The sequence below is a fragment of the Bubalus bubalis genome, chromosome 5, assembly GCF_019923935.1.
Source record: "Bubalus bubalis isolate 160015118507 breed Murrah chromosome 5, NDDB_SH_1, whole genome shotgun sequence".
NCBI lineage: Eukaryota > Metazoa > Chordata > Mammalia > Artiodactyla > Bovidae > Bubalus > Bubalus bubalis.
In genome coordinates, this window is record NC_059161.1 from 50,458,994 (window position 1) to 50,516,707 (window position 57,714).

The 57,714-nt window shown below is 41.4% G+C and overlaps 2 protein-coding genes and 1 long non-coding RNA gene across 3 annotated transcripts; 1 reads left to right on the top strand and 2 right to left on the bottom strand.

The window, feature by feature from the left end:
• Positions 1 to 780: 780 nt before the first annotated feature.
• On the bottom strand, positions 781 to 4,386 carry LOC102395983 (histone H3.3C-like). Its single transcript, XM_006062418.3, has 2 exons — positions 4,024 to 4,386; positions 781 to 1,034 (listed from the first exon to the last, which is right to left on the bottom strand). The coding sequence occupies exons 1-2, from the start codon at positions 4,324 to 4,326 to the stop codon at positions 927 to 929; spliced, it is 411 nt and encodes a 136-aa protein (XP_006062480.1). The 5' UTR covers positions 4,327 to 4,386; the 3' UTR covers positions 781 to 926.
• Positions 4,387 to 29,563: 25,177 nt separating this feature from the next.
• LOC102396287 (charged multivesicular body protein 3-like) lies at positions 29,564 to 30,708 on the bottom strand. The gene has a single exon (XM_044943082.2). It carries the CDS (start codon positions 30,627 to 30,629, stop codon positions 29,961 to 29,963), a length of 669 nt encoding a protein of 222 aa, XP_044799017.1. The 5' UTR covers positions 30,630 to 30,708; the 3' UTR covers positions 29,564 to 29,960.
• Positions 30,709 to 36,618: 5,910 nt separating this feature from the next.
• Positions 36,619 to 41,489, top strand: LOC123333711. Its single transcript, XR_006551188.1, has 3 exons — positions 36,619 to 37,286; positions 39,661 to 39,769; positions 41,369 to 41,489. It is a non-coding gene; the product is annotated as an uncharacterized LOC123333711 (long non-coding RNA).
• The last annotated feature ends 16,225 nt before the right edge of the window (positions 41,490 to 57,714 follow it).

The following is a 57,714-nucleotide window of genomic DNA, read 5'->3' on the forward strand; positions in this document are numbered from 1 at the left end:
TTGCTTAGTCATGTCTGACTCTTTGTGACCCCATGGACTATATAGCCTGCCAAGCTCCTCTGTCCTTGGGGATTCTCCAGGCAAGAATACTAGAGTGGGTTGCCATGCCCTCCTCCAGGGGATCTTCCCAACCCAGGGATCAAACCCAGGTCTCTCACATTGCAGGCAGATTCTTTACCATCTGAGCCACCAGGGAAGCCCAATAATACAGGAATCGAACCAGGATTTCCTCCATTGCAGGCGGATTCTTTACCAGCTGAGCTACCAGGGAAGCCCCAGTAACCTCACCTACTTTACGTCTATTTTTTAAGTTATTTATTTATTTAGTTTTGGCTGTGCTGGCTCTTTTCCAGCTGTGGCAAGTGGAGGCTACTCTCTAGTTGTGGTGCACGGGCTCCTCATTGGGGCGGCTTCTCTTGTTGTGGAGCACAGACTCCAGAGCACAGACTCCACAGTTGTGGCACACGAGCTTAGATGCTCTGCCAATGTGGGGCCTTCCCGGATCAGGGATCAAACCCATGTCTCCTGCATTGGCAGGCGGATTCCTTACCACTGAGCCACCAGGGAAGTCTATGTCTATTTTTAAATGTAAAGTTTTTACTGATTCAACCCAGACTTTACTTTTTAATGTTTCAATTTTCTAATAATAGCAAATTCAATTTCCTGCTTTATTCTGCCCTGTCACACTTATTCCTCACTAATGTAATCTGCTTTCATTATTTATGAACCATCTGCTTCCTCTCCACTCCCATTAGAACATAAATACCAGACAGACAGGGATTCCTGTTTATTTTTTACTTTTCTCTTTGTGTTTTGAGACAGTGCTTGTTTCACAGTAAACTCGGGGATGTGAATGAGCACGTCCACCAGAGGCTCAGGGCTACTCCAGCCGCGTCCCAGAGCTCTTCTCAGGCCCCATTCTCATCTTACATGGGTCGTGGCTGTCTCCTTTTTCCTTTAAGCCATGGAAAGCTCTTATTCTGGGAGTACATTCTTGCCAGATTACTGTGCTGCTTGGACTCAAGGAATACAACCTGTTGAGTGGAAAGAAAATAGATTAAAAAAATAATCAAGAAACTTCATCTAAGCCAGTAATCACTTAAGAAATCTTACTGAATGTTACAGTATGAGGCTGCTTTAGTAGTGCCCACTAGCCACAAGGGCTTCCTAGGTGGCACACTGGTAAAGAATCCACCTGCCAATGCAGAAAATGCAAGAGATGCAGGTTCAATCCATGGGTCAGGAAGATTCCCTGGAGTAGGAAATGGCAACCTGCTCCAGTATTCTTGCCTGAAAAATTCCCTGGATGGAGGAGCCTGCTGGGCTACGGTTCACGGGGGCGCAAAGAGATGGACTTGACTAAGCACACACACACACAAGCACATACTGAATCACAAGCCCTAAGAAAGAGCCTGAAGAAAGTAATGCAAAAGAGCAGCAGAGTCCAATCTGAAGACAGCTTTACACTTTGCAAGGTCTTGACCTTTTCTCATTTCAGTAGTTCAATATCACCTAAATGACAACCCTTCTAGGCAGCTGCACAGCTTCTCTATCCTTAAAGTAAAACACAACGAAATAAAATCATACAAGGCCACCTTAAAATTTTAACATAGGAAATGAACTATTTGACCATGCAAAAAGCCAAAACCAGGTCATCCCTCAGAAAAATGTTTGTATTTTGTAATATCAATCAGCAAATACAAAAGAGTGATCAAAGACAGCATTATCATTTTATAATAGTAACCTAATCATTGATGGCATAACTTGCTTAAAAATTATCTATTAGAAGACAAATAACTTTTATTCTACATTTTAAATTTCATTTTATTTTATATTTGGGTAAACTATTTTTTATCATAGCTTCAAATTTTACAAAGAAATAAAATTTAAAAATCAGTATTTACAAAAATGTGTTATAGCCATTTCAGTATCATGTCAATATCTAATTATTGATGAGATAATCTTATGTTGTCAGTTAATGCTTACATTTTAATAAATAATTACATCTATAAATAGGATTTCCCTGGTGGTGCAGTGAATAAGAATTCACTTGCCAATGCATGGGACATGGGTTCGATCCTAATCTGGGAAGATTCCACATGCCTCAGAGCAACTAAGCCCCTGAACCACAACTACTGAGCCTGTACCCTCTAGAGCCTGTGCTTCAAAACAAGAGAAGCCATCACAATTAGGAGCCTGCACACTGCAACGAAGAGTAGCCCCTGCTCGCTGAAACTAGAGAAAGCCCATGCAAAGCAATGAAGACCCCAAAATAAATAAATGAATTAAATACATACATAAAATGTTAATGATTGTGTGATTGTACTTGTAACAACCAAAACGATGTAAATAATAGTAAAAATGTCTTAATACATCTACTATGCTAAGGAAATATTGAGCCAAATAACTAAAAAAAAAACTTATATTAGTTCCAGCTATAAATGTGTATTAACAGTTACATTAACTATGTTGAGGAACATTAGTATGTTTTCAGAATTGGAACTAAAAGTCTTTTCCCTTAATTTTTCCTATGATAAAATCATAGTAGTTTTTGCAGCAAAACAAAACATTAATTTATGGTATCATTTTAAAAAATCTATTTATTTCCATAAAATTAAATTAAAAAATCAGCAAATACTGTGAAAGGATTAGATATTAGAGGCTGTTGGTCCACTTATAAGATGGTTTATTTATTTTTAACGTTAGCTTCTGTATGGTTTTATACATATGATAATATTTAAGCATATTTTGTGTATAAATAAGTAAAAGTAAAGGTCATATTGGAGAAGGCAATGGCACCCCACTCAAGTACTCTTGCGGGGAAAATCCATGGGCGGAGGAGCCTGGTGGGCTGCAGTCCATGGGGTTGCTGAGGGTCGGACACGACGAGCGACTTCACTTTCACTTTTCACTTTCATGCATTGGAGAAGGAAATGGCAACCCACTCCAGTGTTCTTGCCTGGAGAATCCCAGGGACGGGGGAGCCTGGTGGGCTGCCATCTACGGGGTCGCACAGAGTCGGACACGACTGAAGCGACTTAGCAGCAGCAGCAGCAGCTTCCAAAGAACACCCAGGACTGATCTCCTTCAGAATGGACTGGTTGGTGTGAATAGCTCGGCTTGTATTATATTCTAGGGCCCTTATAAATCCATCCCCCCATCAGTGTTTGCATTGTCACCTAGAGGGTTAGTTAACACGTGGTACAATGAGGACTGATAGAAGGTATAATGTGCAAAGCACTTGAACTATGTAGGAAAACAGGTGCAGTCTAGTTAGGAGAAAACCAACTGGACTCTGACTCCCACACATCTTAATGGCAAGACTCCCCCCACATGTCAATGTGAAACACTTAATTTTAAAATGTTGACTCTACAATATACAAAATAGCTATTATAAATGCCTATAGTGTATTCTATAGCTGCGAGGTTTACTTTTTTTTTTTTAAGGAAACTGCAAGTTACACTGTGGTTAAGACTTACCTTCATCCCTTGAAAAAGCCCACATTCTATCACAGTGATGTATGGTCAGACTTAACAGCCCCAACTGTTAAAAACACTTGGATCAAGTCATAACCACTTTTACTGCAAAAGGACCCAGTATAGGTTTATCAATTCTAGTACCATAATAATTACCCAACAAGCCATTAACCTACAGAAAACATGCATCATGAGAAGCAAGAAATATCACTCGTCCCTTCTGCATATTAACAATTTGTCTTTTCTGAGCAACAGTGCTCATATTAACTGAGGTCTGTGAAGGGCCACTTTTCCCATTCATTCTGAGTGAAAGATGGAACGACTTAAGTACAAACGCAACATATTATAAACAATTTCCTACCAAAAAAAGTCACAAATTAAGCCAAAGTATTTTACAGAATTTACAAAACACCATAAAAACTGTCTTCACTGAAAGCTCCCCTCCTGCCCCCTCCCCTATCTAGCGAGCCAACTGGATGTCTTTGGGGCGTGATGGTGAAACTCCGAATGGATCGCTCACAGATTAGTATCTTCAAGCAAACCCACCAGGTAGGCTTCGCTAGCCTCCTGCAGCGTACGGATGGCGGCACTCTGGAACTTCAAGTCGGTTTTGAAATCCTGGGCGATCTCCCTCACCAACCTCTGGAAAGGCAGCTTCCGAATCAGAAAAGGGGTGGATTTCTGGTAAGGACGGATTTCTCGGAGGGCAACGGTCCCGGGCCTGTAGCGATGAGGTTTTGTCATCCCGCTGGTAGAGGGGGCGTTTTTCCCGGCCGCTTCAATGACCAGCTGTTTGCGGGACACTTTCCCACCTCTGGATTTATAAGCTGTCCTCTTGGTCCGGGCCATTTTCTTTGAGACCGCTGCCCAAGTCTTAGGCCACTTCTTCGAATGCGGCGCCGCGTCTGCTGCCCAACGGAGAGCCAAGCGAAGCGCGGAACCCCCTCCAACGAACAACCAAACCGCTTTACCGGGGTGTTCTTCCTAAATAAATACTCTAGCCTTACCCTGATGGACTGGCAGTTTTTTAAAGATCAGACAAAACAAAAATCTTGAAGAGTATGAAATACTTTAGAAAGACTATGTATTCATAAATAGTGGATTAGGCTTAAAATATTGTCTTAAAATACAGTTATTTTATTGATAATAAAATTTTCTAAGACAGGTATCACTGAATGCCATTTGGGCATAACTTTTATGTGTAAAATACATTTCATCAATACATTTTATCTGTCACTTCAGCAAATAACAAAATAATAAAACAGATTATATTTGTTTCATGCAAAACAAATAATACACTTGCTTTCCATAGAAGTTTTTCTCAGTTTTCAAAATATTTTCCCAAGTTCAGTGGTTACAACAACACTTTCTTGTTATTTTAAATATATACATGTGAAAATTTAGATTCAGATTAAGCAAATGTCTTGCCAGAGTTTTCACAACCATTTCTACAGAGCTAGTATGTAAATTTGTATCAATTCACCATCAAATCTTATTTTCCATTTTGTTTTCAACTTCTGTTCTTATCAGAGTCTGGATCAAATTGGTCTCAGTAAATATTAAGTGTATTTCTTGGTTTGGTTATGTTTTTAGAGAATAAATTATGACTAAGCTAATGACCGAAAAAAAGCCAGTGAAAAGATTTTAAATCTCATTCTTTGAATTTCATTTATTTATAAATCTATAATTTCAGCTTTGTTAAAGCATAATTGATGTAAAATTGTAGAATATTTAAAGTGTATCTCATGGTGGTTTGACATACATATACATGGTAAAAGAATTCTCATTCATCACTTCAAATATTTATCTTTTTTTGTATTTGAAAATACAAATTCTACTCTTAGCAAATTTCAATTACAAATACAGTGTTATCAGTTATAGCCACCATGTTTTACGTTAGATCCTGAAACCTTATTAATCTTGTCACTGTAATCTATTCACTGTAACATTTACCACTCCCTTGTTATTTCCCAGCTTCTAGCCCTTGGAAATCATTTTTTCTACTCTCTGTTTCTATGAATTTGACATTCCACCCCCCCCCCCCAAGATTCCACATATATGTGGTAGCATGTTGTCTGGCTTATTTATTTTGCACAATGCCCCTGAATACCATCAATGTTTTTGAGACTGGAAGGATTTCCTTCTTTTTCATGGCTGGTTAATATTCCACTGAGTATGTGTGTGTGGCTTTTTATTCATTCATCCTTTGATGGACATTGAGGTTGCTTCTATAAAGAACGCTCCTGCTAATGCAGGAGACATAAGAGACAAGGGTTCCATCCCTGGGTCAGGAAGATCCCCTGGAGGAGGGCACGGCAACCCACTCCAGTATCCTTGCTGGAGAATCCAATGGACAGGAGCGTGTGGCAGGCTGCAGTCCACAGGGTCGCACAGAGTTGGGCACGGCTGAAGGGACTTAGCACACACACACATACCTTGGCTAATGGGAATAATGCTGCAATGAACATGGTAGTGAGACAACTCTTTGATACCCTGTTTTCATTTCCTTTGCATGAACACTCAGAAGTGGAATTACTGGATCACACTGTAGTTCCGTTTTTAATTTATTTTGAAGAAACACCATGTTTTCCATAATGGCTGTACCAAGGTGCATTCCCACCAACGGTGTATGGGGTTTCCCTTATCTCCACATCCTCTATAATACTTGTAGTGTCTTATCTTTTTGATGATAAGCTTTCTGACAGTTATGAGGTTATATCTCACTGCAGTTTTGATTTGTGCTTCCTGTTGCTCAGTGATGCTGAGCACCTTTTCATGTACCTGTAGGCCAGTTGTATGTCTTCTTTGGGAAAATGTCTATTTAGGTCCTTTGTCCATTTTTAAATCATATTGCGTCCCCCCCCCCCTTGAATTGCATGATTACATGCATTTTGGACATTAACCTATTATCAGATTTATGATTTGCAAATATTTTCTCTCATTCTATGGGTTGCCTTTTCATTTTTAAAGTTGTTTGCTGTGCAGAAGGTTTTAAGTCTGATGTGGTCTTATTTATGTTTGCTTTTGTTTTTGCTTTTGGTGTCAAATCCAAAAAACTCTTGCCAAGACTGATGTCATGGAATTTACTTCTGATATTTTCTTCTAGGAATTTCATGGTTTGGGTCTCGTGTCCAAATATTTAATCTGTTTTACGTTGATTTTTGTGTATGGCGTAAGATAGGGGTCTGGTTACCTTTTTTGCATGTGGCTGTCTATTTTCTCCAGCATCATTTATTGAAGAAACTATTCTTTCTTCACTGAATCTTGGCTCCTTTAGTTGATCACTGATGTGCAAACTTATTTCTGGGCTCTCTATTCTATTCCATTGATCTGTGTGTCTGTTTTTATGTCAATACAATATTGCTTTGATTCAGTTCAGTTCAGTTGCTCAGTCATGTTCAACTCTTTGTGACTCCATGGACCACAGCACACCAGGCTTCCCTGTCCATCACCAACTCCTGGAGCTTGCTCAAACTCATATCCATCTAGTCGGTGATGCCATCCAACCATCTCATCCTCTGTCATTCCCTTCTCTTTCTGCCTTCATTTTTTACCAGCATCAGGGTCTTTTCAAACGAGTCAGTTCTTCACATCAGGTGGCCAAAGTATTGGAGTTTCAGCTTCAGCATTAGTCATTCCAATGAATAGTCAGGACTGGTTTCCTGTAGGATTGACTGGTCTGATCTCCTTGCAGTCCAAGGGGCTCTCAAGAGTCTTCCACAACACCACAGTTCAAAAGCATAAATTCTTCAGCACTCAGCCTTCTTTATGGTCCAACTCTTACATCCACACATGACTACTGAAAAAAACCATAGCTTTGACTAGATGGACCTTTGTTGGCAAAATAATGTCTCTGCTTTTTAATATGCTGTCTAGGTTGGTCATAAGTATTCTTCCAAGAAGCAAGCATCTTTTAATTTCATGGCTGCAGTCACCATCTGCAGTGATCTCGGACCCCAAGAAAACAAAGTCTGCCACTGTTTCCATTGTTTCCCCATCTATTTGCCATAAAGTGATGGAACCAGATGCCATGGTCTTCATTTTCTGAATGTTGAGTTTTAAGCCAGCCTTTTCACTCTCCTCTTTCACTTTCATCAAGAGGCTCTTTAGTTCTTCTTCACTTTCTGCCATAAGGGTGGTGTCATCTGCGTATCTGAGATTATTGATATTTCTCCTGGCAATCTTGATTCCAGCTTGTGCTTTATCCAGCTTGGCATTTTACATGATGCACTCTGCATAGAGGTTAAATAAGCAGGGTGACAATATACAGTCTTGATGTACTGCTTTCCCAATTTGGAACCAGTCCACTGTTCCATGTCCATTTCTAACTGTTGCTTCTTGATCTGTGTACAGATTTCTCAGGAGGCAGGTCATGTGGTCTGGTATTCCCATCTCTTTAAGAATTTTCCACAGTTTGTTGTAATCCACACAGTCAATGGCTTTAGCATAGTCAATAAAGTCAATTGCTTTGATTACTATAGCCTTTAATATAATTTTAAGTCAGAGAACATAATGCCTCCAGCTTTTCTTTTTTCTCAAAACTCTTTCAGCTATTCGGGTCTACTTTGTGGGTCCATGCACATTTTAGAACTGTTTGGTTTATTTTTGTAGAAAACGCTTTTGGAATTTTGGTAAGGCTTACATTGAATCTGTAGATTGCTTTGGGTAACACAGACATTTCTTTTTTTTAATATAAATTTATTTATTTAATTGGAAGCTAATTACTTTACAATATTGTATTGGTTTTGCCATACATCAACATGAATCCGCCACGGGTGTACACGTGTTCCCCATCCTGAACCCCCCTCCCACCTCCCTCCCCGTACCATCCCTCTGGGTCATCCCCAGATGACCAGCCCCAAGCATCCTGTATCCTGCATCGAACCTGGACTGGCGATTTGCTTCACATATGACATTTCAACAATATTAATTTTTCCAATTGACGAACATAGAGTACCTTTCCATTTTCATTTATTTTGTAATCCTTAATTTCTTTCATCAGTGTCCTATAGTTTGTAAAGATCTCTATCTTCTTTGTTAAGATTATTCATAGGTTTTAAAAATTCTTTTTGATCCTATTAGAACTTAAAATCTAAAGCTCAGATTATATTTTCTGCAGATCTTACCTCCTTTCTATTGAGTAGGTTCTCTAGCTGTTGAAGCACCATTTATCAAGGAAGACTGTTCAGATACTGAATATTTAGTTTTATACTGTTTCATTCAATATAAATGCTTTAATAAGTAGAATTTTAATTAAGATATAGCCTCAAATTCCTATGTGATTACATAAATTTGATATATATAGAAACATGTCTATATTTAGTAAATTATTTAGGTAATTTCAAGTATCAAGTACTATCCTTTTGGCCTTTCAGTCCCAACACTGGGCTGGCTATTAATACTTCATGCTGGTAAGATAATGTTATTTTTCTATTAATTCTATTAAGTTATTTGGTGAATTTCTACTTAGAAATGTTCTGTTTCTACTTAGAAAAGTCATAAATAAAGGCTTTTTTAAATACTCTGTTTTTCTTCATGCGTTATTATTCAGTTCTACCATATTGAATATTTCTAAAATTACTCTAGTTAACCATGCTTCCAAAAAGAACAAAGTGTTATCCAAGAGTGAATCCTGTCATGCTGCAATCCATGGGGTCCCAAAGAGTCAGACACGACTGAGCAACCAAATAACAAGAGTGAATTATTATTTTTTTTAGGTGATTGTTTCTCATAAAGATTCTCTCTGATAGTCTATCTTATAAAAAGAGTAGAGAATAAACTCACAGGCTGCGAAAGAGCACAGTGTTTACTAGTCAGGAAAGGAACGACAATTTATTAAATTATTTATTTATTTATTAATAAATAAATTATTAAATTTATTAGATTATCTATGGATGAATACAGATATAAACACTTTACCGACTTCAGCCAACCACATTACATGTGAAGATATCATGTTTGAAAAAAGACAATCAAAGAATTAACTATCTAGTCGCAATATCAGTGTATAGTGCAAGAGGTATACTTGCACTCCCTGCAGTACTATACTACTACCCTTGCAATACTGTTGAGGATTGTTGAGTATTACTACTACTGTTGCTACCATTGTCACTGTTTTATAGCTATTTACTAGCTCTGATTCATTGAATCCCTAACATGCACCAAAACTGAAATTAGCTTTTAAACAAATCTCATTTAATACTCAGAACATTGCTGAAAGTAGGTGACATGGTGAATTCAATCTTACATATAAAATACTCAGGCAAAAATCAGGAAATAATCTATACAGTGTCACATAATAACTGATAAATTTTAGATTTAAAACTGAGATCAAGACCTTTTTGATTACACTCTCATAGCTAGCAAATTATATTCCATAGGAAGTCTTTTCAGTGAGAAATAAATTATGTTAGGTACTCACTAATGGGTTTGGTTACAACCCTAATACTCTATAGCTTATATCATCATTTAAAAAATCATATGTATTTATTTTGGCTGCACCACTCAGCATGTGGTATCTTAGTTCCCATACCAGGGATCTAACCTGTGTCCCCTGCAGTGGAAGTGTGGAGTCTTAACCACTGGACCGCCAGGAAAGTCCTACTTTTAATAAAGTTTCTTTAACTTTATTCAGGAAAATACATTTGAAAATGAAGAATAAGCAGCCATTCACATGTATTTACGGATGGAGGTGTCTGGGTGGGATCTTAAGCCAACAGAGGAAATCTGGCATGCCTAAATGTTATTTCCAGCCACTCATACTCTTACCTTGTAAGAATAGTCATTATATTATTTCATATATAAAAACATCCAGAAGCTGTGCCTTATGGTCATTAGTGTACTTAATTTCTCATAAAAATGTAGAATGGTAAATCAGGTATTAATAAGGAGGTATTATAGGGAATGTGTAAAGATTTTTTTTTTTGCTACTTAATTCATTCAGATGTTCCTGATCATGAAATAATTCATCCAGTGTCACACAGTAACTGACAAATCTATAATATGATCAGCAGTGCATTTCTTATCAAGTCATCAGATTTTTCTCTGGCTTAGTTTTGCCTTTCCCTCAAGTATTTATAAGGTCAGGATGAGGACCTTATCAAAAGGGCCTTGTCTGTCCACTCATCTTGACTTCAGACAGGTTTTTTTCTTGATCTCCTGGAAATAACACATTACAACAGCCAAGGTTTTGCTTGAAAAGGCAAGAAGGCTCTATGGTCACTCAAGTTACTACCTGTGGTGCCCTCAGCCACCAAGTAAGAGGTCTGATTGCCCTGAGCCTGCCCTGGTGCATGGAAGTCCAGGCCACATTGGGGAGGTATCATGGAAGTGCTCCAGAAAATCCTGCTTCAACTGCAGACATGGGAGTGAAGTTACCTCCAGAGGATTCTAGCTTCTACTTGTCCTGATCCCTCAGCCCAGAGCCTTCTCTACTGAGGGCCCAGGATCAGAGAGCAGAAAAGAGCCTTTCCCACTGTGCCCTGTGTAAACTCCTTGCCCTGTGACCATGAACAAATAAAGTGGGTATTCAATGCCACAATTTTGGAGGTTAGTTCATTAAAAATTACTTTAAGAGCAAGAAAAATAACACAAATGTGCAAGTTCAGGAGGTGCCATAGCACATACACTACAATCTGTTTCCTTCCTCTCCTGGGTTTGTATCTGGAAGCAACAACTGTTACGTGTCTGTATTTCTTCCAGATTTAGTCATTGAGCAGTGATTAGCACTGACACTCTGACAAGCATTTTTCTCAGGGCTTTTCCTGTGTTTATTCATGTCTTCTTCATTTACCACAGATACTCAGGTGGCAGGATGAAGGGAAATCCTCTGTTCCCATCATTTCCCAAGAATGGAAATCTTAACTGTTTTTCAGTGTTGTCTTTTGCATGCTGTTCCTCTCCTCAGATAAGTATATTTTTCATAATATATTCCCTAATACTTTTTTATTTCATTCCTCAAGTTTCCTATCTACACACACACTTTTCTTTTAAAAAAAAAATAATTTTTATTGGAGTGTAGTTGTTTTACAAAGTTGTGTTAGTTTCTGCTGTACAGCAAAGTGAATCGGCTATGCCTAGACATATATCCCTTATTTTTTAGATTTCCTTATTTAGGTCACCAGAGAACATGAGTAGAGCTCTCTATGCTATACAGTGACCACAACAAATTCTAGAAAATTCTTAAAAAGACGGGAATACCAGACCACCTGACCTGCCTCCTGAGAAATCTGTATGCAGGTCAGGAAGCAACAGATAGAACTGGACATAGAACAACAGACTGGTTCCAAATAGGGAAAGGAGGACTTCAAGTCTGTATATTGTCACCCTGCTTATTTAACTTATATGCAGAGTACATCATGAGAAACGCTGGGCTGGATGAAGCACAAGCTGGAATCAAGATCACTGGGAGAAATATCAGTTATCTCAGATATGCAGATGACACCACTCTTATGGCAGAAAGTGAAGAAGAACTAAAGAGCCTCTTGATGAAAGTGAAAAAGGTGAAAAAGTTGGCTTAAAAACTCAACATTCAGAAAACTAAGATCAGGGCATCTAGTCCCATCACTTTGTGGCAAATAGATGGGGAAACAGTGCAAACAGTGACAGACTTTATTTACTTGGGCTCCAGAATCACTGCAGATGGTGACTGCAGCCATGATATTAAAAGATGCTTGGTCCCTGGAAGAAAAGTTATGACCAACCTAGACAGCATATTAAAAAGCAGACACATTACTTTGCCAACAAAGATCCATCTAGTCAAGGCTATGGTTTTTCCAGTAGTCATGTATGGATGTGAGAGTTGGATTATAAAGAAAGCTGAGCGCCAAAGAGTTGATGCTTTTGAACTGTGGTGTTGGAGAAGACTCTTGAGAGTCCCTTGGAATGCAAGGAGATCCAATCAGTCCAATCAGTCCATTCAGGAAATCAGTCCTGGATATTCATTGGAAGGACTGATGCTGAAGCTGAAACTCCAGTACTTTGGCCACCTCATGCGAAGAGTTGACTCATTGGAAAAAACCCTGATGCTGGGAAAGACTGAAGGCGGGAGAAGGGGATGACAGAGGATGAGATGGTTGGATGGCATCACAGACTCAATGGACATGAGTTTGAGTAAACTTCGGGAGTTGGCGATGGACAGGGAGGCCTGGCGTGCTGCAGTCCATAGGCTCACAAAGAATCAGACATAGCAAACTGAACTGAACTGAGGTTCTCATTAGTTACCTATTTTATACATGGTGGCACATACATTCGGAGAAGGCAATGGCAACCCATTCCAGTACTCTTGCCTGGAAAATCCCATGGACGGAGGAGCCTGGTAGGCTGCAGTCCATGGGGTCTTGAAGAGTCGGACACGACTGAGTGACTTAACTTTCACTTTTCACTTTCATGCATTGGAGAAGGAAATGGCAACCCACTCCAGTGTTCTTGCCTGGAGAATCCCAGGGACGGGGGAGCCTGGTCACACAGTCGGACACAACTGAAACGACTTAGCAGCAGCAGCAGCAGCAGCACATATATTTTCTACCAAGCTGGGAAGCAATAAAATTCTTAATTTAGAGATGTATTATTTTACCTCTTCTTTTGCCTCCTTGTTCTTCACTCTGAGGAACAGCAATTGAGATAGGGCAATCCTGGAGAAAATATGACACGATCTATCTTCTTGTTATATACCTCATTAATGATCCATTTGATTTCTTGCAGATTTTTGTGGTGCATCAGCAATGATAGAGATTTGTACTACAGCATTCCAAAACTTGAACACTACCTGCTTTGTTTTAAACATGGCAATTCTCTTATCTTCTAGAATTTTCATTTGTACCGAGGCTAGAGGTGGGGGTGGGGCTGCTACTTACCTTTTCATAGCTAAATTTCATGACCTAACACAGGAATGGTGTGATTAGGTGTTAAATTTTGAGCCAGAACATATATTTAATCCTACAGTTTTGGGTTATCCAAAATTCTTTGTATAGGAAAGATTTAATTATATATTTTTACTCAACCCACTGGTGAAAATACACTATTATTTTAGCTCATTGACTACACAGTCTTGTGCATACACAATGACAGGGACTTTTTTTTTAATGAATACACAGAGACTGAGACATAATCAAGTCTACAAAATCAGTTGCATTCAGAGAAAAAGAAAGTGATAACGAATAAGACAAGGATTAATGTAATTAGATAAGTATATGCTCAGAGACAGAATGTGACATTTTACAGTTGAATTCCTATTATTGCTTCTTTCATATGGAAAAAAATTTTAGTTGTTTGATAAACAAATGTCTACTGACTCAGAAATAGTAAAAATGGTATTTCCACCAAGAATGAAACTTCTTTTTATTCTCAACATATTCGTTGTTTTCTCTTCACTCTGAAAATTTCAATAGCAACTCTATTTGGGGAGGTCTTTTTCTCTCATATAACTTGTTTTCTTAATCAGAGAGTAATAATGTGTGGTTCTGAGATTCAATTTTTGAAGTAAAATGTTGACTCTGAAATGCCACACTCATCCATGAAAACACACAACTGTCTGCACAGAGCAGGGCTGCCTTCACTCTGAAAGTTCTATGATGACTGGTTTCCATGGTAATGTGATGATGCGCATCCTACGTTCCATTCCAACTGTCACTCTGTGAGCTGAGAGATTCAAATTTGGTGACAGATGAAAAGCTGTCACCCTCACACCTTGAGTGTTTGAAAATGGGAAATCTGAATTGTTATTTTGGAGGTACATTTATATTGATACTCTAAAGGCAGGTTATTTCTTCAAATGGATGATTAACTTTGAGTGAAAACATATTTTTTCTCACCTTTTTTTCCCATTTCTGCCACTGTAATTTTTCTATAGACTTATAAGTCTATTATACAGCTTTGTTATATTACTTAAGGTAATTTTATAATTCTGCTGTCAAGCTGGCTGCCTCAAATATTTTCCTAAATTTAGAAAAATATGCTATTCCTAATGCCAATTTTGTACACACTCTTGCAGAGCACAGACACAAGAAGCATCACACAGCTCTCATTGAAACAGGGGAATCTTGATGCTACCTCTGCAATAGACAGAAAAGGAGAATTACAGCTCAACTCTTCTGAATGTAGATGTCAAAACCTGAAACCAAATATTAGCAGGAGAAATGTAAAAAGGAAAGCAACTGGACTTTCCAGGCAGGATTTCCATGGGTTGATAAGGACAAGATCACAGGCTGCTTGGGTGTTACCTGGGAGTGTGGTAAGAAGGGACAGTGCCATTGCATTAAAGAATGAACATTTGGCAACTGGTTCAGGGAAGGAGTGTCTGTCTGCAGTACTCAAAGAGAGTTCTGGGATGAGGTGTTCAGGCTGAGGATATTGAGGGGACGCTCAAAGGGAATATGGGACTCTGTTCCTGTTACTACAGGGTCTATAGAAGGATGAGGAGTTTATAGAAACTGGATTTTGGTGAAGAAAGACTTGAGCCCCTGCCCATTCTCAGACAGGCCTTGGTCCAGGCTGCTCAAACATATACCTAGATCTAAAGTCAGTGAGACATTCCTGAATTACCAAAGCACCAGCCCAGATGGCCACCTCCCCAGTGAGTTCACATCAAGAACTCATCCAGGGCTGGTCAGCTAACGGAAACTAATTCTTGGCAGAGCCATGATATGGCATTTGGTTTAGACTGTTGTGAACTCTGAGCCATCTTGAGAGCCAAATGGACCACTGGTGACTTGAGGTAGTCACCTGGTCATTGTGAAGGTGTCCTGAGAGACAGCTGATGATGTGTAAATGCTGGGGAGGATAGCAGCGTGGCAGCTGTCCTTCCCCTGGTTCTTCAGAGGGGCTTCGTCTGAAGGAAACTCCTGTATCATTGATCAGGGGTTGAAAGATGGATGAAAATGCTGGATGAGATTTTGGATGGTAATCTTAGCTCAAACATCTCCCTAGGGTATCAACACTCACCAGGAGGAGGATTTGAGGGAGAGAGTGAGGGGGACTCTTGATTCAAGGGTCTAGGTCATGATCTCGGCTCTGGGTGGATATCAGGGGTTCAGGGATCTCTGTCCTCAAGGAACCAAGAACATTCCTGTCCTAGATCCACTCATTGTTGTGACTCTTGGAAAGTTATTTTAAACTGTGATGTCTTCCACTGAAAAAATATGGATTATAGCCCTTGCTTTGCATTTGTCTTCCCCTGGAACTGGGCTGTCAAAGGGATCATATGAGAAGATAATATTCTCCAAGAGCAGTAAAGCATCCTTCCTATGTAAAGTCTTCCCCATGTTTTGTTCCTCCTCGCCCTAAAATTTTGACTTATCAAAGGTATTTGGGGAGGTCTTTTCCTCTCACATCCTACTTTTGCATTCCAGTCCCCTATAATGAAAAGGACATCTTTTTTGGGTGTTAGTTCTAAAAGGTCTTGTAGGTCTTCATAGAACCGTTCAACTTCAGCTTCTTCAGCGTTACTGGTTGGGGCATAGACTTGGATTACTGTGATATTGAATGTTTGCCTTGGAAACGAACAGAGATCATTCTGTCATTTTTGAGATTGCATCCAAGTACTGCATTTTGGACTCTTTTGTTGACCATGATGGCTACTCCATTTCTTCTAAGGGATTCCTGCCCGCAATAGTAGATATAATGGTCATCTGAGTTAAATTCACCCATTCCAGTCCATTTTAGTTCGCTGATTCCTAGAATGTCAACATTCACTCATGCCATCTCTTGTTTGACCACTTCCAATTTGCCTTGATTCATGGACCTAACATTCCAGGTTCCTATGCAATATTGCTCTTTACAGCATCGGACCTTGCTTCTATCACCAGTCACATCCGCAGCTGGGTATTGTTTTTGCTTTGGCTCCATCCCTTCATTCTTTCTGGAGTTATTTCTCCACTGATCTCCAGTAGCATATTGGGCACCTACTGACCTGGGGAGTTCCTCTTTCAGTATCCTATCATTTTGCCTTTTCGTATTGTTCATGGGGTTTTCAAGGCAAGAATACTGAAGTGGTTTGCCATTCCCTTCTCCAGTGGACCACATTCTGTCAGATCTCTCCACCATGACCTGCCCATCTTGGGTGGCCCCACGGGCATGGCTTAGTTTCATTGAGTTAGACAAGGCTGTGGTCCTAGTGTGATTAGATGAACTAGTTTTCTGTGATTATGGTTTCAGTGTGTCTGCCCTCTGACGCCCTCTTGCAACCAGACCACCTGATATGCCTCTTGAGAAATTTGTATGCAGGTCAGGAAGCAACAGTTAGAACTGGACATGGAACAACAGACTGGTTCCAAATAGGAAAAGGAGTACGTCAAGGCTGTATATTGTCACCCTGCTTATTTAACTTATATGCAGAGTACATCATGAGAAACGCTGGACTGGAAGAAGCACAAGCTGGAATCAAGATTGCCGGGAGAAATATCAATAACCTCAGATAAGCAGATGACACCACCCTTATGGCAGAAAGTGAAGAGGAACTCAAAAGCCTCTTGATGAAAGTGAAAGTGGAGAGTGAAAAAGTTGGCTTAAAGCTCAACATTCAGAAAATGAAGATCATGGCATCTGGTCCCATCACTTCATGGCAAATAGATGGGAAAACAGTGGAAACAGTGGCTGACTTTATTTTTTTGGGCTCCAAAATCACTGCAGATGGTGACTGCAGCCATGAAATTAAAAGACGCTTAGTCCTTGGAAGGAAAGTTATGACCAACCTAGATAGCGTATTGAAAAGCAGAGACATTACTTTGCCAACAAAGGTCCGTCTAGTCAAGGCTATGGTTTTTCCTGTGGTCATGTATGGATGTGAGAGTTGGACTGTGAAGAAGGCTGAGCGCCGAAGAATTGATGCTTTTGAACTGTGGTGTTGGAGAAGACTCTTGAGAGTCCCTTGGACTGTAAGGAGATCCAACCAGTCCATTCTGAAGGAGATCAGCCCTGGGATTTCTTTGGAAGGAATGATGCTAAAGCTGAAACTCCAGTACTTTGGCCACCTCATGGGAAGAGTTGACTCATTGGAAAAGACTCTGATGCTGGGAGGGATTGGGGGCAGGAGGAGAAGGGGACCACAGAGGATGAGATGGCTGGATAGCATCACTGACTCGATGCATGTGAGTCTGAGTGAACTCAGGGAGTTGGTGATGGACAGGGAGGCCTGGCGTGCTGCGATTCATGGGGTCTCAAAGAGTCGGACACGACTGAGTGACTGAACTGAACTGAACTGAACTTTCCTCTCACATAACTTGTTTTCTTAATCAGGGAGCAATAATGTGTGAGGCTGGGATTCAATTTTTGAAGTGAAATGTTCACTCTGAAATGCCACACTTGTCCATGGGAACACACACTAGTCTAGACAGAGCAGGTGGACTCAGAGTGGGCAGAGATAATTCTTGGCAGAGTGGGGCATTTGGCTTAGGCCATTGTGAAGCCATCTGATGGCTGATCTGAAGCCCTCTGATGCTCAGAAGCCATCTTGAGAGCCCTTCAGACCAAATAGACCACTCACTGGTCACTTGAGGCGGTCACCTGGTCATTGTGAGGGTATCATGTGAGACAGTGACAATGTGGACTTGCTGGGGAGGATGGCCACAGCTGAACTTCCTCTGGTCCTTTGTTGCTATTCAGTCACTAAGTCAAGTCCGACTGTTTGTGACCCCATGGACTGCAGCACACCAGGCTTCCCAGTCCTTCACCATCTCCCAGAGTTTGCTCAAACTCATGTCCATTGAATCAGTGATGTTGGTTCTTTAGAGGGGATTTATTTGGAGGAAACTCCTGTATATGGATCAGGGATTGAAACATGGAGGCAACATTCTGAAAGGGGATGTAGACTGTCATCTTGGCTCAGACATCAGGGCTTCAAGTCTCACCCACCGTAAACCTGGGGCGGGAGGATTTGAGAATGTGAGTAAGGGGAGGGGAGCTCTTGATTCAAAGGTGCAGCACATTATCTCAGTCTTGGGTGGTTCTCAGGGATTCAGGGAACTCTGTCATCAGCAAGCAAGTACATTCCTGTCCCAGATCCATCGCTCATCACAGTTGTGACTCTTGGAAAGTTTCTCTAAATTTCAGTGGCTACCACTGAAAACATGGATTACAGCACCTGTTTTTTATGGCTTTCACCTGAAATTGGACTGATGTGGGGATCAGAGGAGACAGTAATAGATGTTCTTTGTGAGCTGTAAAGCATCCTTCCTGTGCATAGACTGGAGAGAAAGCTTCCTTCCTCCCTTGCTCTGGCGCCATCCAAATCACCTCTCTGGATTCAGCCACTGGCACATGCCTAGCTTATTCTTGCAGGCATTCAATAAGTGAATACTCATAAAACAATCATGAAGCAGCAGCCCTTTATTTTTCTTAAGGCTTTACCTGTAATGAATCATTTTTGGCCACTTTACACAATATGAATATGTGGGTCATATTAACATTTCTACATCTCAGAACAGAGAATTGGGGTACAGAGAAATCTACATCACTTCCTCAGGCATGTGCTCCTAATAAAGGGGATTTGAAATCAGGCCGTCAGGCATGGTCGCTGTGCTTTGCTGTATATCTAGAATGTCTCTGCTACACAAAGGTGTTTGCCCACAAAACCTAAAAGGCAAGATCTTCCTAAGTTCAACTTTGACTCTGGAGGCTCTGCTGGGCTGTCCGTTAATAAGGGATCAAAGACTGGCCTGTGAGCCAATTATCAGCAATTTCATTGTCATCTTCTGAAATCAAGGTAGTAGTTCTGTCTGCTGTAATTCATTTTCCAGGATCTTGCTTCAGGGATGAAAGAAGAAACATTCATCTGATGTCAAAAAAATCACCCACTAGCTGGGCCAGAATAATCCACTTCTGGCCACACAACAGGGTGCACCCTATCAATGACTCAGAAGAAGGTACTGTGAAAAGTGACTCTAAGTTCATTCAAGAGTGATTATTCTAGTTCATTCAGTGTTCCATATTTAAGAAAGAACTATAAAAATTCTAAGCCATATTCTTCCTTTAGATTATTTAAAACTTCAAATTGACTGACTCAGTTGGTAGTTTTATAACTATAAAAGTGATGATGAATTTAAAACTCAAAATTCAGTTTATGTTTAATAGTTAAGATGGCCTCAGTCATGTTTAGACTTTAGCTGGTTTTTGAATATTAGCTGAAATAGATCTATCTCTGAAGCCACATTTCCAGATTTTTAAATATTATTAGATATTATTTCTGGAGAAGGCAATGGCACCCCACTCCAGTACTCTTGCCTGGAAAATCCCATGGGCGGAGGAGCCTGGTGGGCTGCAGTCCATGGGGTCACGAAGAGTCGGACACCACTGAGCGACTTCACTTTCACTTTTCACTTTCATGCATTGGAGAAGGAAATGGCAACCCACTCCAGTGTTCTTGCCTGGAGAATCCCAGGGAGGGGGGAGCCTGGTGGGCTGCCGTCTATGGGGTCGCACAGAGTTGGACACGACTGAAGCGACTTAGCAGCAGCAGCAGCAGATGTTATTTAGCATGAAATCATACTAAAATAAAAGTTGAACAGATAATACAGAAAGTTCCCATATCCAGTCCCTCCAGATTCCCCTATTAACTATATCTAACATTACTATAGTACATTTGTTAAAATTAGCAAAACAATGCTGGTACATTATTAATTAATTAAAAGTCCAAGTTTACATTAAAATTCACTCATTGTGCTGTGACATTGGGTGAGTTCTAACAAATATATAATGTCAGGTGTCACCATACAGATATCTGCACACAACTGTTCTCAGAAGCATCAAAAGATGGGACCTACCCTAGATTTCATTGTGATCAATGGATAAATAAAATGTAATATATATTTGCAGTTAAATAATATTCAGCCAGAAAGAGGAAGTAAATTTTGAAATATGTTACATATTCAAACATGGATAGACTATATATATATATATATATATATATATATATATATATATATATCAGTCGTGACATCAAGCAGGCATAGAAAAACAAACAAAATATTATTCCATATATATGAGGTAAACAGAATAGCCAGACAATCAAAGACAGAAAGCAGTGATTACTAAGAAGTAGAAGCAGGGGTGAAGGTGAGTTATTTCTGAATGGGTGCAGAGGTTATGTAAGATATGATGAGAAAGATTATGTACAGACAGTAGTGAAGGGTACATTGCATTGTGAAGGTAATATCACTGAACTGATACCTACAAATTATTACAAGGATAAATATTATGTATATTTCAAATATATATATATAAGTAAAAAAAAATCCAATCAATAGATGAGGAACATAGGAGCAGCATGTGTGAAACTATCCTGTAATATTTCAGGAAAAATGGAAATTTGGCTGAACTTTAAAATGAGCAGGAGGAGCCATGCCACACTCACACTGAAACAGCCTGCATTTTAGTGTACCCTTTTTGAGACTGACTCTATTCAATTGAATATGTTCCCATGAACTTGAAAGCTGAAGGCTCAGTTGCTCATTTTTTCCAAGTTCCTCTCTTCCGTGAAAGTGTGAAAGTGTTAGTCGCTCAGTTGTGTCCAACTCTTTATGACCTCATGGACTGTAGTCCACCAAGTTCCCTGTTCATGTGATTTCCCAGAGAATGCTAGCGTGGGTTGCCATTTCCTTCTCCCAGGGATCTTCCCGACCCAGGAATTGAACCCAGGTCTGTTGCCTTGCAGGCAGATCCTTTACGATCTGAGCCACCACTTAGCCTTCCTTCAGTCCACCTAGGACGAGGCCCAGTAGCAGCTCAGTCCGTACTTTTCAACCCCTCACATCCACACACACCCACCCCACGTCCAGTCAGACAAGGCTTGCTGAGTAATTCCTGAGCAGCACCACCGACATCCTGACTCTTACTCTATGTCCTCTTAGCTCCCACTGAGTCCCTGTTGGAGGATCTGCCCAGTGACGGGGCAGAGGAGAAGGCCCCGCCTACCCCCAAGGTAAGTTCGCCTTTATCTGAGATAAAAATTTGCTTTGTTTCTTTTTAACTAATTCAGACATGAAAATGTAACGCTGTACGTTATAGATGACATATACAAACCCCTTGTTTGGGGAAATGCTGGGTAAAAGTTTGTTATCAACAAATAACTGATTCAAAGAACATTTGGAAGATTGGCAGAATCAGTTACAAACTGAGCAGAGTGAGCATCTCCTTCTGCAGAAAATATTCCTTCTTTTTAAAAATATAATTTTTATTTACTTATTTATTTTTAGCTATGCTGGGTCTTCACTGCTGTGCAGGCTTTTCTCTAGCTGCAGAGAACAGGGGCCACTCTCTAGTCGCAGTGTGGGGGCTTCTCACTGTGGTGGCTTCTCTTGCTGCGGAGCATGGGCTCTAGGGCTCGCCGGCTTCAGCAGTTGCAGCTCCCAGGCTCCAGAGCACAGGCTCAATAGTTTTGGCATCCAGCCCCAGCTGCTCTGTGGCATGTGGGATCTTCCCCAACCAGGGATTGAACTCATGTTTCCTGCATTGGCAGGCAGATTCTTTACCACTGAGACACCAGAGAAGCCTGAAAATATTCCTTCTTGATAATGATTCTTTTTTTTTTTCTGGTCAGCATGGACTGACTTGGAAAATCTTCCATGAAAAGCTCAAGCGTTTTCCAAAAGTGTCTTCACAGTTTTCTTTTGAGGAAACTGACTCAACTGTGGCTTTACAGATGGTTTCCTAAGGTCACCGATAAAGACCAGACCTGAGCCTGCAGTGCAGAGGATGCTGTGACCTTCACAATGCTCTCTTTTCTCTGATTGTAAGTGGATGGGACAGACGATGAAAACGGTACATGTGTTGGAACCACTCCTCTGCTGATGGGAAATCTAGCTGATGCTGACGAAGAAGGTGGGACTTTTCTGCCTGCTGGGATTGGAGAGACACTCACCCCATTCTGGGTTGCTACAGGGAGTGAGGGGTGGGGATGCAGCAAATGAAATTGATTTCCCACTGGGAATGGCAACCCATTCCCATATTCTTGCCTGGGGAATACCATGGACAGAAGAGCCTGGCGGGCTACAGTGCATGGGGTTGCAACTGAGCATGCATACAGCAAAGAGCAACCCCATGTTGCACAGTCCCTGGAAAACACGAGAATGGTTATCGGGTGTGGGTTTGTGTCTATGAAAGTTGAGTGTCCCACTGTGAGCCTGTTGGTGTGATTGTGAATCTGTGTGTGTGGAGGAGTGCCTGTTTCCTCAGGAGCTATTTCCCACTCACACAGCACGATACACCTGTCAAGGTTCTGTTAAAAAAAAAAAAATCTCATCACCACTGCTCACTGTCTGTACAGTCACTCATTCTTCCCTCACACAGCTGTTCCTGGAAATGTGGATAATATTCTCTCTCCTCGGATGGAGATGGGGCAGAAGACAAATGGCCCAAGCTCTTGACCTCTTAAAGGGAAAAGTCAAAATGGGAACCCAGGCAAGGGTTCCAATGTGGACACCCTGGAATACCGACCTGTACTTATCACTCAGCCACAGGATCATCAGTCCTGGGTCAAGAGGGTCCTTGTTTTTCAGACTATTTCATATTGAGCATGATCCCCATAGCTAGAAAACCAAAGGCTTCTTTTTTTCACTTTTTCCCTTTCTTCTCACCTTTGCCTTCCTTCAGTCCACCAACATAATGCCAAACCACAGTTCAGTCTATTTTATTAACTACCCACATCCACACACACCCATCCCATTTCCACAGCAGTGAACTCTCTCTAGTTCCTGAGCGCCACCACCAGCATGCTGATATTTACTCTGTGTTCTCTTAGCTCCCCCTGCGGACCTGTTGGAGGACATGACTACACAGAGGAAGAGATCCCACTTACTGCCAAGGTAAGCTCCCCTTTCTTTACCTGAGATGAAAATGTTGGTTAATCTCTTTTTCCTTCCCAATCAAATTTAGACATCTGACAATGTTCAGTATAGATGATACTTACAATTTCCTTGATCGGGGGAATGTTGAGTGGAAGTCTATTACCAACAGATACTTGGTTGAAAGGACATTTCAAAAATGACAGCATCATTTACAAATTGGAAGATAGTGAGCTTTTTCCCCAAACAGAATATTTTCCCACTGGAAAAAGAATTTTGTATTTGCCTGTCAACATGGACTTGGGAAGTTCTTCCATGAAAAGTCAGAGAGTTTTCTGCAGTGTCTTCACTGTTTTCACTGGGGCCATAAACTCTACAACCTGTTTCCAATCTGGTTTCCTAAAGTCACCCAAAGAATTAACTGTACCCACCATTCATAGGATGATGCCATCCCCAGAGGTTTAAAATTTTTTAATTGAATTATAGTTGATTTACAATATTATATTAGTTTAAATGTATAGCATAGTGGTTCAGTGTTTTTCCAATTACACTGCATAAAAAGTTGTTAGAAAATAATGGCTCAGGCGTCCCTGGTGGTCTAATGGTTAAGAATCCACCTGCCAATGCAGGGGCCGTGGGTTCAATCCCTGCTCTGGGACGATCCCACATGCTGCAGAGCAACCAAGCCCATGTGCCTCAACTACTGAGCCTACACTATAGAGCACAGGAGCTACTAATACTGAGCCCGTGAGCCACAACTAGTGAAGGAAACAGGCCTAGAGCCTGTGGTCCACAAGAATACCACCACAGGGAGAAGCCCACGCACCATAATGAAGAGAAGCCCTCACTCGCCACAAATAGAGAAAGCCTGCACATCGCAATGAGAACCCAGCACAGCCAGAAATTAAATAAATAAATCTTTTAAAAAAAGAAAAAAAATTATGGCTCTAATTTTCTGAGCTCTACAATACATCCTGGTTGCTCCTCTATTTTATACAAAGTAGTTTGTACCCTTTAAATCCTTACAACACTCATGGCCCTGAGGAAAGGGGAACCTTTCCTTCTCCGCATTGGTAACCTCTAGTTTGTTCACTGCAATCTGTGAGTCCTCACAGTGTCCTCTCCTCTCTCTTCCCAGGAGGATGCAACAGCTGGTAAAAACCATATGTATTCTGAAACCACTCCTCTTCAGAGGAAAAAGCTAAGTGATGAAGAATGTGGGGCTGTCTTGCCTGCTTTGGTTGGAGAAACACCCTGATTCTGGGTTCCCACTAGGAAAGAGGGTGAAGGATTTAGTGAAAGAAACGAACTTCCCTCAAAAGAGCGCTGAACTTGCTGTATAGTCCCTGGAAGCTGTGAGATCACTTAGGTGATGTTGGCTTGTGTGTATGAGGACTAACAGGCTGTCCACATGTGAGGTTACAGGTATGATTGTCAATCTGTGTGTATAAATGTGTTGGTTCCCCAAGAGCTATTTCCCACGTACACAGAAAACTCCTGTCAACTTTCTGTTAAAAAAAAACACCACCACCTCATTCTTCCTTCACCACAGCTGTTCCCAGAGGTTTGGATAACATTCTCTCTCCTCAGAGAGAGATGGGACAGAGATAAACGGCCCAAACTCTTGACTTCCTAAAGGGAAACGTCAAAATGGGAAGCCAGACGAGGGTCCCAATATGATGCTCTGTGACCACTGACCTGTACTCACTCAGCCACAGGATAACTCACCTGTTATCACTCAGCCACAGGATCATCAGTCCTGGGGCAAGGGGGTCTCTGCTCCGTGCACATGCCTGGCAGCACTAGACTCTCCAGAGGTCCCAGACACTGCCCATCACTGTAAGGCGGCTCACAGAAGCCAGGGCAGCTGTCGGTGCATTCAACAGCCAACTTGGGCAGAGTCAAGCGTGTGAAACACCCCCAGAAAGCCAGCATACTTGTGCTCAGCTCACAGATTCTGAGAGGTGTGAGGTTCCACATAGGACAATGCAGGTCAACATCTTTCAGTGCTGGGGTCATTGTTTAGCATTTGACCAAACACAGGAAGAATGAGGGAGGTATTTATTGTATTGGATAATACTACCACAAGCCTTAGAAGTGCTAGAATCCTGTAAACACTTACCAATGGCACAGTGGCAAAGAAGTCTAAATGAATTTGATTGTTAGTCCTGGTGCCCATCAGCCTTTTTACAAACCTCCTGCACAGCTGGGTTAGAGACATCAGCCCTCACTCCAGCCTTCCTCTCTGTAATGAACTGTACCTCTGGTTGGATGGCTGATGGGAGAGTGCACTGCCACCAATCAGCAGACATGCACACATTGTTCACAAAAAGAAGGGAAGAAAATGGCACATGATTGATAGCATCAATTTTTAAGCAGTAGGATCTTAGTATTTTCTAACATTTATATCTGATTTTCCTTCAGTTCAGTTCAGTTCAGTTGTTCAGTCATGTCCAACTCTTTGCAACCCCATGAACTACAGCACGCCAGGCCTCCCTGTGCATCACCAACTCCCGGAGTTTACTCAAACTCATGTCTGTTGAGTTGGTGATGCCATCCAACCATCTCATCCTCTGTCGTCCCCTTCTCCTCCTGCCCTCAATCTTTCCCAGCATCAGGGTTTTTTCAAATGAGTCAGCTCTTCACATTAGGTGGCCAAAGATTTGGAGTTTCAGCTTCAACATCAGTCCTTCCAAAGAACACCCAGGACTGATCTCTTTAGGATGGACTGGTTGAATCTCCTTGCAGTCCAAAGGACTCTCAAGAGTCTTCTCCACATCACAGTTCAAAAGCATCAATTCTTTGCCACTCAGCTTTCTTTATAGTTCAACTCTTACATCCATACATAACTACTGGAAAAACCATAGCCTTGACTAGACAGACCTATATTGGCAAAGTAACGTCTCTGCTTTTTAATATGCTGTATAGGTTGGTCATAACTTTCCTTCCAAGGAGTAAGCGTCTTTTAATTTCATGGCTGCAATCACCATCTGCAGTGATTTTGGAGCCCCCAAAAATAAAGTCAGCCACTGTTTCCACTGTTTCCCCATCTATTTCCCATGAAGTGATGGGACCAGATGCCATGATCTTAGTTTTCTGAATGTTGAGCTTTAAGCCAACTTTCTCGCTTTCCTCTTTCAGCTTCATCAGGAGGCTCTTTAGTTCTTCTTTGCTTTCTGCCATAAGTGTGGTGTCATCTGCGCAGTGTCATCTGCGTATCTGAGGTTATTGATATTTCTCCCAGAAATCTTGATTCCAGCTTGTGCTTCTTCCAGTCCAGCGTTTCTCATGATGTACTCTGCATATAAGTTAAATAAGCAGGGTGACAATATACAGCCTTGACGTACTCCTTTTCCTATTTGTTGTTCCATGTCCAGTTCTAACTGTTGCTTCCTGACCTGCATATAAGTTTCTCAAGAGGCAGATCAGGTGGTCTGCTATTCCCATCTCTTTCAAAATTTTCCACAGTTTATTGTGATCTACACAGTCAAAGGCTTTGGCATAGTCAATAAACCAGAAATAGATGTTTTTCTGGAACTCTCTTGATTTTTTGATGATCCAGTGGATGTTGGTAATTTGATCTCTAGTTCCTCTGCCTTTTCTAAAACCAGCTTGAACATCTGGAAGTTCACAGTCCACGTATTGCTGAAGCCTGGCTTGGAGAATTTTGAGCATTACTTTATTAGTGTGTGACATGAGTGCAATTGTGCGGTAGTTTGAGCATTCTTTGGCATTGACTTTCTTTGGGATTGGAGTGAAAACTGATCTTTTCCAGTCCTGTGGCCACTGCTGAGTTTCCCAAATTTTCTGGCATGTTGAGTGAAGCACTTTCACAGCACCATATTTTGGGATTTGAAATAGCTCAATTGGAATTCCATCACCTCCACTAGCTTTGTTCATAGTGATACTTCCTAAGGTCCACTTGACTTCACATTCCAGGATGTCTGGCTCTAGGTGAGTGATCACACCATTGTGATTACCTGGGTTGTGAAGATCTTTTTTGTACAGTTCTTCTATGTATTCTTGCCACCTCTTCTTAATATCTTCTGCTTCTGTTAGGTCCATACTATTTCTGTCCTTTATTGAGCCCATCTTTGGTTGAAATGTTCCCTTGATATCTCTAATTTTCTTGAAGAGATCTCTGGTCTTTTCCATTCTATTGTTTTCCTCTATTTCTTTGCATTGATCACTGAGGAAGGCTTTCTTATCTCTCCTGGCTATTCTTTGGAACTCTGCATTCAAATGGGTATATCTTTCCTTTTCTCCTTTGCTTTTCACTTCTCTTCTTTTCACAGCTATTTGTAAGGCCTCCTCAGACAGCCATTTTGCTTTTTTGCATTTCTTTTTCTTGAGGATGGTCTTGATCCTTGTTTCCTGAACAATATCACGAACCTCCATCCATAGTTCATTAGGCACTCTATCAGATTTAGTCCCTTAAATCTATTTCTCAGTTCCACTGTATAATTATAAGGAATTTGATTTAGGTCATACCTGAATGTTCTAGTGGTTTTCCCCACTTTCTTCAATTTAAGTCTGAATTTGGCAATAAGGAGTTCATGATCTGAGCCACAGTCAGCTCCCGCTCTTGTTTTTGGTGACTGAATAGAGCTTCTCCATCTTTGGCTGCAAAGAATATAATCAATCTGATTTCGGTGTTGACCATCTGGTGATGAGCAGGTGTAGAGTCTCCTCTTGTGTTGTTGGAAGAGGGTGTTTACTATGACCACTGCTCTCTCTTGGCAAAACTTTATTAGCCTTTGCCCTGCTTCATTCTGTACTCCAAAGCCAAATTTGCCTGTTACTCCAGGTGTTTCTTGACTTCCTACTTTTGCATTCTAGTCCCCTATAATGAAAAGGACATCTTTTGGGGGTGTTAGTTCTAAAAGGTCTTGTAGATCTTCATAGAACCATTCAAATTCAGCTTCTTCAGCATTACTGGTCAGGGCATAGACTTGGATTACCATGATATTGAATGGTTTGCCTTGGAAATGAACAGAGATCATTCTGTCATTTTTTGAGATTGCATCCAAGTACTGCATTTTGGACTCTTTTGTTGACCATGATGGCTACTCCATTTCTTCTAAGGGATTCCTGCCCACAGTAGTAGATATAATGGTCATCTGAATTAAATTCACCCATTCCAGTCCATTTTAATTTGCTGATTCCTAGAAGGTCAATGTTCACTCTTGCCATCTCCTATTGGACCACTTCCAATTTGCCTTGATTTGTGGACCTAACATTCCAGGTTCCTATGCAATATTGCTCTTTACAGCATCGGACCTTGCTTCTATCACCAGTCATATCCACAACTGGGTGTCGTTTTTTATTTTCCTTATGATAAGCTAAAAGTGAATAAATATAATAGCATGATTTGCCTCACATGGAATTCGGTTCCCCAATGACGTTTGCTTTTAATCAAGTACAAAATCTTCTAGATGTGGTTATAAATGCAGTAGCAGCAACTGTGAATCCAGGAGGAAAAAGTGATCTTGGAAGAAGATAAGGAGACAGTAGCACTTAGTTCAGCTGCGAAGCAGACAGCAGGAGTCACGGGATTCTGTCAGTGAAACAGATCATGCATTTTAGTGTTTACTCTTTTACAGACTATTTCACGTGATTAGGTTCTCCAGAGATGGAAAGTCAGTGGCTCTGTTTTCATTTTTTTACTCTTTTGTCTTCATTATCCAAATTCCCCAAAGGCAGCCTAATCTAAACATATTAACCACCTGCACGCGCACAATCAGGGCCTCCCCGGTAGCTCAACGGAAAAAATCCCCCTGCAGTGCAGGAGCCATAGAAGACGCAGGTTCGATTCCTGGGTTGGAAGAATCTTCTGGAGGAGGACGTGGTAACCCACTCCAGTGTTCTTGCCTGGAGAATCCCATGTACAGAGGAGCCTGGCAGGCTACAGTCCATAGGGTCACAAAGAGTTGGATGTGACTGAAGTGACTGAGGAGAAGGCAATGGCACCCCACTCCAGTACTCTTGCCTGGAAAATCCCATGGACAGAGGAGCCTGGTGGGCTGCAGTCCATGGGGTCGCTAAGAGTCGGACAAGACTCAGCGACTTCACTTTCACTTTTCACTTTCATGCATTGGAGAAGGAAATGGCAACCCACTCCAGTGTTCTTGCCTGGAGAATCCCAGGGATGGGGGAGCCTGGTGAGCTGCCGTCTATGGGGTCACACAGAGTCGGACACGACTGAAGCGACTTAGCAGCAGCAGCAGCAGAAGTGACTGAGCATGCATACACGCACGCATGTCCACACAATCCCAGCCCTTGTCCACATCAAGCCAAACTACTTGAGTAGCTTCTTTTTTTTTTTTTTAAAGCAGAAATTTATTAAAATCCATTTATATAGTGTTTTACAGACCAAAAAAAGAAAGTACAGAGTCCTCAACATTCAGGCAATCAACTCTAGTCTCTGAAGTGCATTGTGAGAAGACAAGACTTCTTTGCCCTCATCCCCTAAAAAGATAACTTCTATTTATACTCTTGAAAATGATGCATTTATTACACCACCTCTCAAGAACAATCTCACTGAATCCCAAGCCTCTGCAGAGAGAGAAGAGAGAATAGCAGAGAACCTTCTCCAGAACGCAGTGTCTCACCCAGAGGTGTAGCGCAAGAGACACAGAAATGGCAGAGGCTTCAAGGAGTGTGCGCCCAGTGACAGGGCCAGGAGGAAAGCCTGCGGCCGGCTAGGGTGCCCTAGCTGTGGAGTGTGGCCAGACGGGATTGCATGGCCTCCAGGGCCTCTTCCTCCTCCTCCTCATCTTCTGATGCAGCCATCGCTCCTAAAGGTTCAGGCTCCAGGAGGGCGTCCGTTACCTTACTAGGTGCTTTGCCTAAGGCCCCTGCAGTGATTTCAAACAGAATTCTGTCAATTTCCATTTCTGCTGCTTCTTCCATTTCTTCTTGATCGTCCATGCTTTCAAAAGTGACCTCTAACATCTCTTCTATGATCCCAGCCTTCATCATCTCTTTGGACAGCATCCGCATGGTGGCCTGGATTTCCGGGATCTTCACAAGACTCTGCATGGCCTTCATCACTTCTGTGCTCTTCTGCAGGGAACCAGCCACTCGCAAAACCGCCAACTGGTTCTTCATCCCCATGAGCACGGAGTTCATGTGCGCTTTGGATGCATAGAGCTTGCTCATGGCCTTCCTTGACCTGATCATCTCCTTGGCCAGAACCACACAGACATCCTTCTGACCCTTCTTGGCAGCATCTTTCACAGATCGTTTCACTTTTTCTTCTTCTCTTTGGATATCTCTTATTTGCCTGTCAACAACTCTCATTTCCTTTCTTATCTTCAATGACCATTCATTGACCAGCTCTTTGGGCGGCTTCTCCTGGGTTTTTCCAAACAGCCCCATGGCGAACTGAACTCTTCTTGCCCCTCCCGGCTTTGCGTTCCCCGCGCCATGGCAGGTCACGGGCAGCCGCCTGGGCTGGGCCGCTGAGAGGCCTTGAGTAGCTTCTGATGAACACAACTAAGGTGCTGACATTGACTCTGTGTCCTCTTAGCTCCCCCGGAGGATTCGTTGAAGGACAGAGCAGAGGAAGAAGCTTCACACATTTCTAAGGTAAGCTCACCTTTCTTACCCTGAGATAGAAAGGTTAATTCTATATCTCTTTCCATGGCATTAAGATATGGAGAAGTGAGCATGTGCATCCCAGATGATGCATACAATTTCCTTGGGTGGGAGAAACTCATGATACTGGATTCCAAAGGGAATTAGCAAATTGACAACATCGGCTGCACACTGTACAATAGTGAGTTCTTATTCTTGCAGCGATTTTTCCTCCTAGGAAAACTATCTTGTCACAGCCAAGACAAATGAACTTGGGAGACACATCCTCCAGGAAAAGTTCATGCCTCTTGGCCTGAGGAGGTTTGCTCTGTTGCTGGGTTCCCTTGACTTTGCCTGTCTTTCCCACCTGGTTTTCCACTGTCACCAAATGAACAAAACCCTGTGCAAGTGGGCCACAGCGTAATCTGATCCTCGCAGTGTTTTCTCTTCTGTAATTGCAGGTGGTCTCAGTAGAAAGTGAAAATGGTATGAATCCTCAAATCACTTGGGGAGAAAAGTTTACAAGGTGTGAAAGATGGGGCTTTCTTGCTGGTTTTCCCTGGAGAGCCACCTGATTCCAGTTTCCTGCTGGGACTGGGAATATGGGACCTGGGGATGGAATGTGATTTTCCAGGTAAAGAACTGAGGCCAAGAATTAGCATCCCAGAAGGCAGCTGTATGATGGTTAGGTGATGTCAGTCTGTGTACATGGGTGTGGGGGTGTCTATATACGAATTCATGTGCTGTGACTCTGTTGATGGGCACTTGCATTGCTTCCATATCTTATCTTTGTAAATAAGAACTCAAAGATGAGGCTAGTGGTCTCATGTGTAGAAACAGCACCAAGATCCTTGGGCATGACTTGAAGAGGAAACACTTTAGAGGAGCAGAAGGAAGACAGAGGAAGGCACCCAGGCCCCATGGTGATCAGGTGCTTGGTTTCAAGATCAGGAATCGGGATACAGCACCTGAGCCCAGTCAGGCCCTCACATAGGATGCTCTTTGGGATTCTTCTTGATTGGGGATGAGAATGCACAGGGCCGTCTTGTTGAACACTGGACAGGCATCTTCTTTAAGACCTGGGAGAGGAACTTTCTCCTGTTCTGTGCTTGTCTCCAGCTGCCTTTGTGACACACCAGACACCTTCCATTTTCCTCTTTCCTTCCTTCCCCCCTCTTTCTTTTCTTTGCATTGTATTTTCCCTTATTTTTAATTGTGATTTAAAACACACAACATGAACTCTAACATCAAGCTGTTTGTGTACAGTACATTATTTTTAACTATATGCACATTTTTGTACAGCAGGTTATTTAGAACATTTTCATCCTGCCGGACTTAACACTCCCATTTCCAGTTCCTCCTGCTGCCGGCAACCACCCTTCTACAACCTGCTTATGAGTGTTATTTCAGATACCCCATTTCAATGGCCTCATACAGTATCTATCCTTCTGTGAGTGGCTTATTTCACTTCAAATAGTGTCCTCTTTGTTCATGATGCTGCAAATGACAGGATCTCCATCTTCCATAAAGGCTGAATGGCACCTCACTGTATATATTCACCACATTTTCTTCCTCAATACACCTGCCTACAGACCTGGGGCTGTATTTCTATCTCAGCTATCGTGTATAGTATATGGTGTATAGTGCTTCAGTGATCATGAGATTGCAGATCTGTCTTCTGGATGCTGACTTTTCTTCCTTTGGATATATACCAGAATTGGGATTCCTGGATCATATGGTATGGTTTGTTTGTAGTTTTTTGAGGAAACTTCATACTGTCTTCCATAAATGGCTGTATCATTTTATATTCCCTCCAACAGTGTACAAAATTTCCAATTACACACATCTTCACCAATTCGATTTTCTTTAAAAAAAATTTTTTTTAACTCACACCCACATCTGAATGGGTGTGAGGTGATACCTCACTGTGGTTTAGATTTGCATTTCCAGGACGATGAGTGATGTTGAGCACCTTTTCATATGTGTGCTGGCTATTCATATATCTTCTTTGGAGGAATGTTTATTCAAGTTTGTAGCCCATTTTAAAACAGAATTATGTGTCCCTTATGATGCAATTGAGTTCTAGTAGTTTATTATATATTTTGGATATTAGCTCCTTTCTCAAATATTAGATTTGCAAATATTTTCTCCCATGCTGTAGGATGTCTTTTCATTGTGTTGATTGCTGAAGAGACTATTCTTTCTCCATTGTACAGTCTTAGAACATTGGTGAAGGTCGTTGTTTCAGTATAAAAGAATGTTTTTGAAAGCTACTCTTCTGGTCTATGGGTCTCTCTTCCTGTTTTGATGCCATTACACCACTCTTTTGATTGTTGTGACTTTGCAATATGTTTTGAATTCAGGAGTGTGAAGCCTCCATCTTTGTTCTTGCTATCAAGATTGCCTTGGCTCTTTGGGGTTCTCTGTGGTTCCCTACATATTTTAAGAAAAAAATGTCCCTTTCTATAAAATGCCATTGGATTTCTGATAGGTGTTGCAGTGAATCTGTACATCACTTTGGGTGGTATGGAAATCTCAACAATATTGGCTTCCAGTGTATGAACGTGGCATTTCATTCCAACTTTGTTTTCTGTTCAGTTGCTAAGTTGGGTTCGACTCTTTGCAACCCCAAGGGCTGAAGCATGCCAGGCTTCCCTGTCCTTCACCATCTCCTGAAGTTTGCTCAAATTCATGGCCATTGAATTGATGATACTATCATTCCAGTTCTTATTTAATTCTTTCAGCAATGTTTTGAAGTTTTCTGTATACAAGTTGTTTACCATCTTGGGACCTTTGTCCTTGACCTCCTGACCCTTCCAGAGCTGGGGTGAGAAGGATGGGTTCATGATTCAAGGAAAATGTCCACCCTCCCCCTGCCCCTCCTCTTGGATTATGTCTAGCACAGGTGCACCGGGCAAACCCCAGCACCTCAGCTTATATGACCCCGGCTAGGAATTCATCTACGACCTAGGTGTTGACATTACTGTTTGAGTGTGCCCCCGAGGCCTCAAATGGGGCTTCCCAGGGCTCAGCAGTAAAGAACCCGCCTGCAATGCAGGAGACGTGGCAGGAGCTGTGAGTTTGATCCCTGGGTCAGGAAGATCCCCTGCAGAAGGAAATGGAAACCTACTCCAGTATTCTTGCCTGGAAAACCCCATGGACAGTCCATGGGGTCGCAAAAGAGTCAGCATGACTTAGCGACTAAACAACAACAACAACACAAAGGCCTCACATAATTCCTGGCACATGTGGATGAAAGCAGGAAATATAAACGAATGCTCAGATCAGACCAACAAACTACTCTGCAACAAGGAAAAAAACAGGAGAGGGGTGGATGCCCCTTCCTCATCAGGGTATCTCTCAGTTCAGTTCACTTCAGTCACTCAGTCATGTCCAACTCTTTGCGACCCTTTGGACTGCAGCATGCCAGGCCTCCCTGTCCATCACCAACTCCCGGAGTTTACTCAAACTCATGTCCATTGAGTCGGTGATGCCATCCAACCATCTCATCCTCTGTTGTCCCCTTATCCTCTTGCCGTCAATCTTTCCCAGCAGCAGGGTCTTTTCAAATGAGTCAGTTCTTCACATCAGGTGGTCAAAGTATTGGAGTTTCAGCTTCAACATCAGTCCTTCCAATGAATAGTCAGGACTGATTTTCTTTAGGATGGGCTGGTTGGATCTCCTTGCAGTCCAAGGAACTCTCAAGAGTCTTCTCCAACACCACAGTTCAAAAGCATCAATTCTTCGGTACTCAGCTTTCTTTATAGTCCAACTCTCACATCCATACATAACTACTGGAAAAACTATAGCTTTGACTAGACAGACCTTTGTTGGCAAAGTAATGTCTCTGCTTTTTAATATGCTGTCTAGGTTGGTCATAACCTTCCTTCCAAGGAGTAAGTGTCTTTTAATTTCATGGCTACATTCAGCATCTACAATGATTTGGAGTCCAAAAAAGTAGTCTCTCATTGTTTCCACTGTTCCCCCCATCTATTTGCCATGAAGTGATGGGACCAGATGCCATGATCTTAGTTTTCTGAATGTTGAGTTTTAAGTCAACTTTTTCACTCTCCTCTTTCACTTTCATCAAGAGGCTCTTTAGTTCCTCTTCACTCTCTGCCATAAGGGTGGTGTCATCTGGATATATGAGGTTATTGATATTTCTCCCAGCAATCTTGATTCCAGCTTGTGCTTCATCCAATCCAGCATTTCTCATGATGCACTTATAAGTTAAATCTTATAAGTTAAATAAGCAGGGTAGCCATATACAGCCTTGACATACTCCTTTCCCTATTTGGAACCAGTCTGTTGTTCTATGTCCAGTTCTAACTATTGCTTCTTGACCTGCATACAGATTTCTCAGTAGGCAGGTCAGGTGGTCTGCTACTCCCATTTCTTTAAGAATTTTCCACAGTTTGTTGTGATCCACACAGTCAAAGGCTTTGGCATAGTCAATAAAGCAGCAATATATGTTTTTCTGGAACTCTCTTGCTTTTTCAATGATCCAACGGATGTTGGCAATTTGATCTCTGGGTTCCTCTGCTTTTTCTAAATCCAGCTTGAACATCTGGAAGTTCACGGTTCATGTACTGTTGAAGCCTGCCTTGGAGAAATTGAGCATTACTTTGCTAGTGTATGAAATGAGTGCAATTGTGCGGTAGTTTGAGCTTTCTTTGGCATTGTATCTCTAGAGCTGCTCTATTCAATGGCAGCCACTAGGTGGGTGTACCTGTTCACAATTAATTTAATTCCATCAATAACTAACTCAATCTATTAAAGGGAAACAAAACATCCAATTGCTTAGTCATACTAGTCACATTTCAAATGCTGGAATTTCTGGTTTGTAAACTTGGAGGTAAGAACTATAGATAGATTCCTGGAAGTGAGAAGTTGAAAGGTTATTCTTCAGCTTCTCCCTATTTTTGAAGGTTTACAACTGTGACCAATGTCTTATTGAAGATGACTGAGTTCACAGAGCCCAGGGAAGATCTCAGAACCTGGAGGAAACCACAGGGTTTCTCTGTGTGATCCAGAATAACCTCAAGTTAAGCAGGAGAAATGGGTGGGTCACACTTTCTAATAACTTTACTACTCATATTTTTGTTTCTCAGAATGCATTTTGGAAAGCATATATGACAGTGAAAATCAATGCAACACAGGTAGGGAATGACAGTCAGGTAGGATACAACTTGAAAGAGCTCCTGGGAACACTTGGGTTACACCTGCTGTTGAGGAAGAGGTAGACAACATTGAAAAACAGGAAATATATGTAGAAAAGTCCATTTCATATTTTAATATTAAAAGTAAGAAGGATTCTCGCCACGAGCTCTGTCTGTGCTGTGATTATAACTGCTTATCTTCCTTTGTGGACTTCCCTGATGGCTCAGTGGTAAAGAATCCACCTGCAAGGCAGGAGACGAGGGTTCGATCCCTGGGTGAGGAAGATCCCCTGGAGGAGGAAATGGCAATCCAGTCCAGGACTCTTGCCTGGAGAATCCCATGGACAGAGGTGCCCGGCCAGTTACAACCCATAGGGTCACAAGGAGTTGGGACATGGCTGAAGTGACTTACCACACACACATATCTTCCTTTGTATGCAAAAACCATCTTTTCTGTAAGGTCTGCTCTTTCTTTTGGTCACTGCCAATTTGAAAGACTGATGTCTGATGAGTACCCAAAGGGTATTGTGCACAAGAGATTGTGGTTTTGTGTTTATTACTGGCCTATCTGGCATATAATCTGCTGGGACACAAAACTCCCATAGGCACTTGCACCTGGACACCAAGTTCTTCTACTGAGTGTCAGCTGTTGGACCAGAATAAATTCTCTCCCTCTACACTTTGAGAATGTGTGGCTTGTATGCATGATCTCAGGAAATACTTACAAATGATGATCAGATCAGACCAGCACACTACTCTGCAGTGGGAACAATCATGGGAAGAGCAATAATAGCTCCCTCATCTTTGATACTCTAGATCTGTGTTATACAGTGTGATAGCCATTCACCAGAAGTAACTGTTCACAGTTGTCTAATTCAATCAGTAATTAACTCACTCTATTCATATAAAACACGAAACTCATCCAATTGCTCAGTCCCACTAGGCACATTTCAAGTTTGTTCATACAGTTGGAATTCCAGGTTTGTAAATTTAGAGGGAAGAGCTCTCATGGGTCTGCAGAAGTGAGAAGTTTCGAGGTGCATCTTCAGAATCTTTCTCTCATGTGGACTTTTCAACTGTGAGCAATGTCTTGTCGAGTGGTCTGACTCCATGAAACATAAGGAGGACCTGAGAACCTGGAGGGAAAAATCAGAGCGATGCTCTGAGACCCACAATAACTTCAAGTAAAGTAGGAGAAACGGGTTGGTCACAGTTTCTAACAACTTTGTCACTCATGTTTGTGTTTCTACAGACCAGATGCTGGAGAGCACATGGAGCAGCCAGGATGAAGATGCTACAGGTAGGGAACAACACTCAGGTAGGGTCCAACAGGAGAGGGGTCCTGGGAACACTTGGGCTACACCTGCTTGTTTGGAGACTGAGGAAGGTGGATGTGAAATGGGGGGAAATGTTGAAATATGGGTAGAAATCGGATTTGGTGTGGGGTGGGTTTTTTTTTGTATTTTAAATGAAAAGTGAAAGTGTTAGTCACTCAGTCGTGTCCGACTCTTTGTGACTCCATGGTCTGTAGCCTGCCAAGCTCCTCTGTCCATGGAATTCTCTAGGCAAGAATACTGGAGTGGGTTGTCATTTCCTTCTCCAGGGAATCCCAGGGATTGAATCCAGGTCTCCTGCACTGCAGGCAAATTCTTTACCAACTGAGCCACCAGGGAAGCCCTTTGTATTTTAAACATATAAGAGTAAATGGAAATGTGTCCATGGTCTTTGATTGTGCTGTGTCTACAATCATCTTTTCTGCCTTTGGTATGCAAGAAGTATTTACCTACGATTTTTCCTGCTTTTGTTACTGCCCAATGTGAAAGTTTGGTTTCTGATTAGCACCCTGAGGGTATTATGCACGAGAGATTGTGGTGTTGTTTTCTTTACTGGTCTATGATGCACATAATCTGCTGGGACACAAAACTCTCATTGGCGCTTGAACCTGGACACCAAGTTCTTCTGCTGAGTGTGAGGAGGTGGACGAGAAGTCTCTCCCTCTGTCCTTTCGTGGCATCACATTCATGTTCTGCCCTCATTGTTTGTTCCTCACATAAAGGGCACCCCCAGCGTGGAGGAGTTAAAGGATCTGTCCTCTGGGGTTACTGCGTATGCTCCAGTATCCTTGATCTCATCCCTGCCTCCTCACCTCACCCAAGGCTTGTGTCATGAATGTACGTCCATTTCTGGGATGTCCATATCCAGTGGCCCCTAGAGACCCTCCCTGGCAGGCAGGAATTCTGGTGGACTGTGTGCAGGGGCTGCTGGGCTTGCTTTGCACACTGCCGACCTTTGTCACCTGTGACTGTCCAGGTCTCAGGACACAGCTTCAGGATAGCAAAGCCAGAGGGCCCTGCTGATCTTAGATCCCTCTGCTCCAACCAGATATGCCTCTGTAGAGGCCCCAGCCTCTGTTACGCTCATCCTGTGACCTCTCCTCAGGCCTGCCCTGCTCTGTCCCTCCGTCTCTAAGGTTCAGGGCAAACATGGGCAGGTATGGTGTATTCGTGTAGGACCTGTGTTGAATCATTTTCACGCTAAGGGAATTTGGACTACTAACTTTCCCTCTGATTTGACTCTCATCTTCTGTAAGGGGCTAGGAGATCTGTGGGGTTGGTATGAGGATTAAGTATCTCCCAGGTGCCTACAGTCACCCCAGGCACAGGACCATCGCTTCTTATGTGGACTTAGTTGCGCTTCCCTCCCACAGGGACCAACACAGTATCAGGCCCATGCCTGCTACTCCATGGAAAGGATAGATTGCCTAGTTGATCCATCGTCTGATTGAAGACAGTGGCAGTATACCCATGGACATTCCTCCAATGTGCCCATACTGGAGAACTATATGATTGATGGAGGGGGGCAGGAGAAAGGAAAGAAGCACTAATTCAGAGAGAAATAAGGAAAGGAAGGAGTGAGGAGGACGATGGAGAGAGGGGAAGGCAACCTCATGCACAGAGATGCTGAACACAGTGGCTGCCTGAAGGAGGAACAGGATGACACAGGCCTTCATTTGTGGTCACGTGGGGGAATCTAAGGGCTACAACAGTATGTGAGAGGTCAGAGACCCACTCCTTCATTGCAGGGGCAAAACAATTGATGCCTTGGGAGAACCATGGACACAAGGACAGAAGGGATTCTGAGAGCAGGCTACATTACCCAGGAGCATCAAGGCCCCTAGTTCTCATATTGACTGTAATTCTCTGCTTTCTTTTCTCTTGGCCACCGCATCATTGCTGTCCTTGGACACTAGAATACTACTTCGAGTCTAATGAATCAGATCAGGAGAGCAACAGTCTGCATGTAATTTATTTCTTTCATCTCTTTTTCATTTTCTCTTTTCTTCTAATCATAAGCTCCTCTTTGTAGCACTTTCGCGTCCCCACTTTGGATGATTCTTGTCCTGAAGGATCTGGTCTCATGCAGGCACATGTGTCCTGGTATCTTTTAATAAAATCTCTCTGCAGCCCTCCTCCCCCACTTTCCTAGCATCCCCCTGGCTTTCTGACCCCACTTCTGCACCATTGAATCTGGTCGAGCTACTCTGAGTGGTCTGGGCAGGAAGCTGGCTTTAAGTCAGACCCCTTTGAAATCTGGCCCTGCCCTGGGGTCCCCCACATGGGTATTCTGCTGCTCTGGACAGCTCTGGACACGTGCAACCATTTTCTTCCCTCCAGATGTCAAGATATTCTCTCCTTCTCCTCTTAAGAGAAGCTCTTGGGTCTGCAGTCAGCGAAGAAGAGGACAGGGAGGAGGAGACATAAATATGGAGGGTGGGGATGAAAGGTAAGGCACACAAGCGCACGTGTTCTCGTCATGTCCCTAACTTACTTGATGGCATTTCAGGAAGACTAGCACAAACACTGAGGCCGCTGCTATCGCGTGTGACACAAACGTGGAGAAAAGAGGATTGTAATGATTCATGCAGACAAGCAGAGAATGCTGTGAGCTGAGCACATCTCCTAGGGGGACTGGTCTCCTTTCACAGAAGCCCCCGAGGCTCCTAGGTGTGGTCCTCCAGTAGCTCTCACTTTGGAGGGGAGGAGCCAGCGTGTGTATGACTCCAAGAGATGCTGTTCAAACTGTTTCTTTGTGAAGAGCACCACTGGAGTGGTGCATCATCGCCATCTGCGGGACCCCGTCCTGCCCTTTCAAGCCCCCAGTGTCGTCAGCCCAGAGCACCCCCACTTAACCACTAGGTGATGGCATTGACTTCCTCAGTTCCAAAGGCTTGGAGAAAAAAAGAATGAAGAAGACACAGGCACCCCAGGGCTCAGAAAGCAGAACAGCCCCACTGCCCAGCCTGGCATCCCAGTGGTGCTTAGTAGGCCCAGCATCAAGTAGAGGACACTGAAGGATCGCAACCTGAGTGGCAGCTGTCCAAGCCTCTGGGGAGGCCAGGGGAGCACTTAGGTCACCCGGGGGACCATTTCTCAAACTGGAGTTTGAAGTTCTGTAGATTCTAGTCTATGTGTCAAATTCCCACTAAACACCTGAGAATAATTCAAATCAGGGTTCACCTGGGATGAGTTACAGGGCAGGATTCAAGTTACTTTTGTTCCTTTTAGTTATTTGTATTTATTTTAACATGAACGTCACTTTTTTTATCACACTTTAAAAAGCAGTGTCTTCTGTAAACTTTTCATGTTGCAATATACCACTGAGATAAACCCATGTTTTTATTACCACAGCTTAATGATTTTTTAAATTAAAAGCACAGGCAAAGCTTTGCTGGGGGCTTAGAATCATTGTCCTTTAGTTGCTAAGTTGTGTCCAACTCTTTGCAACCCCATGGACTGTAGCCCACCAGGCTCCTCTGTTCATGGGATTCTCCAGGTGAGAAAACTGGAGTGGGTTGCCATTTCCTTCTCCAGGGGATCTAGAAGGAATGATCAGGGGTAAAGGGAGCTGCCCATGTCTCTGTCATTTCCACCGGGCAGATCTCATGATTGGTGGTATTGAGTGTGGGATGGAGGGTCAGGGTCACCCCTCCCACCTGTGTCATCAGACCCCCTGCTCCTCACAGGTTCCAGGGGAGAGGCGCTTGGCTTCTTTGCCCCAGAGCCTCAGGCTTTCCCCTTTCCTCTGCACCAGTTTCACTGTCCAGGGACTTGAAGGCTACCCAGACAATCGACCAATTCAGTTGCTCCCACGGGACATTCATATTCCCTCTCTGCTAACAGACAACACCTTCAGCAAAGAGCAGCAAAGAGACCCCAGTGCCCTGTGGATCTGACCTCTGGGGAGGTCAGGACCCGAGGCTACTTCCCCGGCCTGCGGAGTCTTCTGGCTCCTGCATACTCGCTACACACACGGCCCAGGGAGCCTTCTTCCATTTGTCTTTGAGCCTCCTCAGTGATTCCAGCCCTCGTGTTTGTGCTGCAGGTCCTGCCCTTACACCTGTGAAGGCCTTGACCTGGGGGCCTCAGCCTGGGCCTCAGAGGGGAAGGAAGCAGAACAGAGTCAGGAGGTTTCCAACTGGACAAGGAACAGGGTCGGCCTCACTGCTCATCTCCTAAGGAACCTAATTTAGTACAGCTTAGTTTTTTTTTATTGTACAGCTTTAGTATTATGTTCAGATATATGTTTTATATATACTGTGGAAGCTTTCTATATTAAATGACATTCATCTATCTAGTTGCTTTTAACATATTTTCCTATAAAAATCACCTTAATCAGAGGTAGGACTAAATGAATTGCTGTCTGGCATTCACCCTCGTGTCCACCACCAAGGTCACCCCCTCTCTTATGTCACGACATATCATTCAGTCTTCATTATATCAGGTGACTATGAATTTAGTCCATACCATCTGTCCTGATGTGTCTTTCTAAGGATTCTATTTTCTGAAGTCTGTTCATTCCTTTGATCATGGGAACAGTATTTCCCCAGATCTTTCATGATGGCCTGAATGACAGGGCCTTTGGTACCCAGTTACTTACCTGCTAGAAAATTCATGACTCATCATTTCTCTCCTTGAGCAGTTCAAATACATTGCTTTACTTTTTTTTCTGGGACAGAGTATGTCTCTCCAAAAAGTTTGATCGAATTCTGATTTTTGTTCCGTTATATGTCATATACTATTTTGTTCTAGATGCCCAAAAGATTTTTTTCTTTAAAGCCCTGTAAGTTTATTAGAATATCATCTGCCTTTAGTCATTACAAGTGAATGCACATTGTTCTCTTCAAAAGACAATTTAAAAGTTGTTTTTAAAATTATCAGAAAAATTTGGACAATAATGCCTATTATTTGCTTTGCATCTTTTATTGATTTTTCTCTTTCAGGTCCTTGAATCTTTCAAATATCAGATCTCTTATGATTATATTTCACTTTTAACACACTCATGAAATATTTTATAAATTTTTGCTTAACTTATTTTCCAGAAGTGTTTTTAAACAGTGTTTAAGCTCTACCTCCTTACTGTTTCATTTCTTACAGGGCATTATTTGATAGCAGGATTCTGTTTAAATTTCATTTACATGTACTTTTCAATATTTTCTTATTCTTATGGGAGTTTCATGTCTTCATTTCTGAGTTTTCTTAATTCTGATCTATGATGTACTTTTAGTGTTCATTATTAATTCATAGTATCACCCATGAAAAGAGAATGGTCACACCCATGAAGAATTGCTAAGCATTTGTGTAGGGGTTCACTACTCCAAGTCCTTTTTTGTTTGTTAACTGAAGTACAGTTGGCATACATCCTGATATTTTCAGCTGTGCAACACAGTGGCTCCATATTGCTGTACAGAACAAAATGATCAAGCAACAGGACTAGTTACCATGTGCTGTGATACAAAATTACCCCAGGATTACTGACTACATTCCCCATGTTGTATGTTTCATCCCCTCCACTCATTTCTTTGGGAACTGGAAGTTTGCAACTCTTAATCTCCTTCAGCAATTTCTTTATCACTCAATCCCACTTCCCCTTGGCAACCAGTTGTTTGTTCTCTGTATCTATGAGTCTGTTTTGCTGTGTTTCTTCATTTATTTTGTTTTTTAGATTTCCACATATAAGTCACATCATATGCTATTCATCTGTATCCATCTGGCTTATTTCACTTTGCAAAATACTTTCTAGTTGCATCCACGTTGTAGCAAACGGCAAGATTTCATTCTCTTTTATGGCTGAATATCATTCCATTCCATGAGTAACCACATCCTCTTTATCCATTCATCTATCAATGGACACTGGTTGCTTCCTTATCTTGGCCAGTAAAATGATGCTGCAATGAACACAGACCTAACTATATCTTTTCAAATTATTTTTTTTCTTCAGAATACCCAGGATGGAATTGGTGGAGTGTATTGTAGTTCTATTTTTCATTTTTTTTGAGAAAACTTTATACTTGATATATTACTTAACATATTGCCTAATAATGCAGCCTACTATACTTCACCTCATTCTGAAGCTCTTAATGAATATTTCCTTTTTTCTTTACTATTATATTTTTTTAAAAGTAGAAAAAAATTTAGGACATATTTTTTAACCTGATTTATACACATAATTTGCTGAAACTAGGAATGAGTTCATGAATTTTTTTGAAGTTCTGATGTTTCTTTACATTCCTATACCTAAAGTTGGTATTTTTTATAACTGTGATTTATTGAGAGTGACACTGAATGGTACACATATACAAACTCTAAAACCAACTTTAATAAAAAAACATGTTGATTGCAAACCAAATTTGTTTCTGTGTTAATGGATTGACTGAGAGGATAAAGGCTGGAATGCAGAATTATAGAGAAAAGAAAGAAAATGTTGGAATACATGAAAAGGCAGATTTCTTTGCAAAAGAACAGAGAGAAAAAATTATTTGTGTAAAGAAGGAAAATATCCTGCTGTAGGATTTGGTGGAAAGAGTATTTTCCCCATCTTAAAAATCTGCAATTTAATCCCAAGTATTAACAAATCTGGGCTTCCCTGGTGCTCAGTGGTAAAGAATCTGCCTGCAGTGCAGGAAATCTAAGAGACATGGGTTTGATTCCTGCGTTGGGAAGATCCCCTGGAGGTGGGCATGGCAACCCACAGCAGCATTCTTGCTTGGAAAATCCCATGGACAGAGAAGCCTGGCAGGCTACAGTCCATTGATCCCAAAGGGTTGGACATGACTGAAGTGACTGAGCACGTGTCACACATCAATAAATCTATAAATTTATATTGTTTCTGACTTTGTTTTTTTCTTTAAAGAATATTAAATATTAAAACTTTTCTGCATATTTGATGTCAATAAACTTACTGGCTCAGATATAGCCAAGTGACTCACAAACTTCTTTGGAACTAATTATGTTGTCATCTTGTTACCCAAGCTGCTATGAACAATGTATTTTCAAAGAAGACAAAATACACATAGATGTTATTATAGCTGAAAAAAAATGAGAGTCATTCTTGCATTGTATTTAGTAGATAATTCTAAATTATACTCTCCATTATGGACTAAAACTACAATTAAACCTGAATTTGTGATTTCAGCACTGACCAAAATGATTAACTCATTAAGGTCACAATGGGTTGTGTTTTGGTCAGGATACATGTGTGTGACTATAAAGAAGCAATGTCTGGGTACGGGTTATAATAATTAACATGGAAACATTGTTTGAAGGGTTCTGTTGGCTTTTTCGGTCTCTGATCTAATGCCTTTTTGCTAAAGGTGTATGTGTGTTGACAGAGTCAAAAGTCATAACCCTGTTGATAACTGTTTTTATCATTGATGTTTGGCAACTTATTAAGCATTTTTCCACTTCTCAGTGGGCACTGGGACTGAGCAACATGCTTTGTCTGGTACTTAATGCTCATCAATTGCACAAAACGCCTTGTTTTTTCCTTTCTCATGGTGTGTCCTACTCCACTCTGTCCTGTGAATCCCACAATCCTAAACGTTTTCAATGCTGACACTCATGTCCTCATGACTCAATCTTACCTTCTTTCCTGAAGGAATATGTTGGGGAGGCAGGAGCACTTGGCCCCCAGAGTTTTCTCTTGCTGTCTCTTAACTCCTTATAAACACTAACAAATATCAAAAATAGCATTTGCTATTGTACAATGAATCTTGCCAAGTAATAGGAAATATTAAACTTTGGAGGAAAACATAAGCAAAATATCTCCTTACTTTACCATAGAAATATTTTACATATCTTGGTAGTCTCCTTTAGAATTTTTTTAAAAAATTGAAATATAATTCTCATATCATGAAGTTCACCATTTTAAAGTGTACCGTTCAGTGGTTTTTAGAATATTCATTAACTCCGATGTTAAAAAAAAATTTATTTTTCTGCTTCATTTTCATTTTGCCTAATTTTATTTTTCTTCATATTTCTGTGTTTGCATGTAGTTTTCACATTTATCATTTTAAATTGGTGTTACCATATCTTCAGTTACATAGCCATTCTCTATTCATTGGACATGTGGGCATTCTATTTCTAAAATTATTTCAATTATTAATCTCATGAATTTACAATAGTTATAACATTAATTTTGTCAATATATTACTAAAATATTAATTTTAAAATTAATATTTTGTATAATTATTAATAATGATAATACTACCTTAAACAGATAAATCTTTATTTTAAATCATTTCTTTAAGAATATACTCAGAGGTATTAATTACTGAATAAAGGAATGTGATTATTTTTAAATTCTTTAAATTTTTTTCCTTAACTCTTGCAATAAACTGAAGATGCTAACAATGTTTGCATATATCCGTATTCAATACCTGACCAGTACTGTTTCATTATCTCATTTGTTTTGCCAAATAAGGTGGTATAAAATGGTACAATAAAGTAATTTTAAATGTCATTGCTTTAATTACGAGAGAGGAAGAAAACTTTTCTGTACAATGATTGTAGGTATCTAAGAACTGTCCACATGTGATAGAACTGTTCCCATCATATCACACTGCTTCTCAATAACCTACAATGCCTAATCTAAACACAGCACATATGCTATGCTATGCTATGCTAAGTCACTTCAGTCGTGTCCGACTCTGTGCGACCCCATAGACGGCAGCCCACCAGCACATAAAAGATGCTAAATATTGACTGGCTGCCTTATTGCTTCTAAATCCAAATCTAAGTAAATATTTCCCCGGCACAAAGTCATTATTTTAGGTATTGTGTCACTTACGGATTGAGTGATCCTCAGTTTCACCTTATTCGTGGTTTGCACTAGCCTGTGAAAATGGATCCTGGTCTTTAATTTTTCCTGCGGCGCTGGCGCTGACGTTTTGTCAATAGAGGGCGCCGGAGAGACAATACAGAAGAAAAAGGACTTCCCTGGAGGCTCAGACGGTAAAGTGTCTGCCTGCAATGCAGGAGACCCGAAATGGATCCCTGGGTTGGGAAGATCCCCTGGCGAAGGAAATGGCAACCCACTCCAGTACTCTTGCCTGGAAAACCCCATGGACAGAGAACCTTGTGGGCTACAGTCCATGGGGTCGCAAAGAGCCGGACACCACTGAGCGCCTTCACTTTGCTTTCTTCAGGGTGCTTCCTCGGCAGTTCTCCTGCACCTGCAGGGCCATCGTGTGCCGGGCTCCTCCAGCGTTCAGAGGTGCCCTGGTGCCCAGCCTCTTCCCTGTCCTGCCCTGCAGCCAGCAGCCCCACAGACCCCACCTCCCCGACTCCATCCTCGGTGTCTCCACACTCCCTTGCAGTTTTATAGTAGAGTGCCTCCAGTGATCAAGACAACTGCCAGTGAACACTTTTCCTTCACACTTCAGAGGGTAGCTTTCTACAAACATCCACTCTCTGGCACCGACAATAACTTCTCTACCATTCGGTGAGTCACAGCTGCACAGATCTGGACCTCAGCCTCAGGGGTGGGGGAGGGGAAACTCTTCCTTGGATGCTGCTTCTCTTCCTGTGGGTACTGGCTGTTCTTTATATCTGCTATTTCTATACTGGTTAACTGCTGGGAGCCGGCATATTGCATATTGAGTGAGGATCTGGAATAGCTCAACTGGAATTCTATCACTGCCGGGAGCCAGCGTGAGGCACTCCGCCCATGACAAAGGTCATGAGGAAGGAGGCTCGGCATACGCAAAGGCGGGATCGAGCCTCAGGAGTCCCCCTGGAAATTCTCGAGCATCTACCCCCAAAACCAGAGTCTGCCTACTTTCTGCTTTGTGCTTTCACCTACACCTCTGACTTTACGGGGGGCTGTCTCCCACTACCTCTCTCTGGAAAAAGAGTTAGCTCACAGCTCCAGTTAATAATTCCTGGATGTGACAGTGTTTCAACCTACAAACTCCTTTGGAAATCCTCTAGCCTGCCTGAATGGGTTTTTCCGGCCACATGTGATTGTTCAGAGCCTCCCAACTGTGAGAGGCAGGAGATGTTCTAAACTGCCTAAACACAGATTCCTTTGAGTAGTTAAAAGATTGATTAGAAAATGTATTGGTGAAGGGTTTTTCACTTGTTGGGCCAATGTTTGCTGCTAAGTCTCCATACTCCTTACCTACTGTGTCCTTGGCAGTGTATTGATTGATATAATGGGTGTATAGAAATGTAAAATGCCGCTTTGTCCAATGCTTTTTGGAAGGCTGGCGCCTGACTTTGGAATAATCACCTTTAGAGAAAGATAAGTTTCTTAAAATGTTAACAGGCCTCCGGGCCAGAAGATGATGTCAATCACCTGAACTTTTGCATATGATAAGTTTGCAGGAAGAAAGCCTGGCTTGCTGCATGACTCTACCCCTTCCCCCATTATCCTCTATGCATACCTTAAGGTATAAAAACTACTTTGGAAAATAAAGTGCGGGCCTTGTTCACTGAAACTTGGTCTCCCCATGTCATTCTTCCCTTTAACTTCCAGCTGAGCGTCCATCTGGAGCGCGGATGTCCTCTGCGACCATTTATTTGCCTGGGCTTCTAAGACCCACTCGAGAAGGTGTCTAAGGCGGGGCACCTTCCGCTACTCGAGAGGGCGCCTGCGGCCTCCGTGGTCAGAGCTAACCTGGTGTCACGGGTTATATTGATTTTCCGCGTAAACCAAGCCACTCAGCTTCTTTTCTCCACTGAATTTTCCTACTGAGCTATCCTTATTTCAGCCGCTTTTCTCCACTGAATTTCCTCACTGAGCTATCCTTATTCTATTACTCTTTGTATCCTTAATTAAAGTGTAATTAAGCAGTTATTCCCTGACCCTCGCCTAGCCGTCTCTCCTTCGAATACCCTGGATCAGCCGGGGCTGGTCCCCGGCAGGTGGCGCCCGAGACACGATATTCGAAGGTAAGCTCCCTGCAATTAGGGTCATCAGCCCTTTTGCTCCCCGTTCTCGGAACAACTGGGTCATCAGCTCTCTTGTTCCCCCACGGAGCAGTTTGGGTCATCAGCTCTACTGCTCCCCCCTCGGAACAGTTTGGGTCATCAGCCTTCTGTTTCCCCCCCGGGACAATCTGGGTCACCAGCCCTATTGTCCTTCCAATGTTCGGGACGGCTAGGACCCCACTCAAGGGTGCCGCGGACCCCCCTGTAGGATAGACAGGGCTGAGGAGTGGGAAGTGTTGAAAGTGTTGAAGACTTAGAGAAAACGGTTTCTGAAGTTATAAGGCCAAAGAAAAGCCTGATCTTTTAAAAGCTAAAAGCTTTATCTTCTATTATACTTAATTTTCTGACATGGGTAACACTGAAACTAAGAATGGCAACTCTTTATACAAGTAATCTTCAAACTGATAAAGAGGCTACTGTTAACTTAGATACTTGGGTGAAGGTAAAAAACAACTAAAAACTTATCCTATAAATATGATTAAAAATGTTCTGGACCCTCCTCATGAGGCTGTGGGATAGCCTATGGGAGAAGCTATAGCGGTGGATGGTAGTGGGTCTCCACCTTCTGCACAGATCATATTTTCTGCCATTGACAAAGGAAAGGAGGGAGACTGTGCTCTACCTCCCGAGGAAGGAGAGGGCTTACAGGACGCTGTGGCCGGGCGCCCTGGCGAGCCCCCTCCCCCTCTACACAAACCTTTAAAAATTTATCCAACAATTTCTGATTTAAGGCAACTACCCCACCTCCGCTTGCACCTCCCAGGGCCTAAGAATTCCCCAGTTTACATCCAAAGTCTCCCAGACCATTGCCTAAGGCTGAAAAAGATTAAAAAAAAAAAAAAAATCTTTAAAATAAAGGAGCTTTTAAAAAATACACAATATACAGAGCCTGCTCATTGCAGAAAAACCCCTCGGGGGGGGGGCCTCACCCAAACAAAAATAAAAACAAAAAAAAAGAGAAAAATAAGAAAAAAAAAAGTGAAAAAGGAAAAAAAGTAGAGAAAGATGTAAAGATAGAGAAAGAGCTAAAGAGTGAAAAGGAGAGGAACGGAGAAGGAAGGAATCAGGGAACACATCAAGATAGAGAAAGGAAGTTAAAAAAGGAGATACAGAGAAAAAGATAGGAAAAAAAAAAAATTAAGGAAGAGAAGAGGGTAAAGAGAAAGAAACGAAAGAAAGAAGGGTAGCGAAAAAAGAAGGGTGAGAAAAAAGTGAGAAAGGCAGGGAGAGAGAGAGAAAGACAGTAAGAGACACTTTGACCAGGTGCCCTGGCGAGCTCCCTCCCGCTCTGCGCAAACCTTTAAAAAACAAAAAACTTATCCACCACTTTCTGATTTAAGGCCATCGCCGCCGCCTCCGTTTGCGCCTTCTAGGGCCCAAGAGTTCCCCACTTTGCCCCCAAAGCCTCTCAAAGTGTTGCCTAAGCCTGAGGAAGAGAAAAAGTTTTTAAACAGTGGAGCTTTTAAAACAAGACTGCATGCACAATATGCAGAGCGTGCTCCTTGGAGAAAACCCCCTCAGGGGGGTCTCACCCAGGCTAAGAGAAAAACCGTAAGGGGATTTAACAACAATATTAACCCTTGACGAGCTGGTTACTCCAATTCCAATGGGAGTGGCTGGCCCCCTGCCTGAGGGCATTGTAAGACTTGTGCTAGGGCGTAGCTCGCTTTCTTAAAAAAAAAAAAAAAAAAAAAAAAAAATTCGGTGGTGCATGGTGTAGTAGATTCCGATTATATTGGAGAAATTAAAGTTTTGATCCCGCTGCTTACCAAATCTGTGCAAATTAATAAAGGTCAAAGAATAACACAGTTTTTGCTTTTACCTTATCAGACAGGAAAAAACTTGACTTCTCAAGCTAAGAGCCACAGAGCATTTAGATCTAGTGATCTAGCCTTTTGGGTGCCAGGAAATTACAGCTCCAAGGCCTTTAAAAGATCTTTTAATTCAAGAAAATAAAATGTCAGGGCTATTAGACACAAGAACAGACGTCTCTTAACATTTCTGGGAAAGACTGACCCAGCTCCTGGCCAACACATACTACTGAAAATGAGTTGGTGGGATTAGAAAAAGCGGAGTGGGAATGCTATAGAGAAAAAGGTGAGGGAGAGTTTAAAACCTTGAAGAGTAGTGAGTTCCCCGTTGCTGGAAGTATTCAAACAAAGATTAGATGGTTGCTTGTCATCTAAAAAGCTATAGACCAGATTTAGTTTACAAAACGATAATTGGAGAAGCTTATAAAGATGTTGTGCAACACCTCTTTACTTGCTTCTCATATTTAGGTGCCAAAAGTTTTGAAAATTGATAATGCCCATTTGAAGATTGTTTACTAACTTTAAATGATTTCCAAAAATTATTAGGGGACATTAACTAGATACGCCCACATTTAAAACTGACTACTGCAGATTTAAAGCCTTTGTTTGATTGCTTAAAAAGCGATCCTAATTCCAGTTCTAAGCAAAAGTTGACTAAGATGACAGACGGCTCTTGTTAAAGTAGATGAGACTTTAAATGATCAGTTAATTAGGATTAATATTACCAAAAGATGAGATTAAATTATTCTTGCCACAAAACATACACCTACAGGATGCTTGTGACAAAAAGGCCCATTGGTTCCATCTACCAGTGACCCCAAGAAAAATAGTTTTATCTTATCCCAGCTCGGTGGCACAATTAATTATAAAAAGAAAAAAAAAGGTGTGAAACTTTTTAAAAAAGAAGTAGCAAATATAATAATTTCACTCAATAAGGATCAACTACAAGTCTTTTACAAAATAGTGATAATTGGCAAGTTGCCTGATAGATTTCAGGAGTCAAATTTTGTTTCATTTGCCCTCAAGCCCCCACAGTAGTTAAAAGTTCAAAAATGTTAGATTGGAAGTTTGAAGATACCTGTGGAACTTTCTAACCCTATGTAGTTCCCTACGCTCCCCTTTACCCTATGGGGGAGGGACATGCTATCTCAAATAAGAGATATTCAGAGAAGGAGTTTTCTCAATTTCTTAGTTATCAACAGGAGGTACAATTAACAAGACTTTATATGTTGTTATAAATACATAATATAAATATATTTACATAATTACAGTTTGCCTAGTTAAGTATGGGTATAAATAAAATATAATAAAGGTATACCTAATTCTATTTATAGATCTATACTTGATTAATTTGTATATAAATTAATATGTATACTATATATGCATATTATATATATACTGTATAATTAAATATATATTGCAGTAATATAATGTGTGAGTGGCTGATATTAATTGGTATGGATTGATGTACTGTGATATATGTTCTATATACTGTATTATTATATATGTGTGACATGTATTATTGCAGTGCATTGGTTTGTGTTGGTTGGTATTAGCTGTGTACGTGTTGTATTGCTGTAATATATATTAATTAATATATTAATTATAACGATTAATTCAAGTATATTGATTTATATATATGTCAATAAGTTTATACTTGTTGCCATATATAAATACATTTTGCATTTAGGTATATCTGTATACTAAAATGAGATAAGGAGGTTATACATTTATTATTTAAATTTATACAGAGACTTAAACTAAACATTAGACCTAAATTAACATATCTTTACATTCATGTTGTTAAAATGTAAATTTTAAAAAATTAAAAAATTAAATTGACAACTGCTTGACAATTCCTTTGCCATAAAACCCCCATAGGTGTAATTGGGGAAGCCAGACAAAAAATTGGATTTATGGCAAAACGGCCCCCTAGAGTGGGTCCATCTTCCCGCTCAAACTAAAAAAGTAGCGGCTTCTTATCCAGGATTGATAGCTACTTTGATAGTAAAGAAAAAAAGCGGAACATTAAATTATTTAAAGAGCCATCAGAAATTGTAATTCCATATAATAAAGAACAACTTGATGTGCTTCTAATGTTTGAAAATTGACAGATTGCTATAGGAAACTATTTTGGTCAAAATTTTTACATCGTTTACCTTCACATGTTTTGCTGAATTTTATATCCAGACATCCAGTTATTTTTCCTGTCAGATGTAAACAGTCTCCTATTCCAAATACTCAGATAGCCTTTACTGATAGACAACAAACGGTAAAGCCTCCATAGTTACTAAAAATCACCAAAAAGTTTTAAAAACACAAAAAACTTCAGCTCAAAGAGCTGAAATAACAACAGTCATAGAGGCTTTTGCTATGTTTGCAGATGAGGAATTTAATCTTTACTCTGATTCTCAGTATGTGGTCAGGCTGATTCCACACATTGAAACTGCGGTTTTGCCTGAAAATAAAACTACCATATTTCATTTGTTAACTAAATTACAACAACAAATTTGGAAAAGAAATAAAATATTTTTCATTGGACATATTCGGGCTCATTCCAGATTGCCCGGCCCTTTAAATGCCTTTAATGATTTGGCTGACTTGTTAACCAGAAATACAGTGGCTACTGTGATTGAGGAGGCCAGAGCCTCTCACTCACTCCATCATCAATACGCTACTGCCTTAAGGTATCAATTCCAAATTCCCAGAGAGACTGCTCCAGAGATTGTGCGTTCTTGCTTACACTGCCCCACTGTTTATAATAGTCTACCTATGGGAGTTAATCCTCATGGTCTCAAACCTAACGTACTCTGGCAGACGGATGTAACTCATGTCTCTTCATTTGGAAAACTGTCTTTTGTTCATGTAACTATAAATACCTTTTCTCACGTTATTATTACAACTGCTCGTACCGGAGAGGCAGTTAAAGATGTAATACAACATCTCTTTACTTGTTTTTCATATTTGGGCCTGCCAAAAGTTTTGAAAACTGACAATGCTCCTGCTTACAGTTCTAAGTCTTTTCAGAAATTTTGCATAAAGTTTCAAATTAAACATAATACAGGCATCCCTTATTACCCACAGAGACAAGCCATTGTTGAAAGAACACATCCAACATTAAAAATCCAAATAATTCAAAAAACTAAAAGAAGGGGAGTTTAAGTATAGTTCTCCCATCAAATCTTGCAACATGCTCTTTTCGTAATAAATATTCTAAATACTGATTTCAGCCGGAACTACTGCAATGCTTCCTCATTGGTGCCTGGAGCAATTAAATGCAAAACCATTAGTCAAATGGAAGGCCCTCTCAGGACAATGGAAGGGTCCTGACCCATTATTAACTATCGGTCGAGGATGTGCTTATATTTTTCCACAGGATGCAGATTCTCCAATTTAGACAGGCTGATTCACCATGTTGCAGACCCCCAGACATCCAGTTCCCCCATTGCTTCGATCGCAAAAGAGGAGCCCACCAGAAGGGGAGGCAAGATAAACATCGAGATCCCGGCGGGACCGACGGGGCTGCTGCAGCCCGAACTCCAACCAGAAAATAATTCTACTTATTCTGTTTTGGCTTGTCTACCCTCTTCTTATGTTTTTCTCTTTACCAACGATTCTGGAAAACTTAATGTACATGTGACTTTAAACTGGTGGACCCAATGTAGTGACCTGTGAACAATGTATGCACTCATCTTGTTTAAACCCTCAATATAATGTTTGCTCCTTTGTAGTGTTACAACGTCCACCTTATCTTATAATGTAACTACTTATTGATATAACTATAGTCTTGCTGTATTACAACAACTACAGGATTTAATGCGATCGTGACAGTTTGTGGGTCTACTTATTTTAGGAATATCAGCTTTAATAGCAGCTTTAGTAGCAGCAATATCATTGACTCAACAAGTGCATACTGCCCAATATGTTGATACCATGTCTAAAAATGTTTCACTAACTCTAGCAACACAGGAAGCTATAGATAGGAAATTAGAGATGAGAGTAGACGCCTTAGAAGAGGCAATAATGCATATTGGGACTGAGTTACAGACTTTAAAAGTGAAAATGGCTCTGTCTTGCCACGCTGATTACTGGTGGATATGCATGACATCTTTAAAGGTAAACGAGACAGATTATGAATGGGAAAAAATCAAAAATCATATCTCAGGTGTTTGGAACTGCTCTGACATTGGCCTGGACTTAGGGAAACTTCATAATCAAATACAGACCCTGAAACACTCTCGACTGGATTTTACCGCCGCTGGGGCAGCTAATGACTTTTTTCACACTTTCTCTAACTTCATTTCAGGAAAAAACATTCTGTCTAATATCCTTGGATACATCGCTGCTGGTGCTTTAATTTTGCTTCTCATATTCATTCTTCCTTGTATTGTCAGGATTCTTCGGCAGAACATTCAGAAGCTCGCGACTGAGCTGCATCTGGCTGTTTTAAGAAATAAAAAAGGGGGAGATGCTGGGAGCCGGCATATTGCATATTGAGTGAGGATCTGGAATAGCTCAACTGGAATTCTATCACTGCCGGGAGCCAGCGTGAGGCACTCCGCCCATGACAAAGGTCATGAGGAAGGAGGCTCGGCATACGCAAAGGCGGGATCGAGCCTCAGGAGTCCCCCTGGAAATTCTCGAGCATCTACCCCCAAAACCAGAGTCTGCCTACTTTCTGCTTTGTGCTTTCACCTACACCTCTGACTTTACGGGGGGCTGTATCCCACTACCTCTCTCTGGAAAAAGAGTTAGCTCACAGCTCCAGTTAATAATTCCTGGATGTGACAGTGTTTCAACCTACAAACTCCTGTGGAAATCCTCTAGCCTGCCTGAATGGGTTTTTCCGGCCACATGTGATTGTTCAGAGCCTCCCAACTGTGAGAGGCAGGAGATGTTCTAAACTGCCTAAACACAGATTCCTTTGAGTAGTTAAAAGATTGATTAGAAAATGTATTGGTGAAGGGTTTTTCACTTGTTGGGCCAATGTTTGCTGCTAAGTCTCCATACTCCTTACCTACTGTGTCCTTGGCAGTGTATTGATTGATATAATGGGTGTATAGAAATGTAAAATGCCGCTTTGTCCAATGCTTTTTGGAAGGCTGGCGCCTGACTTTGGAATAATCACCTTTAGAGAAAGATAAGTTTCTTAAAATGTTAACAGGCCTCCGGGCCAGAAGATGATGTCAATCACCTGAACTTTTGCATATGATAAGTTTGCAGGAAGAAAGCCTGGCTTGCTGCATGACTCTACCCCTTCCCCCATTATCCTCTATGCATACCTTAAGGTATAAAAACTACTTTGGAAAATAAAGTGCAGGCCTTGTTCACTGAAACTTGGTCTCCCCATGTCATTCTTCCCTTTAACTTCCAGCTGAGCGTCCATCTGGAGCGCGGATGTCCTCTGCGACCATTTATTTGCCTGGGCTTCTAAGACCCACTCGAGAAGGTGTCTAAGGCGGGGCACCTTCCGCTACTCGAGAGGGCGCCTGCGGCCTCCGTGGTCAGAGCTAACCTGGTGTCACGGGTTATATTGATTTTCCGCGTAAACCAAGCCACTCAGCTTCTTTTCTCCACTGAATTTTCCTACTGAGCTATCCTTATTTCAGCCGCTTTTCTCCACTGAATTTCCTCACTGAGCTATCCTTATTCTATTACTCTTTGTATCCTTAATTAAAGTGTAATTAAGCAGTTATTCCCTGACCCTTGCCTAGCCGTCTCTCCTTCGAATACCCTGGATCAGCCGGGGCTGGTCCCCGGCAGTTAACGTTCTCTTTGTTTGTAACTAGTCAACCCCTCACTGGCCACCTGATGCAAAGAACTGACTCATTTGAAAAGACCCTGATGCTGGGAAAGACTGAGGGCAGGAGGAGAAGGGGAAGACAGAGGAGGAAACGGTTGGATGGCATCACTGACTGGATGGACATGAGTTGGAGTAAACTCAAGGAGTTTTCGATAGGGAAGCCCAGGGTGCTGCAGTCCACGGGGTCGCAAAGAGTGGGATACAACTGAGCGACTGAACTGACTGTCTGTGATGTAGAATTCTTTACCTTGAACTTCTCATGTTCGGATCACACGGTGATTTCTCTCTCCTAATTGGACCCTGGTGGATACAAATACTGACATGTGCAGGCAGGAGTTGGGAACACCAGTGAGAGCTGCCTGACAGCAAGGTGTGGGTGTGTAATTGACTGGAAACAATACATGAGGAAATAAGTATGTATTATTACCCTGGGATTTTAATTTTCATAACAAATTTATCCAGAGAGAAGAAGTAATTATTCCACCTTGGGTGGGGGGGCCAATGAACTTTTAACTTGTGATGCCAATATATTTTCTGCATTACTTTGAAGCCAACCTAGAAATTGTATCATTGTATCAGTAAAAAAATTCACTTGGCATCTCTACAAGTTCTTAAAAAATTTAACTACAGTACCATTGTCACACCTAAGAAAAATAACATCAGCACTTTAATACCATCAGATATTCAGTGTTCGCATCTTTCCAATTGGCTCATAAATTTTTTCAGATGTTTCGTTTTTAATAAATTTAAACATTTGTTTCAGTAAGTGTTGACTGAATCATTGGATATCTGTATAAAAATGAATATTGACACTCTATCTGACACACACACACACAATTAAGGTGGATCATAGACCTGAATGTGTAAAGGAAAACAAAGTTTTAGATGAACACAGAGATTTGGAGTAGGCGAGGTTGGCTTAAACAGAGCACAAAAGGCACTAACCTTAAAAGAAAAATGATAAACTGAGCCTCATGAAAATTAAGAAATTCTGTTCAGGAAAAATACTATTAAGACAGTTAAAATGAAAGCCACAGACTGGGAGACACTTTGCTTTCTTATCTCTGATAAAGCACCTCTGTTAAGAAAGAACTCCTGCAAGTCACGAAGAGACACACAACCCAATTTAAAAACTGGCAAAAATATCAGGATCGCTTGGAGTCCCTTCAAAAATACAGTTGACCTCAACAACATGCTACTAAAGAACCAATGGGTCAGTGATGAAATCAAAGAGCAAATTTAAAAATATCTCGAGACAAATGACAATGAAACGACAGCCATACAAAATCTATGGGATGGAGCAACACCAATCCTAAGAGGGAAGTTCAAAGCAATACAGGCCTTCTTCAAAAACAAGAAAAATCTCAAGTAAGCACCTAAGCTACTACCTAAAACAATTAGAAAAGGAAGAATAGACAAAGCATAGTCAGAAGAAAGGAAATAATGAAGATCAGAGAGGAAATAAATAAGATAGAGATAAAAAAATAGAAAATAGTCAATTAAAACTGACTGTGTTTTCTTTTTTTTTTTTTTAAGGATAAACAAAACCTCTGGCCAGGCTCACCAAGAAGAAAAGAGAGAAGACCCAAATAAACCAACTAAGAAACCAAAAAATACGAGTGCCCATTGTACTATCACTGTTATCTCTGTTTGCTTATCGAGGCAAACATTATCAATAGATGGTAACACCACAGAACCAAATATTCATACAGTCTCCAAGTCTCTCCCCATAGATCATTTACCGATGACAAAGGAGAAAAAGGAATCTTTCAAGTTGAGAATTAAGGCAGATATCATCTAATCAAGTAATCAAACTTATCATCATCGATAAAACCAAAAAGTTGG

Excerpts from the sequence above, each read along its gene's own strand:
- LOC102395983 (XM_006062418.3), bottom strand. The coding sequence starts at position 4,326 with ATGGCCCGGACCAAGAGGACAGCTTATAAATCCAGAGGTGGGAAAGTG. Across the intron at positions 1,035-4,023 it reads AGGCTAGCGAAGCCTACCTG|GTTGTATTCCTTGAGTCCAA; the intron begins GTGGGTTTGCTT and ends TCCACTCAACAG.
- LOC102396287 (XM_044943082.2), bottom strand. The coding sequence starts at position 30,629 with ATGGGGCTGTTTGGAAAAACCCAGGAGAAGCCGCCCAAAGAGCTGGTC.